The sequence below is a fragment of the Ictidomys tridecemlineatus genome, chromosome 7 (assembly GCF_052094955.1).
Source record: "Ictidomys tridecemlineatus isolate mIctTri1 chromosome 7, mIctTri1.hap1, whole genome shotgun sequence".
In the NCBI taxonomy this organism is placed as follows: domain Eukaryota; kingdom Metazoa; phylum Chordata; class Mammalia; order Rodentia; family Sciuridae; genus Ictidomys; species Ictidomys tridecemlineatus.
In genome coordinates, this window is record NC_135483.1 from 72,117,024 (window position 1) to 72,189,112 (window position 72,089).

The 72,089-nt window shown below is 36.5% G+C and overlaps 2 protein-coding genes across 15 annotated transcripts; one reads left to right on the forward strand and one right to left on the reverse strand.

The window, feature by feature from the left end:
• Positions 1-1,045: 1,045 nt before the first annotated feature.
• Chchd7 (coiled-coil-helix-coiled-coil-helix domain containing 7) lies at positions 1,046-7,599 on the reverse strand. Of its 4 annotated transcripts, none has more exons than XM_005322926.5 (5): positions 7,441-7,599; positions 6,983-7,146; positions 4,009-4,076; positions 2,464-2,562; positions 1,046-1,731 (listed from the first exon to the last, which is right to left on the reverse strand). In XM_005322926.5, exons 3-5 carry the CDS (start codon positions 4,060-4,062, stop codon positions 1,627-1,629), a joined length of 258 nt encoding a protein of 85 aa, XP_005322983.1. In that variant the 5' UTR covers positions 4,063-4,076; positions 6,983-7,146; positions 7,441-7,599; the 3' UTR covers positions 1,046-1,626. The 4 variants fall into 4 exon arrangements, with proteins under 4 accessions (XP_005322983.1, XP_005322985.1, XP_005322984.1 ...); XM_005322928.5 differs by having other exon boundaries at positions 6,983-7,068; positions 7,441-7,581; XM_005322927.5 differs by lacking the exon at positions 6,983-7,146 and having other exon boundaries at positions 7,441-7,594.
• A 333-nt stretch (positions 7,600-7,932) lies between these two features.
• On the forward strand, positions 7,933-53,284 carry Plag1 (PLAG1 zinc finger). Of its 11 annotated transcripts, none has more exons than XM_078017155.1 (6): positions 7,933-8,156; positions 17,075-17,134; positions 36,252-36,356; positions 43,604-43,702; positions 46,133-46,491; positions 47,018-53,284. In XM_078017155.1, the coding sequence occupies exons 5-6, from the start codon at positions 46,250-46,252 to the stop codon at positions 48,273-48,275; spliced, it is 1,500 nt and encodes a 499-aa protein (XP_077873281.1). In that variant the 5' UTR covers positions 7,933-8,156; positions 17,075-17,134; positions 36,252-36,356; positions 43,604-43,702; positions 46,133-46,249; the 3' UTR covers positions 48,276-53,284. The 11 variants fall into 11 exon arrangements, with proteins under 11 accessions (XP_077873281.1, XP_021580549.1, XP_005322980.1 ...); XM_021724874.3 differs by lacking the exon at positions 17,075-17,134 and adding an exon at positions 37,588-37,706; XM_005322923.4 differs by lacking the exon at positions 17,075-17,134.
• Positions 53,285-72,089: the final 18,805 nt, after the last annotated feature.

A 72,089-nucleotide genomic window follows, 5' to 3' on the forward strand; every position in this document is an offset into this window, starting at 1 on the left:
GGAAACAACAGTTTAGCCCTAGGAGGACTGTCATCAAAGTCAGATTAACAAGTGTTCATGAGGCTGTTGAGAAACTGGAACTCTCACACACTGCTGGTGGACTGTAAAAAACAGTGCAACCACTTTGGAAAACAGTTTATCAGGTCCTAGAAAAAATAAAAAGGTTTAATGGTTACCATGACCCAACAATTCAACTTATAGGTATACATTCAGGAAGAAATGAATGTTCACACAAGAAGACACTGGTGGTTAAGGTGGGCACTCATGTCTATATTTGAAATGCTTATTAATAAGGCAAAAGTGGTTAAAACAAATAAATGGAAATTTTAAAAGCTATATCAGGACAAACAGCTACATAATGAATATTGATAACTAGTATGTACATTTAAAGAGGTGACATTAAAATTCCAAACTCTGAAACAAGCCTGTACTGAAATGCTTCTCACACAAATAGGACATAATTCCCTTCAGGTCCTATTTTAACCAATTATTTCTACAACATTACAAAAATTGAGAGAATTTTTGAAACAATCCATTTTTTATTCAAATAGAATCACATTTAACAATCAAGGTCATATAATTTAAAAACTTCTGAACTGTTTTGGACTCAGATGGATAGTTGATTGTCGGCAGTAATTAAAACAATGCTCTTGATCCAGGATTAGATGAGGAGAAAGGACACGGTAATTTATTTTCACTGGTTGTCTACATTAAATTTTATTAAATAATGTCTCTTTACAAAACTATTCTGTAAATGAAACAAACTAGATTTTTAAAGGCAGCAAGTATATATGCTATACAAGGCACCAAACTGAAAACTCACTTTTTATATCACAAAATGAAGTTGAGCTCACTAGATAAGCCCCCACATCCTTCCTTGTCTACCTCACTCTGTAAACAGAAATCCTTCCAGGGGAACCCATTTCTTTTTGTCTTTCTGTAGTTCAAAAACTGATAATATAGTTTCATAAGGTTACCCAGAATTTATGGACTGTTGCCTAGGATCCTAAGCCTTTCCTTAAAGAAAGAAAAGAAAGAACACCAGTTCTTTTTCATGCCATTTATTTAGAACAGTTTTCCTACACCCATTTCCCCCCTAGTGAATGTACTAACCTTATTTAAACAAAGATGAGTGAATGAAGGAAGAAAAGAGATTTTAGGGGTAAGCCTGAGGTTTGAGAACCACCACACACCTACCCCAACCCACCTTTCCACTCATCCCCGTCACCTTTACACATTTCAAACTCTAAGTGAAACAGAAGCTTTCCTTCTATCATATTGTTCTTCCTATCATTTCTTTTCTTTGGAAATACTACCTAACTCCCAGCCCCATTAAGTCTTTGCTTGTTCACATCTAAACTTTCATGTGAAACCCAGCAGAGAAGCTCAACTCCAATAATCTTCCCTAACCCTCCTTATTTCCTGGAAGTGCAGCGCGGCAGTGACATATTATCATGGCACTGAGAACAAACACAGAGGACACAAAACTAACTGAATTCTGTCTCTCCTTGTAAATCTTCAGATCTGTCTGGGTAAGGCCAGTCAAGTTTTAAAAGATTATAGTAATTGTACATTTTTAAAAAATTATCTGCTTCTAGTTCACATAAATAATTTTAGGGTAAACATTCAATAAGGCATTTTCCCCATTGCTCCCAAGATTTCATCTCTTTCTGCTGCTGTGGGCATAGATGGTGTCACTCCATTCTGTCTTCTTTGGATCATGATGGAATTCTGTGAATAGGCAAAAAAGAAACCAAAATCAATCGTGTATGAAATGCTAATCATTTGCCAGTAATTTTCTATTGCTTTCTCAAAAACTCTGAAAGTTAAGCTAAATAAATCCAAACTGTAGTTGTAGGACTCCTAATGTTTCAAACAAAATAAATAAATAAAATTGCTTATTCTCATAGAAATATGCTAATAGTAACTGAAATGGGGACACACTGTGTGAGTACAAGAGCATAAGAGTGTATACAGTTCACCAAGAAGACTACTGTATAACTGCTAGACAAAACCAACAGTTCATTTAGCAAATAAAAGGAGGTAGATGGATCCAGTGCTCAGGGAAACAAATTACATATTAATGCATTGGGAAAATGGAACCTTAACTACCAAGAATGGTAGTGGCAAAGGAGGCAGAAATGGAAGCCTAATATGACATGAGAGTAAAGTAAGTTATATGTTCTGCTCATCTTCAGAAACACTAAATTTACAACAACGTTATTATTTTAGGGCTGCAGATTTACATACCTACAAAGATTCACATATTAAATCTGCGTTCAGATACCTCAGAATTGGATGAAATAATTAATAAGAGTTCTCTAGGATCCTTCAGGACTGAAATACACACAGAGGATAGAAGAAAAGTTGTTTCCCTATGGCCACCACCGGGAAAAGACTATGGGCCTCAGTTTCATGCTGAAATGATGGGTTTTAAAACAAAGTTCACCAAGCTAGGCTTACCCAAAATCTCCGGCAGTTTTTGTACTTCAAGAAGTAACTGGAACATCTTTCCTTATCATAGTTATTTTCATCCATACATCTCCTAGAAGCATCAGATTCCTTAAATATGTAAGAAACACATTATTTAAAAGGTAGAATGAGATATTAAAAAGGCCTGAAAACAAAAACTTTAAAGCTATTTTGTCCCAAGACAGATAAAGTAAAATGAATCATTTTATTCAATGGGTACACGAAAACAGAATAATCTTGCCAACTATCCAAGAATTTATTCTGCTGGAGCAGATATCTTCCTTTTCATAGTCTAGGCCAGTTTTCTGAATATCTGATCACAGGAGTCTGAGCCAAAGTACTAACTGGGATCATGTGATCCAGAAACTGTAGCAAGGAACAATATTCACCAAACCACTGCTGCACAGTTAGAATGAGAAACAAGTCTCTTGACTCAGTACAGCTCTCCTGGATTTTCCAAATTCTTACTCTGATTTGACATTTGACTTTAATGCTCATTTGAGATTTCAAATAAATTGCTAATAAGTGGTCTACATCAAGGCAACCTAAATTAACACCATTCATCTCAGTACATTTTTTGGCTATCATTTACTCTACTACTCAAGTAAAATATGTAAGAAATTTTAATAGTTATTATTAATATCACTTCAAAACCAAAGTGAACACAGGGATATGAATTTAAAAGAGGGTAGGTGCCTTTTGGGAATTAAATTTAAGCTGTCTTAACTGGAAGGAGGTTGGATGACAAACTTCAAAGTGAAAGAGATGATTATGAGAAGTTACCTAAAAGTACGATTTAATTAAACAGGTATTCTAATTGCTTCACAGACCTAAGAAATATGTTCTATTTAAATAGATTTACTTAATAAAGCTGTTGAAATCTAATATACAGAAGAAAGCTATACTTCTATGCCAAATATTTAATGCATATTTTTGAAAAACACATAGAGGGTCAGGCAATGTAATTCCTCATAGCATCAATATAATCACAGCATTGTACAAGGATGACAAAATTACAAGAGTATAAATCATACCAAATTAATGCAAATACAAGCTTATTATTACAATAAAACATCCTCTCTATAAGACAACTTTGTGAAAACCTTTAGGCTTAAATAGGTTATCTATTATCAGCCAATTACTCTCAGCCTGGTTGTCTCAAGAACATGATAAAACCAGTGCTATTAAAACCACAAATTTCAGTGGCAACTTAAAAATGTGATGCCTTCCAGTTTTCCATGTTTGGACTAAAGATTTTTTTAGTCTTACAAATGCCTCTCTAGTTTTATAGTGCCAACTAAAGGCTTGCATATTTTACAAAGAAGCAAAATTAAAGAAGAATCTTTATTAGCTAAATCATGAACAACTAAAAACACTCTGGAGAAATAAAAAACACTAGTCAGGAGTACATTTTGTACAAAAATATCTTTATTCAACAACTGCAGAAAAGAAAAGCCCACAATTAGAAGAAGCCTGTTTTGTTTTTGTTTTTTCTTCAACTTAACACTCAGGAAAATGAAAAGCAAACCACCCTACCAACAAACAAGGATTTATGTCAGGATCTCTCAGTCGGTGCGTCACCACGGGCATCCTAGGTCTTCTTACTGAAGGTTGATAGACAAAAAATTGTTAGGCAGTGGATGACAGAAAATAAGTCAATAAGTCTTACTGACCCCACAAATACTGAAAATTTAATTCTGGCATAATGATCATTTAGAATTTCATGGATCCTCTGCATTTGGGATATGTTTCTCCTTTGTACTGCCATGTGCCTTAATATAAAAGCCATATTGAAATACATATACTGAAATTTGATTCTAACGCCCAGTGAGAAAGATAGTTCAACTATATTTAATTGTGGTTTACTCTTATTCCTTAAGTGTAAGCAACTAAATATATTAATAAAATCTAATAATACTTCCTTATTATACACTAATTAGCATATAAATTAAGGAAAGGATAATCCAGTACAGCCCACCTTAGCAAAAACTTTAGTCAACTAATAACCAGAATGACTACTCTGTGACCAACACTAGGACAGCAATATAGCAAAAAGCCAAGTTATGGTTTAGTTGACATTTTGCAAAGCCATAGAGTTTTTTAAAAACATTTCTTTCAGTTAACTCCATTTGGGAGGGTTCAACTGAAATTGGTATGGCAACTACCTTCAAAGAAATGTCATAGAAAAAAATTTAAAAAACAGTTAAGTAAATTATTTCAAAGTGATTTTTTGGTTTCAATGTATTGCTATACTATTGACAAACCACCCTCAATATTTTAAAATACTGTGAACTAAGCCTAAGGAGCTGATTTGCCTTGTACTCCCAAATCTAGTTCTAGCTTAATCATCCTTCTTCCTAAGGGTCAAAGGGCAAGCCAGCAAATAATGTCTTGTGACCCACAAAACTCCACTGAGTAAAAAAATGAATTTGTCAGTAAAACCACAGAGGTCAGAATTTTTATATGAAATGGTCTCAGGCCAGGGTTGAGGCTCAGTGGTAGAGCACTTGCAGAGCATGCACAAGGCACTGGGTTCGGTCCTGCATCACATAAAAATAAACAAAATAAAGGTATTGTGTCCATCTACAACTAAAAATAAATAAAATTTAAAAAAAAGAAATGGTCTCAACTTTCTGTGCCAAAGATGGGATCACAAAAAAATATTGATAGTGTTAAAATAAATATATTCAGAAAAAAACAATCATATCAGACAAGCTCCTAAAATGTGCAGGTATTCTCCATAAAGTGTTACCCAGTACACTTGGGAGCAAATGCACCACCAGTAAATAAGGCCTACCCATCCCTGCCTCAGCCTGGACCCTGGGGCTCAGATACAGACCCTGAATCCCCAAGTCAAAGTTATTGAATGTTTTTGTTCTACTGTAGTTCTTCCCCCCCCCTTTTCTGATGGCTGATTTACAAAATAAAGGAAGCTTCTGAGAAGTCTCTGAACGTGGAAAGGAGAAGCAAAACCAATAGTTAGGGAGGTTGGAGGGGGGTCTTTGGCCAAAAACCTGGGTAGCTTGGTCTAGACAGTTTGGCATCTCCTGAATGAGAGTCTCAAGGTACCTCTTGTGTGGAAAGATCCCTGGACTCTACCCAGCCCCCACCTTCTCCTTCAGCCATGTTAAAAGCAGAGGCAGAGAAAGTAAGAACTTGTAGCCTATGTCTCACCGGAAAAGAAAACTTGTCATCTGGCTTGATGGAGAAGGTTCCACCTCACACTCCTAGTACAATATCTATACATTGTGGCAGGATATCACATTTAGAAGGACCAAAAAAAAAAAAAAAAAGTAAAATACTTGAATGGGTTTGTGTAATGTTAGTATTATTGAGAGTATCTGCTTTCCCAGCTGAAGCGATTCATTATTCTAGTCCTGCTGTAGTCCTTTGTAACTTAGGATAATTATGCTTTTCAATACCAAAAAAATGTATAAAAATATAAACTTTAGAAGGGAAAAATCAGATGTCCAGGTTGAAAGAGACCCAGTCATTGCAAACAAGGGCAGGAAAGGGTCTGGTTATTCTGATTACTTTTTAGTAATCACTAAATAATTTTATTTTGTGATTTTCATTGACTAGTACATGAAAATAGCCAGTGAACTAAAACATCTTGGCAAAAAGGAAATTCAAGATGCCATTCAATTATATCTGAAGACTTTTGCTCTCTGGGACACAATTCTTTTGCAGGCTGACTTCTCCTAAGAAAAATAATGGTGCTAAATAAATTCACAACTTTCCTTTTCACATCTATCCTGTTATGTGAGAACACAGAATTCTAAGCTGTTCATAAATAACCCTTGTATATAATAATCTCGGCAATGATCAGACACAGAATTAAAGTTGATTACTTTACATGAAAATATCTACTCTGTATTTCATCATCAGAAATTCTTTAAAAATAACAACTAGGTAATATCCACACCCGGATCACGTTTGCTGCATGAGTTTATTCGCATTTTTATTTGCGTTTCATTTTCTTTTCCTTCCGGATTATAAGCACAAGTCACTTTAAATTTCGAAATATCACCTCCTTTGCCTGATCTCCTATGTGTTAAACTGGAAATGAAGAGGAATGTCAATTTACAGCCAGAAGTAAAGCTGAAGGGCCAGATCGAGTGCTCAGCTAAAGAGGCCTTCCTTATCTACTTACTTTTTGAAGGTACAGCACTAAACAAATGTTACAAGACTCTAATACTAGCATGATAGCCAGAAAGAAATCCAAAGATTTGAAGGAGGGGTCACATCGGAGGCAGAACTCTAAAATCCACTCCAAGGAGCAAACTGTTTAACAAAGTAGTTCTTGATTTCTTACACAGTCCTTCACACCCCCCTCTTCAAGTAGCTTTTAAAGGGAAAGAGGAAGGGAAGGTTACTGAACACGTGCATGCCCACTGGCTGGTCAGAGTCTAGGCAGGATCTGTGACTGCTAAATCGAGATGCAGAAACACCATAACCTTAACTACTGCTGGGTGCAGAGGGCCAGGGGCAGTAAGTCAAAGGTGCATACCGGAATGGGGCAGGCAAGCCGAAGGAAAAATTGAAAGGATGTGAATCCGAGGCCGCGCTGCCTTCCAAGGTGCTGCCTGTCAGCGTCTAATCGTGGAAACGGATATAGGTGAGCACACCTTTCTTGGTGCTGCGACGAAGAGGGGGTCCGGGACTGCGAAAACGCTGAGAAGTGGGAAGTGGGTGAGTGAGGGGGGCGTTCTAGTTTCGAAAGCTGCAGAGGAGGATGAAGAAGACCTGGAGGTGCCGTGACAAGGTACGGGGTCACTTTCTTCGCCCCCGGTTATACAGACCCGGGTAGCGAGAAGACCAACAGGAAGCGGCCCGCGCTGCGTCAAGGCCTGGAGGGAGCAGCTGTGCGCTGCAAAAGTGGATTCGGACCCCGTGGCGGCCCAGATGCGCCCCTTTCTTTCCGCTTCCCAGTAGCGGCAGCAGAGGGAGGGGCGGGGGACCACTCACCTCGGGCTGCCGCTTCGCCAGCGCCCAGGCCGTCTCCAGCTCCAAACACGTCAATGGCTCACGCAGCAGGACCTTAAGTAGCGCGCACCCCAACGTGCTGCCCCCGCTCCCCGGCGGTCGCCAGCCCAATCGGCGCGCGGCCCCATCAGACTGACAGGCTGGCTAAGCTTTGCGCTGCGGGGGCGGGCGGGCCTCGCCCCGCCCTCGGCTGGCGGGAGGAGGGCCGAGGAGGGAGGAGTGGGCGGGGCGGGGCGCTCAGTCCCGCCTCCTCCCCCGCCCCGCCGCGCCCCCCGCGCCGAGGCTAGCTTCTTAACACTTCGGCTTGACGGACGGGTGCCACGGACCAATAGTCAGGCCAGCAGCCGGCGCCGGCGGCGCCGAGTGGTCGGCCTCAGGGCGGAGCGCGCGAGATGGGCGGGCGCAGCGGCGGGTGGGGGCCGGGGGCGGGGCGGCGGGAGGCGGGGGCGGTGGCCGAGCAGGCCGGGGGAGGCGGCGGTGGGCGCGACGTCGGCGGCGGCGGCGGCGGCGGCAGCGGCAGCTGCAAGTTGGGCTGCAGGGGCAGCGCATACACTACAATGGCTGCTGGAAAGAGGCGTAAGGAAACAATTTCCAGGCCCGCCGCGTCCAGCCCGAAATATGAGAAAAAAATTATTAGAAATTCCGCGGGCGGTGTAAAGGCGGCGGACGGGCCGGAGGGAGGATGTTAAAGCCCCGCGGTGAGTTCTCCCGGGGTCCGGGGCGGCGGAGAGGCGTTTAGCGGGAGAAATATCAGGGTTATTTAAATTATGGGACTAGCTGAGGGGGCAGAGGAGCAGCGGCGGCGGCAGGAGGAGGAAAAGTTTGTGCTTCTCTCAGCCCCTGCTCAGGACCCCAGAGGGAAAAATAATAATAAAAAATAAAATAAAATAATTAAGCGGGGCTGCGAGGACTTCCGAAGTCGCATCTGACAGGGCAGGGGGCGATGCGACTGGGGACCCGAAGGTGAGGTCGGTGGGAAAAAAAAAAAACCTTTATTCAGGGTCTGGAAAGTTTGAAAAGTTTTCCTCCTCCTCCTCCTCCTCCTCTCTGGTGCTGTGAATATTGTGACAGCGGCAGCGGCAGCAGCGAGAGCGGAAGACATTAGAGACCCGAAAAATAAGGGAAAAATTAATATAAATTCAGTTTTGAGAGTAAAGTCTCCGCATTTTCCACCAAAACATCCCGGGGGAAGGTCGCTTCCCAAAGGGCCTGGCGGAAACCCGCAGTCGGCAATATTTGGGGGGCACTTTGAGTGACTTGGGGTAACTTTGCCCCTTTTTCAAAAGAGGTTTTTCTTTTCTGGAGAAATGAATTTGTTTTTGCCCTTTCCTCAGGTGGGCGAGTCGGGGTCGGGGTGCGGGGTCTGCGGGGAGGTGTGAGCCCGGGGTGTGTGGCTGCGAAGGGGGGGGGAGGGGGAGAGGGTGTTAAATGAAAGCAGGAGATCGGCACAGAGCAGGGACAGCTTGTTGTCAGTATCATAAACAACCAAAATGGAGGGAGAACTCAGGCATATAACCAAATAAAAATTTTTAAAAAATCGCAAAAAATCCCTAAAAATCCGGGATGCTCCCCCTTTTCTCGCTAAAGGTAAAAGTATGAACCGCCTTTCTCCTGAAGTCCATTTTGACTTTGCAGGGACCAAGGAGTTAATATTTATTTATTTTTTAAAACTTTCGAAGGGCAAAAGCCTTTTATAACTCAACCGACAATGAGAAAACGTGAAAATCCGATGCAAGAGAAGCAGGGGGAAGGAGGGGGAGGTAGTAGTGCAGAAACTGCTAAACTTATTGGTAATGTGGACTGATCTGAGATAAGATAAACACTATATTTGGTATTTTATAACTCCTTTTTAATGATCTTTGTGAGGTTTGGTTTTTTTTTTTTTTTGGTGGAAAAAAAGTGATGCCATTTTCTTAATAGAGTTAATATGTGTGATTGGAAGAATAAACCTTTCCGGCTTTAGATTGCATTTTCGTCGCATTTATGCTTCAGGTTTTGTTAGTGGCTCCCTCCTTTATTTAAACTGGGCTTTCCAGAGGAGGGGTAGAGAGGTGATGTTGCACAGAGAGGCTGGAGTGTAGGACTGGAGTACCTTTTGGGGAGGGGTAAGGAATTGCTTAGTTTCTCCCTTCCTGACACGTTTGCTTCACCTGTTCATCCTCACTAAGGAATGTTAAGCAGAAGTTTTCTGACTTTATCTATATAAAAGGATGGTGCCTCTTGCATCACATTGATGTTAATGGCAAAGTGCTGCTGATGTTGGTTCCACGTGGGATGTGGGACAGAGCTGGGCATTTTAAAGGGACAGCTTCTCTTTTCTTATGGTTTTCATCACCTACCCAGACTCTCGGAGGACCAAAAGCAGAGGTGCTGGAAGGGTGTGGTGATGGAAGAGCCTTCTCTTTCCATTACTCAAATGCACCCACCTTTAGGAGGGATGGAGGGAGAGGAGGGATAAACAAGCTCAACAGTAGATGAATATGCATATAGCTTAGTTTGCATCCAAGCTGTTCTTTTGTATAACAAGCCCTCCCAGGAACTTTTCATGTTACATTGCTTTGCTTTGGAAGCTGATTTTGGAAGGAATTGTGGAAAAATGGAAATAGTTTAAGGTGTGTGGTATAATGGTATAGCATTATTGAACAGTTATGAATTCTGTGCAGTGAGATCAAAGAGCTGTGTATGCCCATAATGTGATTTACAGCCATTTTGTAAAAGCTGTAAAATACCTAATATTCAATTTGGCTTCAGGTACATGGAGGACTTCTGGTTAAAATTTACAGACAGAATGGTGAAGATTCTTTAACATCATAAGCAGTAGGCATTTCTTTGAGGAAGGAAAACATATATACCAAGATCATGGAAAAGTTTACTTATATAGTCAGTTTTAAAGCCCATCCTATACGTATGCTCTAACTTTGAAGCTTTGAAATGAAAATATTCTAAAATTCTGAGAACCATCAGTTTGCATCTTTTATATTGAATATATTTGTGGTACTTAACAGGAAATGTTTATCAATCATAAAATACTATCAGCCCGTATGTTTCAGATGTCCACAGTGTTTTCAAAATTTAAAATGTGTGAGTTGTTAGCTGTACTCTATTTGGGATTAAGATTAATCTTGAACAGAAGTTACTGGTGTTCGTTTTCCATAGGTATATGGAGTTTCTGAGATAAATTCCTATTTTCCTTTGTTTTTATGATTTATAGAAGTGGACTAAAGTTAAAGCTGAATTTTTAGACATTTTACACAGAATGTTTTTCCTTGCCATACTATATAAACAAATTATTGTTTCATAGTCTATTGTATGTTAACTTGTGTTCCTAGCTGAGCTCTGGGCATCTTTCTGTAAATACCTCCATAGCAACATTACATTGGTGTGGTAGTGTTTGAGTCCATCATCTTGAGACTTCTCATTTTGGAAATGATTAAAACTTTCTAAGAACTTGTCTTAAAAATTAATGCCATGAACCACTGCTAATAAAAATTGATTGGAAAGGGATTGATCTACTAATGGAGAAACCCCCTCCCAACAACCTTTTGTGTAGTGGTTTTAGAATGCCACCAATAATTATAAAACCTTTGAGGTTTATCTTGCATTTTCATTGTTTTGGCTCAAGACAGTTACATTTACTGTAAGTGGTCAGAATTTTTCTTCCTATTAAAAATAAATGATACTTTTAAATTTGAATAGTTGCCACTTTGACAAGCCAGATACTAATATCAATAAATTCAATCTCTATAAAAGTGAAGGGAAAGCATTTCTTCCAGTTATATTAAATCATTGAGCTGTTTAGCTTGTTCACACTTCAAGTTATGGTTAGGTTATTGTCAATCTAAATAAAAGTGCTGGTGTTGTGGGACTTTTTTTTTTTTTTTTTTTACTTTTTTTTTTTCCCCTTACTATGACATTCTTGTTTGGGTTTTACACAACTAGTTACTTGCCTGTATTAGAAAGTGCACTCAGAGTGCACAAATATGAAATCTATAATTCCTTAGAGAGTTATTTAGATAGGTCACAGCACAATACCTAATTTGAATTGGTTGTGTTAAGGTTTTTTGATGCCTTTAGAAATATTACCTGTTGAACATCCTTTGTCTGAAGCTACTATAAAATTATACCAGTTTAAAGAAATAATCTAAGGATATTATATACCCCAAATGCTCTTTTATTTGGAGAAACCTCACAGATTAATACTTTTATTTGAAATTTATATGCCTAATTTTGTTATTCTAAATTCTAAAGAATTTAGCTGCTCTGGAAGATGATTTTATAAGTATGGACTAATACTGACAAAATATTATACATTTATTATAACCAAAGTATTTTAGTAAACTGGCATTTTAAAGCTAAATAAATTAGTGAATTTTCTTTTATCAATATAGTTTTAAATTTTTGAGGATATTCTTTGTGTTTTAATATCAATCAAATATGAGGAATTTCCCTTCATTTTTAAAATAATCCTTGTTGTCACTGAATATATTTTGGTTTGGTATTCTGGAAATGTACCTTTCTTAGGTTTAAGTTATTGTTTTCTAAATTAAATGTAATGTTCTTATCTTAACTGAGATTTGAAAAGCCAGACAACTAAAACATATCTAGCAATCTTTGAAATTTGTTTTAGTAATCATTTGAATCTTGAGCTATATAATGAAAAATAGTCATACTTCTAGGAATGTTTTTAATATTTTTTGTTTAGAATCTTATTCTTTGAAAAATCAAGATATGTGAAAAACTACCTGTTACACACGCACACAAACACACATACATACACACAAATATCAAGATAAGTTTTACCTGAATAATTTTAGTTACATTGCTTGGAATACATGTTCTTTTTTATATGTTTGCAAATGTATAAGAAATAAGTGTAATTTTTTAAATTTTGATAACATCTTAGATTCTTTAGCTGGGTGAAAGAAGAGTTTCAGAAAAGGGAGAAAACTGAATCTGTACAACAAAATCTAAGATAATGAATATGTTCAAAGTGAAATGGCTATAAATTGTCCCTTGAACCAGATCTTAAATGTTTTAAGAAACTAATAAACACCTTTTCTGGAACATTGAATACTTTGAAAAAAAATCAGCCATTGCTAAAAAACAAAGGTGAACCTTTAATTTCTTTAATTTTAACAGGAATTAATGTAGGCAGCATATTTAATCAATTAGTAAGTGTTTAGGTAGCCTTGGAAAAGTATTTACAAATAAGTTAAATGTAAGGGCAGGGTACATCAGATTGATGAACTGTAAAGTTAACTATGATTTTATAATTAATTCATGAGAATTCTTTTATATTTTACCATAAGAACACTTCAGAGGTAACTAATTCTTGCTTTTTATATCTATTTCATTGCCTAAATTTTTTGAAATTTCCAAACCCAAATTCAGTATGTTAATGCTTTTCCTTTATGTTAGGGAAACTTTTATATCTCATTTGCAAATTTAATTATAAAATTTAATTTGAGAAATTAAATGAAAATTTTCAGATTAAAATGGTTTATAAGAATACTGGTGTAGGGTGTATACTTAATTAACATTTGAAGTTATGAGAAATATACTGGTACAAAAGCCTAGTAGAAATTATTACAGAGGTACAATTTGATTTTTACTTTTAATTGGCCTACTAGCTTATGGTTTACATTCTACTTAGTGTTGTACACCTGTCCCTGCCTCCTCTTTGCAGGGTGGTATTGACCAGGATATAGTGATGTGAGACTATCAAGGACACTGGAACATTTTTGTTTTTTTAAATTTTGTATATGTATTGGTATTTGTTGTTCTAAGAATTTTGCTTTTAAAAAAAAGAATTGAAAAAATATTATACAACAGAAATAATATCTCATTTTTAAAAAGTGAAGTAGTGTGATATTGCATTAAAATTGTTAGTATTTTAAAATCCCTGGATGTCTTGTAAACAGAGTTACTACAGGATCATGGTATTAAAACTAACCACAGTGTGTGTTGGGAATTTGAGATGACTACCTAAGAAATGTGTGTGTGTGTGTGTGTGTGTGTGTGTGTGTGTGTGTGTGTAATGAATGAACTTATGCAATTATGTTCTAGGTTAATAGGAAAAGCAGTTTGCTTAAAACATTTCCTTGCTTTATTTCTAAGTGGAATCTTTCCCTAATTTTAAAACATAGAAAACTTAGAAATGTGAAAGTGTTAGAAAGTAAAAATGTCTTTTTGATGCCTTTTTAAAATAAGAGTTTTAAACAATGAAAGTGTATAACAACAGCATAAGTGTAAACTAAAATGCTCAAAATTGATGGTAAAGAACTAGGTAAGTAAGAATTTCAGAATAAAATAACAATTGTGGTAAACTTAAAATTCAACATATGTGAGTAAAGAATAGCCAACTATAAAGCAAAAATAATAATTTTACTAAAAAATAAGCATGACAATTGGAGAACCTATCAGAGAATATTTTTAATCAAATTGCTAGATTTACAGTGTCCTTTAAAAAATAAATCCCAATCCTTTCCTTCTTCATAGATTTGAATTAAACTAAAGTGTAAGAATAATTTGTAGTAATTATTTGAAGTTATTTTTTTAAAAAATAAGAAAAATCATTTTCTGCTATTTAAAAAACATTTTGAAGATTATTTTAAAAGTGTACCTGAATGAAATGTTCTGAGAACCTTATAAACTATTGAAAATTGTTTTCTTCACTGTTTATCAGAAAGCTTAAAACTTTAAGTTAGTGAAATAAATTTTAAAACTTCAGTCTAAATATAGTTTGCTCTGTGAACTTCCTTGGGGCAATTTAAATTTCTGACAGACTTAATAACACTTCAAAAGCTTTTCATAAGATAAAGACAACATTTCACAAACAAAGTTCTTAATTTTTGAGTGTTTTTAGGTGTATGGTGGCTGAATAAAGGAACTTTTCTTTCTCATTTATTAACAATTGATTTTTCTGAAAGAGAAATGAAACCTGTTGGTGTTATATTCTGGAATAGAAATTGTCTTTAGTATTAGAAAATATTTGAGAGTGCAGGAGGCATCTTTTCCTTAAGGCATCAGAATCTTCTACCTTGTAGGTGGTAGAATGTGAATCTTGAACTCTACCTTTTTTGAGAATGAGAGTCTCGTTTTAGATTTCAGTTATTAAGTATCTGAATTATTGTCTCAAACCAATAGTGGAGTTGCACATATCTATTATTTATGACTTCATATCTTTTAGTTTCTGAATATAAGAATATTAATCCTCAGGAAAATCATACAGCTAAAGGGCTGCCATCTGATTTTTTTTTAATTATATCCCTTTAATCAATAATTTAGACGTTAGACCTTTTAAGTTACATCTTTGGAGAACATTAGACTAGAAATCAATTAGAGAATGAGGAATTTAGCCCTTTGGCTAAAAAGCAAAATTAGAAAATGCTGTCAGTTTTGTTTCCTTGAAGATACATTAGTATCAAAAACATTGAATTGTTTTTGATCAGGAAAATTTAAAAAAATCAAATTTGGAAACAAGGTAGTTCAAGAGTGCAGGTTCAGCATAGCACCAGTTGAACTTTAGTCTGCTTGATTTTTCTCAATAACTTGATTTTATTTTCTTGTATTAATGCTAGAATTACATAGAACCAACATTGCTTTTTAGCATGCCCTAAATGATTTATAATAAGTAGATTTTATTTTTTATCATCTTTAGGCAATGAAGTGAAAATACCATTTTATATAGGAGTGTGTTTCCTTTCTTAGGTTGCTTTTTGCATTTCCTAAATATAATTTCTTTTAAAGTCTTTCATTTCAAAGAAATTAGCTTCATTACTTTAAAACTAAATTTGTTATAAATTTGCATATTATAGGAAAATTGTCAATTTCTATATTTGGACAAGACCTATTATAACCTTTAAAATAAATATTAAATATTACTAGCCTATCTGAATATATGCTGCATCCCAGTCATGAATTTGCTTTCCTTGTACCTTTACAACTGTTTTCTAAATAAATCTAAGAAAATCTTTTTCATATGTTTAGGAAATTGGTTATTGTTTGAAGTAGCAATTGAGTAAAATTTCAATCTAGATAGTTTGTTTCTCTTCTAATATTGGTAGTATTTTATTTGAAAAAAAATCACTATTCAAATGCATAGGATTTCAGTATTAAAACAGAATTAGACATAAAATAAAACTGGTTAATTATACCAACAGTATAGAAGCAGCCCTACTAGTTCTTATTTGGAAGAGTTTGAAATGTTTCAAAGAAGGAAAGGGCACACCAAACACGGGGTTAGAGACATTTTGTGCTTTTCTTTTTCTTGCTTCATAAAAATTGTGCATCCTCAGAGCTACTGTCATGCAAATAATTGATTTAACTCTGCCTCTGTAAAGTACATATACTAGGTTTAGCTTTTAATGTGATTTGCTTCAGTTTACTTCTAAGAAAAAGATTTAAGAAAAGGCAGATATTCATCAGGAATAATTTGGCATACATCACATTTAAAAATATATTACCATAATTGTTAACCTAAGCCGAAATGAAAATAAAACTATCAAGTAGTACATATAATTACACATAAAATAAAGTTTAAAATATTTAACCAAGTATCTTGATTTACTACTAAAGTATATGAATTTTAATCAAAAGAGTTATTTTTGTATCTGAATCTATTTTTAAGCCTAGAAGTTTGTAAACAAAGTGAATACATATAAAAGTCTGACAGTCTACAGAAGTTCCTCAACATCTTCTTTGACAATTAATAAAAATATTTTTTTTCAAATAGCCAAAATTACTTACAAGATTTTGGTGTAATCAACTATTCTAGGTATTTTTCAAAGAAAAATGATGATGAATGGGGTAGTAATTAGGTAAATGTATATTGTATTTGAATTTTTCAATCATTAAGTATTTAATGCTTACATTGATATTTTAGGTTTTTTTTTAAAGTACCATTGTAGTTGTTTTTCTTTAGAGCCCTTCTTTTGGACATTATAATATAATACAGACATTTATTTTAAAACTCTTTAACTTTCTAACTACTTTTTATTTTTTAAAAGTACTCCTGTTCCTAAGATCAGGCTATTCTTAAATTCCTGTCTTAGAAGCACTTTTAATCATAGTTTGGGTTATATTTTTAAATATATACTAGAGATGCAATTGCTCAACTTAAACATTGGGTCTGATGTGATGCTTAAATTTAATCATACTCAGTTCATCTTTTATTGGTGAGTGCAGGAAGAGGAAGAAAAAGCAGTTTGTTATGAGAGAAGTGCAATTGATCCCATTCAGAGGCTGACTCATAATAGCTTTTCTACAATGCATGATACCTCTGCCAGAATTAAAAGGAATTTCTTAATTAAAACCAAAACACCCGTGTGTCTAAGAACTTTTTTTCTAATCAGATTTCAGGCACACACACTTGTGTGCTTCCATTGGCCATCCCAAGTGTTGTTGCTGTTTGGCTCTGTTTTGTTCTCAGTGCTGCCACCCTGTGTTTGGCAGCGCCTCTACTACATGCACTTCTTTTCTGTGCTTTATTATCAAGCGATAACATCCCAAAACCACTCCTGGAAAGTGAGCATGTGTATTGAGATTAACATAAAAGGCTTTGTGGTGTATTCTGTTTCTGTGTTTAATGCTATGTTAAACCTAGATTTTTTTTAAGTTACACAGTTCAGAAGTATGGTATTCAACTGCCAGAAGTGAAATTTGGACATGTTTAAAGGTAAATACCTTTCTGTTTCATCTGTCATTTCACTAAAATAAAGTAGAATTGGACAAGCTTTTTTTTTTTAATCTATCTTGAAATTGGTCAAATAAGGAAGCAGAGGTTCTGGTCCTTAATTAAAGACGAGAGGTATAGTACAACATTTTTTTAATATAGCCAAGTTTTAGTTAAAAGTTCTCTGTAGTGAAAACAAAACCAAAAATGAGCACAAAAAAAGAGACTGTTTCTGCTTAAAAGAAAAAGAAACTTAGCTTGATTGGTTAAATTATTCCCGAATCACTAGCCAACATGACTTTTAAATTATATCACCCAAAATATTTTGAGTATTAATACTGTGTTCCAGCCATGAAATACTTTGCCTGGATCACAGTCTTTGTTTTTACCTATATTGTCTCATTTCTTTTTCACAGCAAACAGTAAGATAGGAAGTGCGGTCATAATGCATATGCAAGAAACATGAATGATTTCAGAAATTGGAATTTTTACTTTTTACAATCGTTAGAGTGGATGGTCCATAGAAGCTAATTATTATAAATTGATTTGTTAGTATAAAGCTAAATTATGTGCATATTTAGGTTATTATATTTTTAAAGCTACAGAAATAAAATTTTCAAGCATAAATTTTACATTGAATAAGTAGCTCAAGTTAGGAAGTACTGTGTGTCTACTTATTTTTAAGCTACACATAAGGAGTTGGGGGGAAATTTACAAACTTTCTAAGTTAAAGGAGGTTTTTAGAGATATAAATCCAAACTTTTTTTTTATAGTAAGGATCTCAGTTTTATTGATTTAACTCTGCCTGTGTAAAGTACATATACTAGGTTTAGCTTTTAATGTGATTTGCACAGTTTTATTAATTTTTGCTTTAAAACAAACTATTAGAAAAGTCATTTTTGACTCTGATTTTAGAATGAGTCCACATTTCTAAATTTGTGAATGGTTTTAGTTCAATAAACAATGTAATTCTATATGGTGACAATTGAAAGTATTGCTTAGTTTGGTTTAATTTTAGGTGTTAGGCTTCTAAGATAAAAATGCCACTGTTGATCTTCCTGCCCAGCAGAGTTGAAAAGAATTCAATACAGAACACAGTATTGTCCCTATGACTATAAAACTCCAAGTTCAAGATCTCTTTTTGTTATTCATATAATTCTCTCCATAGGTTTGGGGGATTAGGGATTTCTCTCTTTCTTCCCCACAACACACAGAAATACCACTTTCAAAAAAAAAAATCAACATGGGAAATGTGATTAAATATTGATTCAGGATAGGAGTATTATTGCCTGGAGAAATTTAAAAAACTTTAAAAATTGCCTGCTTCATTTTATTTTATTTTTTGTTCTTTTTAGTAACCTTAAGGTAAGACTAGATGTGAGATAGATGTGTGTGTTTCCTTCCCCAGAGACACAGAGATTTATTTAGGAAAGCAAGTACACATTCAAGGGATAATATGGTCCATCTCCAGAGAGAGAGAGCCTGCTAAACTTATTTTGGTAAATAAAACAATATAAAAGATTTGTCTAAAATCACAAGATTTTACACTGTGATTTAAAATATAAATACAGGGCTGGGGTTGTGGCTCAGTGGTATAGTGCTTGCCTAGTATGTGTGAGCCCTGGGTTCAATCCTCAGCACCACATAAAAATAAATAAAATAAAAGTATTGTGTCCATCTACAACTAAAAAAAAATAAATATTTTTAAAAAATAAAATATAAATACAAGATGCTTAGTTTCTTGCCTTTGCCCAACTCTTAGACTCATGTTGCTACTTTGAGTGATTAGTCATCAGTTATCAACCATTAATACCTTCTACAATGAGAGAATGTGATTTATGTTTGTTTTCCTCCCATTGATTAAAACTTCATTCTTGTGCTGAGTAGGAACCAGAAGTGGTAAGAGTGCCCTGTGCCATTCTTAAGATACTTACATTTGCCTTCTCCTTTTTCCTTTTTAAAATGCCTAATTAATTTACAAAAGATCACAAAGCAGTGTATTTAAAAATGCCTAATGAATGATACAGAGTGAAAACAATAGGTATTGGAGGGAGGGAGAAGTAGAACTTGAGATGGGCTTTAAAGAAGGCTTAAGTGAGAAATAGGAAGAAAGAAGAGAGGATGACATTCAGGTGAAAGAAATGGCTTCAGCAGAGATTTAAGAGGACACAATGTGCCTTTTTCCCGTGCCCACCAAGACCAGTCAGACTGGAGAGGATGGCTTGTGAGGCAGCGGTGCAAGGGAAGTTGATAGAAAGGTGTGCTGAGGCCTGACCACTACCTGGAGGAGTTTGCACTATGTACTGTAGAAGGCATTGAGCAGGGAGAATGGATTAGGAAAATTAAGTTGACTTAAAATTCAGAATAAATTGAGGCCTAGGATGGCCTGGTTTAAATGAAACACCCGTCAGATACCCATCAGTAGCCCCCAGGCATCAAATCTGGTGTCGTGTTTTACTTTTTACCTCCACGTGGCTGTTCTGTAATATTCCACAGCTCTACAAACTCCTGCTGTTCTGTGGTACTTTCTTTGCAGTTTTCTTCTTCCACCTCTTCTGAATCACCAATTTGTTGGCATTTCTCAAGATTTGTAAAATCTTTTCCACTTCCTGAGCCTTGATTCCCTGTCCTATGACTTGCAGCTTCCTGCTAATAAAGCCTCCATCTCTTTTCTCAATTCTCCATTATTCTTTTCCTCTTTACATCACAATTCTCTACATGCAGGAAACCTTTCCTCCCTTCTCTTAGGCTTTAAGCAGAATCTTCAAAGTGCTTGCCACAAGTCAGGCACTAAGTAAGCCTTATGCTCTCACTGAGGAAAGGAGGCAGTCAGCAGGGTCCTCTCTGATTGTGGCAGATGGTAGAAAGACAGTAAGTAGGAATACAGGGGTAAAGAGTGTTGGGGGCCTGGGGAAAAGGGACCTTTGAGACAGTGTACAGGAAGATCTCCTGATAAAGGAACTTTTGTGTAAAAACTTGAGTGATGAGAAGGAGCATAATCTCAGGAAAAATCTGGGGGAATGCTTCTAGACAGTGGCCCTGGCATGGTATAGGTGGACTCGGCATCCTGGAGACAGGGAGCAGGTGAGGGTGGGGACCAGCCAGAGAACTTCCCCGCAGGATGTCCTGTGTTCTCTGTGATGACTGTCAGCACATAGTTCATTGGTGCTCCAAAGCAGAGCATGGGTTGCCTTCTGCAGACAGGCTGTCTCCTCTATCCTTATCCTCATCCTGTTATCTTCTGCCTGGGTCTACAGGATCCTAGCACCTGGAAGGCATCATAGCACCTTTGAAAGCAGCTCCCTGAGACTAATGATCTCTCACACAACCTTCCCTCACCCTCTTCCCCTTTTCACCTTCAGGAGGCCTGGCCTGCTCCCTCAGTCCAGGAGAGGAAGACTCAGAGAGGACAGGATGCACACTGAGCTCATACCCATAGAGGGGAAAGAGACGCACAAATGACTCTGGATCTTTCTCCTACCCATAGGGTCTCCAAAGGAGAAAACACACCTGGTCAAAGGGGAGAGTGTGACACAGGTTTAGAAGGTAGAAGATGGGCAAGAGAGGCATGTTCCAGTTTGGGCAGGTCAGAGAATTACTCTCACACCAAGATATGAGGGGAGACACACTCCTGCTGGTGAGGGGAAGAGAAACACTGACTGTGCTGACTAAACACTGACTGGGGAGAGACTCATCCCAGAAGGGCCTGTACACATGAAAAATCCAGATGTGGAAAAGAGACACCCCCAGAGTGGGAGGAAAGAAACGGACATGCCCTCAGTAGGAGAGAGACTCACAGAGAGGAAGAGGGACCCAAACACATCAGTGTGATGGGGCCTAGGAGTTGGACATACACAGACCCAGAGGGGAAGAGGGAGGTGTGCACACACATGCAAGGAAGCTGGGGGTACTGCACATACCCCAAGGTGGGAAGCAAGTCAACAGATAAGAGTATTCAGAAGGGAGTTGGCATGTGCGCACACACACACAGAGACACACACACACACACACACACACACACAGAGATGCATTTAGATGAGGGGATGGAAATTCATAGAGGAAAATGCACATGCATGTACATATGCCAGGAGGGGAAAGAGAGGCAAACACAAAAGGCAGGTCCCCTCCCCCCACAGAGGAGGAGAGAAGTGGACCAAGCAAAGAATAGTAAACAACAGGCATTAAGAGGAGATGCCCAGAGAGGCACACGCAGCTCATCTGTGACTTTGGTACTTTCATCACTGCCCCAATGACTGGGCTGGGAGAAGCTGACAGTGTACTGTTCAGTTCCTGGAAATGATGTGTTCTCACACCTTACTGGATTTTCCCAGAGAGGGACAGCCATAAATGGAAGTCAGCATTAGGGTGCTGAAGACACCCTGAGCTCTAGCCTGTCCTTATCCAGTCACAGATCTCCAGACAGAAGTTCATACTACATTCCTGTTACCCTAGTGTAGTAGTAGTGTAGGTGTCATACACTCATCTGGAAGATTCTTTTCCTAAGTGCTTTGTGAACCACATCCATGTTGTAAGTAGACAGTAAAAATAGATTTAAGAAACCTTTGGTTTAGCCAGCACAGTAGGTATTACTGGAAACAGTAACCCACCATGCTTTTGACCCCCCAGAGCCTTTTTTTTTCCCCCACATCTCTCCAGGCAGCATCTTTTCAGGCCAATTCATGGTGCTTCTATGCTCCCAGAGCCCTCCTGGGGTACCTTTGTGATGGCAGTGAGCCTGCCCTACCTTACAACAAAGGTGTATTGGGAGTTGGTCTTATTTATCTTTATGTCACCCTCACCTGCACACCATCAGCATTCAGAAAGTTTTACAAGACGAAAGCAGAGACTGCTGAAAGAAGAGACTCACATTGATGATTTGGGGTCTTATCACCCAGAGCCTTTGGGATTGAACTGGCTCCCTCTGGCTTTCTCTTACCTCCCATTTTCCAAGGAAACTAGACCTTGCAGGCTTCCTACCTACTCGGAGCTGAACTAAATTTGTTCAGCAGGGCAACCTGCTCAGCACTGGCTGCAGGTGCTGAGTGCACACTTCTCGAGTGTCTCTGCCCACCTACATCCTCCATCAGGCCCTGATACTGGCTCCATCATCTGGCCCCAGCCTCCTTGGCCACCTCCCCTGCTTATTCTCCCTGACTGGACAAGGAGTCTGGTTGACTTCTGTGAAGACAGGAGGTTACTGATCTGATGAGCTAGGCAGTAACCTCCCTTCTCTAGAACAGTAGTGTTACCTGACTGATGAAGTGCTTGTTCCATGCTTACTGTTCAGGGCACCTCCACATAGTGATGCCATTAAATCCTTCTATCAGCTCCCTAAAATCCTAAGACATGTACTATGGTTGAACTTCATTTGTACTCTAGCCACTCTCCGTCTTGGCTTTAGAGAAGCTCTTCTTGCCTTTCCAAGGATCATCATCTCTCTCCCTATCCCATTGAATATGGGATTGTATTTGGCCCCATGGGCCTCCTCTCTTCAGCCAGTGACAGTGTTCAGCATTCTCAGACCATGATGGTTCACAGCCTTTGCTTAGCCATCTCTATCTGGCATTTCTCCTATAGGCCATCACATCCTGGCCTCCTTTGCCAAACCACACAAATTCAGGTTTCCACATCACCACTCCACTGCAGCAGTTTTGGCCAGGGTCCCATTTGGTAGAGGCCTCTTGATAACACATGCACACACACGTGTCGATGCACACATGCATGTACCCAGTACCACTGCCAAGTTCAGCAGATGCTTTCTCTGGTTTTTAATCTTCCTGCTACAAGATTCAGGTCCCTCCTCTACAGTGTACCCATTGCCTACTCAAGTCATCCTGCAGTCTAGGACAGCTCCTTTATATATTGAAAGGCCATGACTACTAATTACTTGTTATTGTGATTCTTGGACATCAGTCTGGAACTCAAAGAAATCAATGTTTCATTTCAGTAGAGTGGAATATTGCTTACTTGCCTGTGACCTTTATGTCAAGGTTAAAGTTTCAAAAATAATCGTGTATATTCCTTAGTTTCCAGAAGTTGTGCCATATCCTATATGTAAATCATTTCTGTCTATGTCACTGTCAGCCAGCTTTTATCAAGATCCTTCTGAGTTTGTAACACATTTCTACTTACTAGGTTTATCATTCAATGGCATGCTGCCATTAGAGATAATTTTAACTTTTTTATATAATATTTTAAAGATATACAAAAGTAGGGACAGCAGGAGAGTGAGTCCTCATACCAGACCCAATTTTGATATTCATCACCTTAGCAACTTGTTTTGACCATGCCCTACCCATGTGTATGCCCTCTCCTATGAACTTTTAAATTTATTACTATATTTATTTATTTATTTATTTTATTTATTTTTTTGTGGTACTGGAATATCATCCCAGGAACACTCTACCACTAAGCTAGCTCTCCAGACCTTTTTATTTTTTAATTTGAAACAGACGCTTGCTAAGTTGCCAAGGCTGGCCTTGACTTTGTGATCCTCCTGCCTCAATCTTCAGAGTTGATGGGATTATAGGAATTGGCCACTGTGCTTGGCCTGTGGACTATTTTGATGTAAAGTTGTTCTATCATTTGTATATAGGTTTTAGTGTTTCCAAAATGTGAAAACACTTTTTAAAGGTAAAATCACAACACAGGTTTTACATTCCAAAAAAATAGTCCTTAATATCATCAGGTATCAACTTAGTGTTCACATCTCCATGGTGTCTTTCAAAAAGTTTTTTTTGTTTGTTTGTTTTTTTTACCAATTTTCATGTATTTTAGTCTGCTTTTTTGCTGCTGTCACTAAATCATCTGACCAGAACAATTTTAAAGGAGGAAAATTTTATTTGAGGGCTCATTGTTTCAGAGGTCTTAGTCCATAGAAGGCAGGCTCTATTCCTCAGGGTTTGAGGTGAGGCAGGACATCATGGTGGAGGAGTGTGGCAGAGGGAAGCAGCTCACATTATGATCAGGAGGCAGAGAGAGAATCCATTCTCCAGATACAAAAATATATACCCCATAGCCATGCCCTCAAAGAACCACTTCCTCCAGTCACACCCCATCCTGTCTCCATTTACTACTCTGTAAATCCCATCAGGGATCAATTCACTGGTTAGGTTAAGGCTATGACCCAATCATTTCTCCTCTAAACCTTCTTGTATTGTCTCGCACGTGAGCTTTTGGGGGACAGCACATAGGAACCATAACAGTATGATTCAGATCCCTTAAGGACCATAGATAGATTTAGTTGATTTTTAGCCCACAGATTTTGCTTTTCTTTGTTGAAGGGCTGGCCATTTGGATGAGTGGTAGAGTACTTACTTAGCATTTGTGAGGCCCCTGGGTTCTATCCCTAACACTGTTGAGAAAAAAAGAAAAAGTCAAAGAAATGCTTGTTTTGTTTTGTTCTTATTTTTATCCTATAGCAGTTGCTATAAGTTTGGATTTTGCTTATCATATCTCTGTTGTACTTTTGACGTGTTCCAATAACCCCTGTTTGTTCTATAAGTTTGCTCTACTTTTTTGCTTCCAAATATATTCTTCCAGAATGCAGAGTTAAAAAAATTGAATGTCAAAGAAGTAAATACCGAAGTAAGTGTCATAAGCAATCAGGATAGCATAGCATATACATAGCAAAAATACCTAAATGGAATCTTATTCCTGAAGTGGTATTTGGGTTCCCCTCAGAAAACACACATTGATTACTAACAGATATTTCCTTTTTTTTTTTTTTCTTTAAAACTGAATGGGAGGGGCTGGGGTGTTGGCTCAGTAGTAGAGGGCTTGCCTACCATGTATGAGGCACTGGGTTTGATTGTCGGCACAGCATATAAAAAATAAAGGTCCATTAACAACTAAAAAATATTTTTTTAAAAACTGGGGTTTTCTTTCTTTTGTATTCTATTTGTTAAAACCTAGCATCATATAAAGGTTATTTTCCCATGTACTTATGTGTTATTTGTGTGGATTTCTCACAAGCTAGATTGTTTTGTGAATAAGCATCAGATTATGTAGTTTTCTCCCAGTCATTGGCCATGTCATTAGTTTCCAATCTTTAAACAATGCAGTGATAAGCACCTTGTGTATAAATCTTTATGTGCATCTCAGATTATTTTCTTATGTTGAATTCTTAGGTATAAAATGAGTGGACATAAAGATAAATGCCCAGTTCTTCTTTGGCATGCCAATTGTATGGCTAATATGACTCTAGAAAAGACTTGTGGTCACTGGTAGTACGTAGGAGTGTGCCCATTTCTTAACCTTCCCCAATGTGGGTCACAGTCGCTTAAATATTGCCAGTGTCTATACTTTTTTATTTCTCTTACATATTTTTATCTTTTTAGTTTTGCCTTCTTTGTAGTCATCTCTTGCTTCCATCATTACAATTGCCTTTGTTCTGGAGTTGATAGTCTTCCCTGTAGAAAAAATTTCAATAATAGAACTTAACTATTTTGCTGGAAGGACTGGTGCTAATAGCTCATGGTTTGTGCCTCAGTAATAAACGCACGATATATGTGGATTTGTAAGATCTACTTTGGCTGTTCAGAGTCTATATTTCTTCTATTTGTTAGCCCCACTATGTTTTAGATCACTGATATTGCTATTGTGTATTAGTACTACAAGTTTATGTTGGGGGTGGGGACACCTGCCAACTGAATTACGCAGAATATGCAAAGTGGATAAATTAAGGGAGGAATTATTCACATTGCCCAACAATTTACTTTAAAAAAATGATAATCTGAGTTGGGGTTGTAGCTCAGTGGTAGAGCACTTGCCAAACATGTGGGAGGCACTGGGTTCGATCCTCAGCACCACGTAAAAATAAAGATATTTTTTTAAAAAAATAAGGATTCAATTAGCACCTAAACTATTGGAAGGATGTTAGTTGAAACATCCAAAGTATTAGGACCATTCAGAAGTCAATCAAGATGCTCTGAAATAAAGTACATACTAAAAATTCCTTGCATTCACATAATACTTCGCAGTGTACCATCATTGCTTAGCCCTGCTTCACGAACCCTCTGAATTTGAATCCTCAAATGGTCCTTGCTAACCACAGCTTCATATTTTTTACCTTTGCTCCTGCTGATTCCTGCATCTCTCTCACCAGAATTTATTCCTCCTTTTCTCTTGCTCTGTGGGTTCCCTCTGGTCTCACTTGCTCCCTGCCACCAAGCTGGCTCCGGCTGGTGCTCTAGGACAGTCTGCTCCATCAACCACTCTGTATTCCTGCCTTTCTATTCCCCATCCCAGAAGAATTCTTTCCCCTGACCTTTTCTTTGCTGGGACCACCAGATGACTGGAAACCATTGTTCAAGCATTACTGGGTGAAGTACCATGTATCAGCATTAGTTCTGGCACACTCCTAGAAAGTATCGTGCATCCAGGGCCTGTCAAGGTTTGACCCTTTATGCTCTACAATTCTGTCTCTCAAGCTTGCCTTCCCTTCCCCCGACAGTACCACATTCCTGAGGTCCTCCAGCTCCTTAGTCGGCTATACATGCCTGCCCTTGCCTCTATTGGAATATGCTACCTGTTTGTCCACTGTATCACCACCTGTTTATCCTTGAACTGTACTTAGGTGTCTTTTCCTCTTTGAAGTGAATTGATTACTGAGTCTTCCTTCTGTGCTAGGCCCAGTTTTTGCTTCAGCATCTTCACACAACTCCTCTCTCCTTGTGTTCTGATTGGCTTCTGAATGGTCCTAATACTTTGGATGTCTCAGTGGCATCCCTCAGAGAGTTGAGGTGCTAATTTGAATCCTTTTTTTAAAAAAAAGTAAATTGTTAGGTAATGTGAATCCTTTTCTTTGACTTTCTATCTCCACCTGATCCTTCCTGTTAACATTTAAACATGTCAAAGTTCCGCCATCTTTTAAAGAACAAAAAATAGCGACAGCTCTGTTCTTTCCACATCTTTCTCTCCCAATAGTGAGGAATGCTTAGTGCATCAGATTTCACTGGTGGTATGCCTTCAACGTCAGGGCTCCAATCTGGTTCCCCTGAAACAGTTCTTTCCAAGATTATCGAAAGCTTATGTGTAACTAAAACAAAAGGAAGCAGGGTCTGTCTATCTTGACTGCTGCTCCCTTGAAACATTCTCTTCTTTTTGCTTCTGTGGGAGGACACCTTCTCTGGTTTTCCTCCTGCTCAGTGGACTTTCCACCTTTCTGCTAGGCTCCATCTTCCATCCATTCTGAGTGGTAGAGTTTCTCCTTTCCTCCTCTCCTGGCTCTTTCCCCATTCTCCTGTGGTGTTCTGCATCTCTACCACAGACTCCCTTCACCTCCAGTGTTTAACTGATCTTTAAAACCTTCACTGGAGAGTTAAGTAAGATTCTATTCAAGATCTATATCATAAGGCTGTTACTTATCATTAGTAAAATTCTTACTGAATGCAGCTCACTGTGATACATGCTTTATACATGATTTAATTAATTGCATACAACAGCTCAATAGGGTTTGATTACCCCACTTTTCAACTAAGAAAACTGAAGTGTTAAAAAAGAGTAAGTTATTTTCCCAAGACCACAGAGCTAGTCCATGTGACCCTATAATCCCAAGACCAGATTGATTTCATAAACACAGCAGAGCTTAACCTATCCCTTCTACTGTTGAAGCCAGTGGCCCTATCATAGCTCTTGCTCCCAGCTAGGCTTTTCTTACAGCCTCATGCCCACTCCTTTCATAAGATACCATGGCTCCAATCAAGGGAGGCCTAACCATTTCTACCCTAGTCTACATATTCCCCAGGCCCTGCCCTGCTCTGCTTCTCCCCCTCTCTGGGATGCACTGCCTGCCTCTCAACCTCACAAGCACAGGTCCACATCCTACCTCCTACTCAGTTCATTTGGTTCTTCCTTTTCAAACTCCCTCCTCCAAAGCTTGGAAGAATCTTTTGTTTCTGTATATTTTCATTGTACATAATCTATATTTATTCTCTGGCATTTTCTACCTTTCTATTTTATGTTATCAATAATTATCAATTATAAACATCTTTTGGGATACTTCCCCTAAGAGACTCTAAGCTCCTTTTTGTAGAACTGCTGACTAATTAATCTTTGTGTTCTGCATTATATCTTGATAGTTAAATTAAATGATTGAGTTTTTTTTTTTTTTTTAAACCGGTAAGTCTGCTCTTATAGCTCATTCCTGACACCTCTCTGTACAGGTAGAGGGACTGTGGTCTGTTGAGGAAGACGAACTTTCTAGATCCGACCACAAGATGGCACAGTGATTGCAGCCTGCTGGTATCTGTTGAGAATGGGCCAAACCAAGAAAGAAAACAATGTGATCTTGATAGCTGGGTACTCAAGGAAAATCCAAGAGAATTTTCAAACTTAAAGCATTCTGTCAGTCGAGGAACTTTTTTCTTCCATGGATCCAATTGACCAGCAGTATGGAAATCCCCATTCTTCTTTTTTTTCCTTCTATTTATGCAAAAAATATTTGAGTATCTATGAGCTTCCATGCTCTAGGTATTAGGCATACAGAAATGGGCAATAAAAGGCAAGATCCTGCTCTGGTGGACTAATATTCTGCAGCCTTCACCAGCAACCAACTGATGATATTACAGATAGAACCAAGAGTTTCTGTGCTATTTCTTGTTACTTCTGAAGTCATCTTTTCCTTCTTCCCCAGCAGAGATCAATTTATAGTTTTATATTATCCAAATGAGTTTCAGTTCAGTAAGCAAAAAAAACTCAACTAGTCAGCATATATCAGTGACTAATTTTGTTTTAGTCATGTTTATCTGGTCTTCTATCCTGTTTCCCATTTATCCAGTTAATCAAGTGAGGTTCAGAATGTCAAAAATTATGTCCAATATTGCACAGGTAAATACATGGGAAAGTACATCTATCATTCATTCCTTTATAATTAATGCCAGTAAAATTGATTAAAGCAGATAAAGCAAGTCCAACATTGTGACAGGTACCTCTGGATAAATTTGACATTCACTGTGTTGGTACTAAATATTTGACAAGGTGAATCTAATGTAAATTTACTCAGTTAAAATTACATCTGCCTTCAAAACATTTCTTCTGCAAGGAATAAACAAGAGTATAAAAATAAAAGAAGCATAACAATATAGAAACATCAAGTATCATACCTTGTATTAAAACTATGAGAACTTACTGCCTAGCAGAACAGCCTTCTTTGTGATAGGAGTCTTAGCTAAATATTCATTTTAATATTTTTTCGAGTTTTGAACCTGGTCTCTTCCCTGTGCCTTCCATCCATGCCTAATCCCTCCACCATCTTGTCTGTACATGATGGGATTCTCTTCCATATCCTCTTGCCAACCCTTGCTTCAGTTTCAGAAGGCTGAAGCTGGGAATTAATTTGAGAGGTTATGCAAAAGAGAAATTCTCATGTTGCAGAATTCAAAGTGTGGAATTTTGGTTCCTAGATATATATATATAGATAGATAGATAGTTTTTTCTTGATTTTTTTGTAATTATATTTTCACAGTTATAAGTCTGTTATAATCTTTTACCAACCACAGTTAAGCTCAAAAATAAAGGGTTTGTCCATCATTTAATGGACTTATCACATATTACCTCAATTACCATTCAGTTTAACTCAAAAAATGACTGCCAGCTGCGCGTATGAATTGGTTTTATTTAAGCTGTGATTTGGGTCTATGAAGATGACTATCATAGAACTTGAGATATTCCATGCCTATGTTACAGAGAAGATCAAAAGTATGCACTTCACCACATAATCACTTTTAATGTGGGGTGTTCTGGTTTGTCTTTCCCTTGACTAAGATTCCATGTAAGAGCCCATGCCAGGGGTGGGGGGAACTGCTGCTTATTTTTTCAAGTCCACATTAGGGCATTTTGGAGCAGCACTTATTTCTGAGTAACAGTGAACATAAAAGTTTTGCATTTTTAGAGCCTTCAAAACCATACTAGAGATTTTATAATACATCACTTTGTTTACCTACCTCACTTGGTTCTCATGGTACTACAAGGTAAGTATTCCCATCCTTCAGAGGAAAATGCTGAAGAGAGGTTTAGTAAATTGTCCAGAGTTAAACTGATTGTGAGGGTCAGACAGGAGTCAGATCCAGTTCTGAGTCTCAAAGGCCAGCCTGCCTCTCCACTACTGTTCCTCTTCACTCACTGCTTTTGCTCTGCTTCTGGGCAAAGATGTTTTGAGACCTTCTTCCAGTAAGTTTTAAAGGAGTCGTTTAAAGATGACTTCTAAAACTGTACTGCCTGAGATTATGAAAAGATCTCTCTGTAACATGTCCCTGGTCACAGTAGGAAAGGGCCCAGAGTTGGAGGCAAACCAAGAAATTATCAGGCAGTGGAGAAGGGTGGGATGATGCTTCAAGAGAGAGGAACCCAACAATTCATACTGATGGTTTGAACCCCTTTTTGTTAATTATCTATCAGCAAATTCTGCATAGGTCTAAGTGAGTGTATAATTTAGAAGCTCACAATTTCTTTTTAAAAAATAATAACCTAAATAGAATTTGAAAGATCACCACTAATTCTGTTTCAGAAAACAGCAGAGGCACACAAAGATTGGATATGTTCTAAATAATCTGAAAAAAGGGACAGTAGTCTGGGCGTAGGAAGAGCAAGTTGTACATGCACCTACCTTGAGGACAATTTATAAATTATCAGAATAATTTTAGAAGTTTCAGTCCCTAGTAACATGATTCCTTCACCCATCTTCAGTCTGTGTCTCTTAAAATTTGCTCCCAAAATAGTGAATCTCCTAAAGCTACCCAGGCCCATCATATAGTTAGACTCCCCTACCTGGAATACCTGCTCATGCTTAACCAGCACTTATTCTTTTATCTAGGTTCTAGAGTTAACTTTCTTATTTTATTAATCAGATGTAAGCCTCCTAATTATCATGGTGCTTCTTGTTTTCTAAGCTACTGCTAATGAATATGGAGATGCTTCTCAACTTACATTGGAGTTACATTCCAATAAACCCATCATAAGTTAAAGATACTATAAGTTGAAAATCTAATACACCTAACCTTTGGAACACCTTAGCTTAACCTGTCCTACTTTAAATGCGCTCAGAGTACTTGTATTAGCCTACAGTTAGAAATCTCTTAACACAAAATCAATTTTATATTAAAACACTGAATATTTCATATAATTTATTGAATACTGCACAGAAAGTAAAATTAGAAGAGCCGTGTGGGTTGTTTTCACAATGTTGCAAAGTTAAGAAATCATAAATTGAACCATTGTTAAATAAAAGACCTTCTATATTTAAAGGTGCTCTATGAAGGTTGAATGCAGACATTTCAGTTGGTAGTTCCTTTGGTATTTGATAAATGAAACTTATCCCAGAACTATTTATCTGTAGATCTCAGTTCCAGTTAGAGTGTATTCCTGGAGCCTTTAAATCATGTAGTGTGATATGCCAGTTCGTAAGCAACAGGTGAACTGCACTGGCTTCCTCCAAGTTCAACAGCTGAGAATGTGGCCCTAAAAACTGCCTAGATATATATCCTTCCTAGTAAGGACTGAAGGTTACTCATATTTAAGCCTCTATTCCTCACATCCTAACCCCCAACCACCTTTGAATGGGGAGGAGAGATTTTGGTCTTTTCCAGTCATTGTCCTTATAAAGGATTTTAGTTTAATAGTTTACAGAAAGTTTTCTTTTCATATTTTAGTAAATTCCTGTGAAAGTTTTTCTTATCCTTGTTAATTTTGTTTTTCCAATATGAAAGCCTTGCCATTTTTTGTTTTCCATGGCTTTACTGAGATATAATTGATATTTTATAAATTGTACTTGTGTGATATGGACACTGAATCTACTTGGACCATACATATACATCCCTAAAACCATCACCACAGTCAACATAGTGAGCATATCCATCATTCCCAAGAGTTTACTCATGCCTGTTTTTAAATGGTCCTTCCCTGTCCTAGCTCTTATCTTACCTCCTGTCTCCAGATAGCCACAGATTTACTTCCTGTCACTATCATATGTTTTGCACTTCCTACACATTCATATAAATGGAATTACACATTATATATTCTTTTCTCACCTGGATTATTTCACTAAGCATAATTATTTTGAGGTTTATCCATGTTAGTGCATGTATCAATTGTTCCTTCCTTTTTATTGCCCATTTAGTAGCCCATTACTTGAATTTACTACAACTTGTTTATCCATTCACAAATTTATGAACATTTGGGTCATATCTAGTTTTGACTTTTATAAACAAAACTGTGACTATGCATATACAAGTCTTTGTGAAGATGTGTGTTTTTATGTCTCTTGAGTAAATACACAGATATGAAATGACTGTTATATGATAGGCCCATGTTTAACTTTTGTAAAAATCACCAAACTGTTTTCCAATGGAATTATACTGTTGTTACCCTATCATCAGTGATGGATAAGAATTCCACTTGCTTCACATCTTCAACAGGAGTTGATATGGTCAGATGTTCAGTCTTTTTAATTTTGGTCATTTGAGTGAGTGGATAGCATTGTCTCATTGTGATTTTTATAAGTTTTTGTTTGTTTAAATCTGATGTATAATGTGCCAGCCAGCAGTGTAACAAGATTTGAGGTAGGCACATGATGGCATAAAAACTAAATCATGCTGAACCACAAAAAGATTTTATTGTGATATTAATTTGCATTTCCCTAATGACCAATGATGATACACATCTTTTCATATGTTTTTTGCCATTCATATGTATTCATGGGTAAAATGTCTATTCAAATCATTGACTCCTTTTTAAGGGGAGTTGTTTTCTTACTGTTAAGTTTTGAATGTTCTTTATATATTCTAGATGCAGGTTCTTCATCAGATATACACTTTGTAAAAGTTTTGTTGTAGTCTTAGTGGTTTGTCTTTTTATTCTCTTAACAGGGTCTTTTGAAGAGTAGTTTTAAATTTTGGTGAAATCCAGTTTATTAATTTTTAACTTATGGGTTGTGCTTTTGGTGTTGTAACCAAAGAATTTTTGACTGACTGTCCCAGAGATTTTTCCAGTGTTTTCTTCTAGAAAGTTTATAGTTTGGCTTTTTTACTTAAGTCTGTGCTGATGTAGACTTAAGCTTTGTATGTGGTGTGAGATGTGGCTCCAGGTCCATTTCTTGGTATGTATACATCAAACTTTTCCAGCAACATTTGTTAAAAACATTTTTTGGTAAAATAATTTTTAGTTATAAAAGTAAGGCATTTATATAATACAGAAAAGTATAAAGCCTATATCTTACCTATGTTATATTTATAACTTGCCTGTGTACATTTAAAGGTAATTACAATGAGAAAAGGGCTAGCATATGTCACAAAATTAGGATTGCAGTGTATGTGCTTAATGCTGTGTCCTACTTTTTTTTTTGAAATTTTAACATTATATGTTTTCCCATATTAAATACTATTCAATATTCTTTAACTGCTCTTTTCTATGTAATTAAATAATCTTAAACTGCATGATATTTAATAGCTACATAGTTCTTCTATCATATAGATATATTTTACCCCTTTTATTAGTTATTACCAATTTTATTCTTAAAATTTGAACATCTTTGTTTTAAATTTATTCTCATTTTTTGCTTTAATTTTTAGAAATGAATTATCAAGGTAATGTTTTATAACTGCCTACTTCTTACCCTGAGTACACAACTGCAAGATGCCCAAACCATTGGGGCTTCAGGGCACTTCACTCATTTGAATCCTTATAAAAATCTATAAACTACACTGAACTGCACTGCAGCCAGACAGTCATCTTAGAGTCTACCATAATCTGCAGTTCTAACCCTTGAGTTCTTCTGGCTATTAGCCACCCCCCGCCCCAGACACACACACAATTTTTCTTTCCCTGTTTTTTCTTCTTTTGGGGGTAGGAGCTGTGCTGGGGATTTCACCTAGGGGTGATTTACCACTGAACTGTATGCTTAGTCCTTTTTTTATTTTTTATTTTGAGACAGGGTCTCACTAACTTGCTTAGGGCATCTCAAAATTGCTGAGGCTGGCCTGGAACTTTTGATCCTCCTGCCTCAGCTTCCTGAGTCTCTGGGATTACAGGCATGCACCACTGCTCCCAACTGGGGAAGTGTTTCCTTTTTTATTATTATTTTTTATTTCTTACATATATGACAGTAGTGGAATGCATTACATTCATAATTATCCATTCACAGCACAATTTTTCGTAACTCTGTATATAAAGTATGTTCACGCCAAATTATGCCATTATACATGAGCTCCCTTACTTTTTTGCATTACAATTCTTAATACAGCTTTATAGCACAATTTATCATATCTCTGTTTATATATAAGGTATGTTGATACCAAATTCACATCTTCATACATGTATTTTGTATAATGATGACTGCGTCCTTCCACCATCCTTGCTATTCCCCTTCTTCCTCCCTTTCCCTCCCATCCCTACTCCCTATCTAGAGGTAATCTTCTTCCTATGCTCTCCCTCCCTACCCCACTTTGAGTCACCCCCCTTATATCAGAGAAAACATTCGGCATTTGTTTTTTGGGGATTGGCTAACTTCACTTAGCATAATCTTCTCTAATGCCATCCATTTCCCTGCAAATGCCATAATCTTATTCATTTTTAGTGCTGAGTAATATTCCATTGTGTATAAATGCCACATTTTTTTTATCCATTCATCCACTGAAGGACATCTAGGTTGGTCCAAAGTTTAGCTATTGTGAATTGAGCTGCTATAAACACTGATGTGGCTGTGTCCCTCTAGTATGTTGTTTTTAGGTCCTTTGGGTATAGTCTAAGAAGAGGAATAGCTGGGTCAAATGGTGGTTCCATTCCCAGTTTCCCAAGGAATCTCCATACTGCTTTCCAAATTGGCGGAAGCATCTTCTTAATTGTACGTTCTTCAATGCAAAAATCATCCAAAACTCATAAAATTCTTTTCTTTTCTAACTTTCTATGGTACTTGATCAGGCCATATAATATTGTTTTTAACTGTTGATATACCACACTAGTCATCACCAGTACCATTTGTTTTAATAGATGTATTTCTTAACTTGACCAAAAATGCATACTTTTGCAGCTACAGCTAGATTTCCCACTCCGAGAGAATTGGAATTGTGTCTGTCAGTAGCCATAGTGATAAGATCTGTAATGTAAGTGCTAGGTGTTGGTAATACTTATTACATCAGTGTCCCATATTAATCTTTTTTAAACAATTTTTTATTTGTTGATAGACCTTTATTTTTATTTATATGGGGTGCTGAGATTCAAACCCAGTGCCTCACACATGCCAGGCAAGTGTGCTACCACTGAGTCACAGCCCCAGCACCCCCTTATTAATTTTAATAGTGGTACTTTGTATAATTGAGCATCAGCTCTAGCTTCGGGACATGACGTAGTTCTGCAGAGAACATCTGGCATCCTTATCTGCCTTGGTTTTCTGCCTTTTCTGCTCCTAAAGGTTGGTCTTCATAATATGCACCAATAGAAGGACATAGAATGTAACCCAAAACACAGGTTACTTGAGAAAACATTTTTTTCTTTGTATTATTGTAGATGGACTTGCCCCTGGGAATTTACTTGGAAATGTAATATTCACATCATAAAGACAAACTCAGGATCTTAGAAATTTTCCCCAGTTCTTTATTCTGCTTCTACTTTTGGATACTCAGTTGTTTGTATCTTTCTGCGTGAACAGAGAAATCAAGGAAAGCACTGGTGGAGCAGGATTTTTCCGTGGCCCTTGCTCAGATAGACACCACAGATTTTTCTAAAAATTGTTCTGAAAACTCTCCCAGAGAAGATACTGGATATATTTAGAATAAAAAGAAAATAAGCAACTGACTTGAGAAATGATAGTTAACTTGGAATAATATTGCACTGAATAAAAATATGAGTAATGTAAAATAATTGTGATTCCGAGATATAGATATAAATATATAATAGAGAGATAGTAATTGTCTGCTTTTCATTTTTCAATGTACTATAAATGTTTTGCTTGTTTCACATTTATTTCTAACAGAATTTAAGAAAGGTTTTTGTTTTGTTTTGTGGGGGTTTTTTTCTTATAAAGGACAAAGAATAAGTGATAATGTATACAAACAAGTTTGTTCATATGCCATTAACCAGATTGGGCCTGACTTTTGGAATTTCAAACTAACTCTTCTTTTCTTTTTAGGTTGCCTCTTGGTGCTGCCTTGGCGGTATTTGGCACCCAGAATGCTTCATTCTGTGACGGTCTATTAGTAAGATTGCCTTGCTAGAATTTGGAGCAGGGCCTCAGGTAGGTGGCTTTTATCATTATATGGCATGACTTTCAAAGTGATCAGTTATTTCAGTTTCTAAATAATGTAAGATATAATATTAAAAACTTTGAAAAGCATGCCACATAATAAGCATGCCACTTACAATTTTAGGATCCACCAGTGTATATTGTGATCAGCACAACTTCAGTAGTAGTTGCAGTCTAATGGAAGGCAATGAGCAGTCTTCTTCACTCTGCACAAAATATGTAGCTGCTGTAAAAGCTTGTTTGTTCATCTTCCCCAGAAAGTCCCCAGATGAACTCTTAATTGAGTCTTCCTTCTCTGAATCTTGCTTAGAGTGGCAGAGTATCCCGTGCTGTCACTAGATGTCTGTCTGCTGGGGAGGATATGATTAACTGTTGTCTAGTGGAGAAGGGGATTAGATCTGCTTCCTGCAATGGGGCAGATGCTTGAGTAAGGCTAGGGTTGTTGGGAAGAGGACACACATGAGCATCTAGATTTTCCAGCCTGTAAAGATGTGGCTCAATAGCATAGAATGAAAGTGTAGAAATATTTGGGAATCCAGGTAAACGTGGATTTGGCACCAGGTAAGTCTGTCAGCAGTACCTCAAACACAGGGTGGGGGTTTAGAGGCCAGGACCCCGAGGATGGAGAGACTAGGGAAAAACAAAAGTGGTGTGCCAACTACCAGGGAATGAGCGCAAACTCTTAAACTCTCTACTGATGGCAAACGGGGACCCCACCATGGGGAGGAAAGGAAGACTTGGGCTGAGAGCCAGGCAGGCCCTCACAGTACATATAAACAGAGATACACAATCAAATTAAATGTGCATAAATTAATTTGGCTAAAATTTTTTAATAAACACAACATTCTATGGAGATTAAGCATTAAAATCAAGTTAGCATAAATTTTTAGCCATCAATTTACTGTAAATATTTTAAATAAAAAAGTTGATGGTTTTTTAGTGTTATGAATTACAGATTTTCTTTACTTTTGTACTTCATTATAGCTATTAAATTTTTTCATGAAGCTATTTTTTAGTAGCTAGAAAAAGGAGAAAAAAGTTACTTTTACAGAGATTAAACTCCATTTATGCGGGTTTTCTGTTTAGATTCTTCTATATCTAATCAGTCAAACTTTATCTCTGATATTTTTAATATCACCCTTTCGTACATTTTAATTCCACAAGAAGAACATCCTCTCTAAAAATTTACAATTTTACTTTTGTTCCTTTTTCCCTCCCATAGAACTTCATTATCTATTTCCAAACAGTAAATCATGGTCAATCATGCTTAAGGAATTATTGGAACAGAATATTTGAAGGCAGAAATGTTCTGAAAATGCAAGTCCACTAAGTGCTGGCCAGGTTTGTCTCCTTGCCCATTTAGCCTCTGAGTAGCATGTGCCTGAGTCCTCCTAGCTTTCAAGGCCTGCTGAAGCAGAGAATGCTTGTCACCAACACAGAAGCAGTACAGACTGCCAGGTGGTTCTCTTGTGCCACTAAGTTCTTACCCCTTTTCCAGAGCACACTAACCATTTAATTCTATTGGGTTTGTCTTCTGAGCTTGCTTTATAACTTATTTGAGATTTCAGGAGCCCTGAAACACATTTTATCTGCTTGCTTTGATTCCTGAAATCCCTGAAATGGATTATAATTCTGTTCAACAAATATTTATCAAATGTCTTTTACATGCCAGGGCATTGGATAGGTGCTGGGGTTATAGAGATGAATAGTAGCCTTTTGGTAGATGAGTTTATGGTCATCAGAGGAGAGATGGGTCATTTCAAAAGAGCCTTCCAATCCATACTGGGATTAAAAAATTCTGAAAGGGAAGATTTTCAAGTTCATTCTCATACAAGTGGAATTGATCAAGGAATATAAATATCAAATCTCTCTTTAATTTGCATGCCAGGGGAAGCCCCAGGGTCCTCTGGAGTCTGAGGGAAGTAGTGGCCATCCATCCTTAACTTGACAGTTTTGCCTATTTACCTTCAGCTATGTGGAGGTAAATAAAAGTGGTTGTTTCCAAAAGTGATTTTACCCTGGACAGCCACATGGTGCAATTTAGGAGAGGTTGATGGCAAGTGCAGAGTCTTACCTGGGTATGGATTCTGTTTTCATTACATTTTTAGTGCTACTTGAACATGAGCATATAACATCAGACAACATATGTGTCTCCTTAAGTAGCCCATATTTAAAATGTGCATTGTTTTGAGATGGCTTAAAACTAATTTCTCTGCATGAGCTTTTGTAACTAAGTAATATTTTCTTTCCTTAGCACTTTTCTTATATTGCATCTGATTTCTACCTTTTCATTTGAATTTGTAGACAGATTCAGTGTCTGTGCTTGAGAGTTGAAACATTAAATCTGCATTATCCTGTATGTATGATTTTAACAGCATTAGGCAATTAACCATATAAGAATGGTTTTTTAGGGTACTTCAATGTGAACATTTTTATAATTGGTGTCAAATATTTTTGTTGTACCTTCAGAAACTTTAGGGAAGTTAGTGGTAATAAGTGTATCACAACTTACAGTACACAACCTTTGGGCTGCCTATATCATAGAAATAGCTGAATTATGAATATTCTGGAAATGTTTTATATAAATTTTATTACAAGCTCAGAAAATTCTTTAAAGTATTGATTAAACAATTTTTATTATAATTTCACTTCTTTGCTCTTAGGCATCATTGCTTCCCTTTTGCACAATTCCTTCCATTTGCAAATACTAACTAATTTCCCTATGAGAAGAAAATGAAAATACCCCAATTTGCCCTCTGTTTTTAATTTTTTTTTATTTTGATAAGAACATAGAATCATAGGGACCACACACACAATAGTTAAAATGAAATACTAGTTTCTGACTTACAGATCAAAAAGAGCTTTTAAGAAAGAAGAAAACCTTTTTAATTCAACATGGCATTTTTATTCCATAAAATTTTTTAAAAAGGAAGAAATATATTTCTGAAATGGAACATAATATTTGTTTCATTATTAAACCTTCATCAAGTTGTCTATTCATTCTGTGGGTATCCAGAGAACATATGGCCTTAACAGAAACTCCTGTTTGGTAAATAAGAGAAGTTACCTTGGGATTTCTTGGAACTTGGGAATGTCAGCTTTGAAATTCATTGATAATTTTCTATTAGTTCTTAAAAACAAATTGATTGGCAATTTTCCTCCACTTTTTAATTGTTATTACTTTTATATTAAATGTAAGATATTTCTAAATATTAGTAATGTTAATTTCTTTTGTAAATTCCAAAGATTGTCTAGAATTACATTTTAACGAGTTATTCACAATAAGTTGAAAAATATCAAAAATACTAATTTGTAAAAGATATCCTTATTTTTTATTTATTTTAGCTAACTATGATATCTAATATAGAAAAATAAATACTTTAGTTTTCCATATTCTGGTTATAAAATGAGGTCTTTGAGGACCTACTGTAACTCAGGTGAGTTAGATGCACATCTTTGCTGTGTTTCCTGCTTCACAAGTACTCTGGCTCTTTTCTATTCTCTGTAGGGATCAGCAGCCCCATCCAAGTGTCACATCATCTTCCCTGCTCTATTCCAGGCACCAATACAGCCACCAAGTTTTTATTAGGAAATTTGTACTAGGAATGGGGGCTCAATTAATGTTATCTACTCATCTAGTTGATTCCTTAGTAATAAAATCATCCAGAGCATGCTTGTTTTCTGAAGCAAAATAAGTATTTCAAACAGCTTTCTGTTATTATAATTGCTATTATTTTAATCTAAGACTTTTAAAATAATTGCTAAGTTTTGACAAAATAACTTTCTGTTGGTTTATTTGGTTGGTTAGACCAAAGAATATCCATGCTACCCAACTTTGACTTGAACGCACATGTTCTACCTTATGTCTTCTGTGGCAGTTGAGCAAATCTAAAGGTCATTGTTTTTGCTGGTTTTAATTTTTCTCATTCATTCAACAGTTATTTTACTGCATTTTTGTGGAAAACAACAGTGAATAAAACTGACATAGCCCTGCCCCATGCTGCCTGTGGTCAATTGTGCATTCTCTCCTGGGCTTTTCTAATAGTATAATTTTTTTATTCTTCAGTAATAAGTGATTTTACAAACCTATGGAAATTGAATGCTACAAATTATTGTACAGGATCATTGAGGTTGTTTTTTTAAAAAAAAAAAAAAAACGTTCTAAGTATGCTTTTGTCCTTACTTCAAAATTGACTGTCTTCAATTGTCCTTCTAACAGTTTCTTTCATATTGTTTCAAAACTGTATTAGTGTTTCACACATGTAAATTAAAATATTATCAACTGGTAAGTTTCCTTTTGTAATCTACCTGATTTATTCTATGAAAAACATGCTTCAAACAAATGTTGACATATTTTGCATTGTTTACTAATGATATTTGATTGTTAGCATAAAGTAGAATAAAACTTAAGACAGTTGATAGCATTTGTCCCTACTTGACATTTAAATGTGAAAGAATTATTGATGCTGGTAAGTATTATAAAAATTCACAACTATTAATAAAGTAACTATCAGAACTATGAACTTTTTTAAAATACAGAAACAGTTTAAAAATAGTCCTGTTCTTTGTCACAGAATTGGTTTTAATAGGCCATCTGATGTGTGATTTATTTATTTTTTGCTTATTTTTTTGAGTCACTACTTTAGAATAATGTAAAAGCCTGGAAGATAAACCTCTGTATATGTGCACAGTCATACAGTATTCCCTCTAACTACTATTTCTGTGCATTCAGTCATTCTGAGGGGAAAAAATGCTCATTGTGGTATCAACAAAAACTAGAAATGCTGTTGAGTCTTAGAGCAATTTAAAATAGGTCTGTGTACTTTCTACTTCTTTCACAAATCTTCACACCAAGGTAAAGAAGAATGTTCATGACTTGAAAAGCATCATTGATGCATAACGAATCTTTGATGTGTTTTCAAAAAAAGTAGAAAAGAAAAACACAGTAAATATATTTCAAACTTTTTAAAACAGTAATCCCAATACTTTTAAAAGTTTTTCGTGTTACTATAAAAGAGAACACATTGATAATTTTAGTTAACATTTTAGTTAGGATTACATAAATATACAAGGTGAATAATAATTAATTCTAATCAGTTCTTGATTTTCTTTGGAGAAATAATTAGCAGTTGTTTGAAATGATTTGGCAGTTCAAGAATTTTAAATAGATTGAACATGGGGAAATTAACTATAACTGGAATAACTAAATTAAAATGATAGCTTTATTATTTTGTTTCAAAATAAGATACATGAGTTTTTCTTGAAATGCTTAGACATTAAGATTTTTAATAAAATACAGTTGAAGAGTATACATAAATAAGAAATTTACATGGATTCGAGATTCAATAAAATTTATATTTTTCGGGAAAAGAAGAAAAAACGTATGAATTTACTGTTTACTAATAAACTTTAGTTTTAGATTTTTTTTCTCTCTAGATCATTTTCCACTCAGTTATACCAGCTATTTTAATAGTTAAATTTACTTTCTAAAATCTTTTACACTTTTTAAATGTTATGTTTGTTTCCTTTTGGAGATATTTAGCAGCTCTGAGAAAATTGGTATTACCCTCTCTCTTGATCTTTTTAAATATGGGGACAAGATTTATCTACTTGTAAATTGTTTTGCTAACCTACCCTCGTTATAGAATGCAGTAAAATATATATGAAATAGAAGTTTGAGGATATAAGCACCTTCTTAACCACTCATTATGCCATCAAATTGTTCAACTCCTATGGGTCTTTCTTAAAATGGCAGTGGTGATGAATAAATGCATCCACCTCTTGGACTCACTGAATTCCAGGGAGGTAATAGAGGTGAAAATACACTATACTTCTAAGGTATTTATATTATTAAAATAACATAATATACAAAACGGTCTTTCATTTCTTACTTACCCCACCCAAAACTCACTATGTTCCCTGGGCAAGTAAGTATTTACAAAGTTAATTTTATCATTTTGCAGTTTTGATGTGCATAATTCAGTTCTTCCATTTATGCATGTCCTGTGCTTTACAAAAGAATGGAGCTTTTGCTTTAACTTTTACAGTATCTTTATTGGTCTAAATTTTTATTTTTCTTGTTTTTTAAACTGTGAAAATAATGCTGCTTTCATATATGCCCTTAGTATTTTTGTAATGATGCTTGAATGTCCTCTATTAATATTTTTAATATATCATCAAATTCTAAAAGTATGTAAAAATTACATTTCAAGAAAAATTATTAGGTTGTTGTTTAGAACTTTAAAGTTATTTTTACTTAATCTTTGGCTATTGTATTTTAACTACTTGATTTGTATTTCAAGTTCTTGTAAATAATGATTTCTAAATGTTTATCTTTAAAATATGCAGAGTTTACTAATCTCTGTATGCCTTGTACTCTCTATAATAGATAATACTAGGTATTTCTGCCTTTTGACCATTATTATTTTCATATATACTTGTACAATCAAGAATTAACACTTTTTTTCCTAAGCATGCTCTCAGTCTACTGAAGATCATGCTACTGATGGGAATTTGTATGCTATTTTAAGATTTTTCAACAATAATCTTGTAAAGCAAATGATGCTTCTTCCTATTCCTCCTCCTCCTGTATCAAATCTGTATTTAATTTTCCTTGCATGTTTTTGAAATCTAACAGTGCAGAATTGTTGCTACATGTTAGCAATCCTTATACTATTCTTAAAAATAAATTGACAGGTATTAAAAGTAACAAGTGTGGCTCTGAGAAGCCCCATTTGCACAAGTGTACACAGTGTGAACAGGAGTGCTTTGGAGTGCTTTCACCAGAAGGCGGTGGTTCTTTGGTGTGGTTCCAGATGTGCTTTCTAAGAAGGACCTGAGTGTGTCTCTTCCATAATATTAAACTTAATGAAATTTTGATTAGTTTAGTTTACAAACAGTAACTCTAATCCCCATTTCTCTATGTAGACAAGTTAGTTTTATTTTTTTAACTTTTAAATTGAATCTAGGAAACAAGTAGGGAGTCATTCAGCATCACAAATTACATTTATCTAGATAATACTATTTTAATTTTTATTTCTGCATTTATTTGTTCATGTAAATGTGCTTAGAACTAATAAAAATATGCAATTGGTGACAATGCATGACTCATCAGCAGAGTATGGAATGTAAGCATGTGCCATGAAATTGCAATTCTTTCATCCTTTATTTTCTGTCGTTTACATACTAGTTCCATTTAGAGTGTAGTCCATTCTTTTTTTTTTTTTCTCTCCCCATAGATTAGCCAAAATGGGAAGAATTGGATTCCACTCTCTTCCACGAAGAGTTAATGGGACTGGCTAAGATCAAAATCTGAGGCTTTTTCCATCTGTAATCAGGTATGCATTGAACAAAAATCACTATAATACTGTGCATGCACCTTTAAAATAATTGGCTAATATGCATTATTGTGAATATGGTCTTTTATTAGATGTTGAGCTCACAACATTATATTTATTCTGTAGTTTTAATGCACCTATGATAACTAATTTGAGTTCTGTAATATATTAAGATTAAAAGCTATTATCAGCCATGAAAAACTTTCAGCTGGTCTTAGAAAAGTGTAATATTTGATATTAGTGCCTGTCTTCATTGCTCAGTATGTACATCAAAGATTACCATTCATTTGTTGTTCCATATTGAGTATCACCAATTTAATATAATCAAATTGTTTATATACTGTTTCATAGTACACTTTTCATACTTCTTTCCCAATAACATAGAAGATATTTTTTCCAACTGAAATTCTCTTCATTAGAGTTGGATTCTATAACACAGTGACAGTTATGACCAATTTCTGATGTATTTTCAGATACCAGTTAGAAACTCCATTTTATTTTTATTCTGCAATTGGAAAATGATAAAATTGTTCTAATAAGATTCATGAAAGCATTGTGTTAGGGAATCAAAGAATGAAAATTAGTTTTTACTTCTTGCCATAACAAAACGTTTTTTTTAGAGTTTATAGTACCATTATTGATTACAGCAAAATAGCTGTGTAGGTCTAATTTCTGAGAGAGGCAGAGAAGGTGTCTTCTGAATGACAATATAACAGGAAATGAACAACCCCTTGAAGATTCAGAAAATCCCAAAACAGAGGGAACATATTATGTTAGCATTGGTAGTGTCAGTTGCATTATGTTAGTGTCACTTTTAAACTGCAAGGAGAACTTTCAGACAATTTGAACAGCATGAAGTCTACCTAATCAAACAGAAAGGACACTTGATTAGCTTACCATACATATGCTTTATCACTTTAATCAAATTAGTGGATCATTACTGTGTTTTGTCTGCTTAGGGATAGCCTCTGTTAAATACAAAAAGACCTATTGGAAAATACACTTAGGTTTACCATAATGTACTTATTTTAGAGCTTCTGCAAAAGTATAACTGGAATCTGAAAGTGAGGATAATAGACCTAGTTTATGAAGGCAAGAGTCAGTCTAATACCAAAATGCAAGTAATACAAGGAAGTTGGTTTTCATTTTTTTAATATATAATAGGATGAAAATCCAATTAGTTCGTAGTTGGTAATTATCATTTAGCTACCTTTGAGTTTTCAATTTAAAGATCAAGTCTTTTTAAAAGAGGTTGCAGGTATTATCATTTATGTGGCCTCTTAAAAATACCTCATTAAACTACTTTGAAGAAACATTAAGGAATTATTTAATTTATACATTAGTTGGATCTTTGGAGATTTAGTTTTTTTAATCTGAGTAATAGTTGATAATGTTTGCTTGTCTATGTAGGTTTCAATTCAGTTTTAATTTTTTTGTTTAAATTTTAAAAGTCATACTCTGCTATACAATATATACTTTTGATTCTTTCTCACAGCATCAATAATGAATTGAAACTCTGACATACATTTTTGCCAACCTAAGTCTGTAATGATGTACTCATGCACAGGTATTGTGTGCTACTGGAAGTCCCAGCAGGTGTGGTGCACTTAGGTTAGAGGTGTGTCAAAGGCTGACCCCCTTAGCTTTGGGGGATGCCTAATGTAACTACAGCTGATCTACTAAGCTCACTGTGTCCAGTGAACTTAATCATTGTCTAATGTAAAAAATATTGAAGGGCATTAAGCATCTCCCTCCCACTATAATGACAAGGAACTATGTTCTTCACCTAATAACACATTGAAAGGTTTTATCATTTCAATACTGTGTATTTGTTAAGAAAATAAATCATTTCTGTTATTGACTTGGGATCCCTTAGAGTACAATGACACTGGTTTAAAGAGTACATTTTCACTTTGGGTGGTGCATTCTACTGTTTCAAGCCTTTAATGTCTGGGCTTTAAGTATTTCCACAGACTCAATGGCTTTCAGTTGCCTATTTGTACCTAAATACAGGTGTGACTAGAGCTGACAGGCATAAATTAAAATGACTTTTCCACATTAAAACATTTTGCTGAAACATTTTTATATTTTTAGTCAGATTTATGTTTTCTAACCCCTTGTGAAAATTGAAGCTAAATAATGCCACTTTTAGAATCATGTTTTGTTGCTTCCTGAGAGTTCCTGAAATCACAACTGCTATGCCTAAGTACATCATTTGTCAGGTGAAATGTCAGGGTATGTATGAACTGTTCATTCTGAGCAATGCATTTATATGTATTTTGACAATATAAAGAAACCTACAGATATTACATTGGACCAGCTGAATCCATTTTATGGTTTCTTTTTTAATTCAAAAGCATCACATAGCAAATAAATTTTTTTTAAATTGAGTTTAGTTACAAACTAGTTGTTTCTTATTTTTTTTTCCAGTCCCTTTTTGCTTTCTTTTACGACCACATGAAACTTGAGAAGCCACCTAAAGCTATATCATTTAGTGGAGTTGGGCAGTTCCCAAGTGTCCAACAAGAAGGCCTGGTTTAGGCTGCGATGGCCACTGTCATTCCTGGTGATTTGTCAGAAGTAAGAGATACCCAGAAAGTCCCTTCAGGGAAACGTAAGCGTGGTGAAACCAAACCAAGAAAAAACTTTCCTTGCCAACTGTGTGACAAGGCCTTTAACAGTGTTGAGAAATTAAAGGTTCACTCCTACTCTCACACAGGAGAGAGGCCCTACAAGTGCATACAACAAGACTGCACCAAGGCCTTTGTCTCTAAGTACAAATTACAAAGGTATTAAACTCTATTTGTCTTTCAGATTATATTTTCTCTTATGTTGGCCATTTGAAGCCATTGTAAACGTATGTATTTGTATACACATTTTTCAGCTGATTTGCAGAAAGGAAATGTTAAGTAGATTAGACAATGGCTAGTTTTTACTATTCTAAATCACATACTTTTGTGTTAGTGTCTTTGGATTTTTTTAAGTAAAATGCTTAATGAGAGTAGAATTTCTGTTTGTAGAAAAAAATTACGACAAGAAAAGGGTATGGACATTTACGTGAGTATATTCAGTCTTGCTCATTTGCTTCTGTAATGATAGCTAAAAACCAGCAAACACTAAAGTGGCAACATAAATGGCTCAAGTTTTGCAGTGTTTAGGTATATTAACTATCCTTTTGGTACTTAGTAAGTTGAGCAGATTCCATTATTAAGGGAAGTTCTGTGTTAGCATAGTAGTTTTAGCTGCCCATTTGAAAAGTGAATACATGCCATTTTCATTGTGACAATTACTTACAAAATATATCTGTGTTTAAAGGCACATGGCTACTCACTCTCCTGAGAAAACCCACAAGTGTAATTATTGTGAGAAAATGTTTCACCGGAAAGATCATCTGAAGAATCACCTCCATACACATGACCCCAACAAAGAGACGTTTAAGTGTGAAGAGTGTGGCAAGAATTACAATACCAAGCTTGGGTTTAAACGACACTTGGCCTTGCATGCAGCAACCAGCGGCGACCTCACCTGCAAGGTATGTTTGCAGACTTTTGAAAGCACAGGAGTGCTTCTGGAGCACCTTAAGTCTCATGCAGGCAAGTCATCTGGGGGGGTGAAAGAGAAAAAGCACCAGTGCGAGCATTGTGATCGCCGGTTCTACACCCGAAAGGATGTCCGGAGACACATGGTGGTGCACACTGGAAGAAAGGACTTCCTCTGTCAGTACTGTGCACAGAGATTTGGACGAAAGGATCACCTGACTCGACATATGAAGAAGAGCCACAATCAAGAGCTTCTAAAGGTCAAAACTGAACCAGTGGACTTCCTGGATCCATTTACCTGCAATGTGTCTGTGCCTATAAAAGATGAGCTCCTTCCGGTGATGTCCTTACCTTCCAGTGAACTGTTATCAAAGCCATTCACAAACACTTTGCAGTTAAACCTCTATAACACTCCATTTCAGTCCATGCAGAGCTCGGGATCTGCCCATCAAATGATCACAACTTTACCTTTAGGAATGACATGCCCAATAGATATGGATGCTGTTCATCCCTCTCACCACCTGTCTTTCAAATATCCATTCAGTTCTACCTCATATGCAATTTCTATTCCTGAAAAAGAACAGCCATTAAAGGGGGAAATTGAGAGTTATCTGATGGAGTTACAAGGTGGCATGCCCTCTTCATCCCAGGATTCTCAAGCATCATCATCTAAGCTAGGGTTGGATCCTCAGAATGGGTCCCTAGATGATGGTGCAGGGGACCTCTCCTTATCAAAAAGTTCAATCTCTATCAGTGACCCCCTCAACACACCAGCATTGGATTTTTCTCAGTTGTTTAATTTCATACCTTTAAATGGTCCTCCCTATAATCCTATCTCAGTGGGGAGCCTCGGAATGAGCTATTCCCAAGACGAAGCACATTCTTCAGTTTCCCAGCTACCCCCACAGACACAGGATCTTCAGGATCCTGCAAACACTATAGGTCTTGGGTCTCTGCACTCACTGTCAGCAGCTTTCACAAGTAGCTTAAGCACAAGCACCACCCTGCCACGTTTCCATCAGGCTTTTCAGTAAGATTCTGGGACATGAATTCATTACAGAAATGTATGTGTAGCCCTGCCTTAGGTGATCTTTTTTATTTTAGTGCCTACTTTAAGACAGTATAGAAATTTCTGCTTTTGTATAATACCAGTTTTCATTAAGCCAGTATAAAATAGAAACTAGCTTTTTAATGAGCTTTGGAACCATTTGTGTTCAGTTATGTTTACCTGGGTATTTTGTCCTGATTCACTGCCAATTGTCATAGTCTTAAAGAGTTTTATTTCATATAGGAAAGCCATTATTATTAATAAAGTTTTACAAGTCCCATGTTCAGATTACTTTTAGATCTTAAATTGTTGTTTTTATCCAGTAACAATGGCTCTTTTTGACATTTGGCTCATTATTAAAAAAAATTGAAATAGAATGTAAATTTTATAAAATGTATGTGAATAACTTGAGAGTTTTAAAATTTTTACTAGCCATGAAATGGATTCGTAATCAAGTGTTTTACATGACTTAAGAATCCAGTTTGGGGAGATAACAGATGTTTCCTAGACATACTACAATTTCAGATCAGTATATTTTGAAAACTTGTTATTGTCTGGCTAAAATATTTGCTAATAATTTATGAGCATATAAAGAAGATAAAACCAAAACACAAAGCACCAGTATTTAAAGCAAAAAGACTCCTAGTAAGGTAACACAGCATTCTGTGTTACATAGAGCCAGCCCTTAATTAGTGGCCATGGTTCAGCCTTTGTAACTATCTTTCCATTTAATAATATTAATAGTGTATGGCATTGGAGCCTTCAAGGGTCAGCAGTATAGATAATTCTCTTTAATCTATACCACCCTTCACAACCAGAGGGTGGCTCAGGTGCACCAGCAGTTTTATTTGGATTGTTGGTCCACAGTTAGTCTAGAATCTAGAGCCATTGGGAACTATAGACAGTAGGTGTGTTAATCCCAGAGTAGACTCAGCCTGTAAGGTGTGGTAGACTCATAAGCAGGAAGGAAGGTATAAAGTACACAGTTGAACTTGGGAACTTACCTAGGGATTCTGTCTGCTGTTGCCAGGGTTGAAAACTGGACTCTTTAAAAAAAGTAAAGTAAAAATATTACCACTTACATCCCTTCTTGCTGAATTTGATACATCTTTCTTTCTCTAAGAGCCAAAGCAGAAAACAAAAATAACAGTTTTGCCCCATGGTGTCTTTACTATTCACTAGAAATCCATCTTTCCCTGCTATTTCGGGATGGAGAATTTAAAGTTAAATGTACTAGAAAACTATTTAAGGAATTACCATAAAATTTTGAGTAACTAAAAATATATACAGTAAAGCCCCACTTTAACATATCTCTGGGAAATGGGAGAAGCATTGCAAATAAGTTGAATTTGTAGGGAAATGAAGTAAAGTAAAACAAGCACTGTCTTAGTGAATGTGAAAACAAGAATATTGTTTTCACTGAATAAAATAGTTATGGGTTTTTTTCACATTAGATAATTACCATAATCTTTTCAATGGTATAATCATTATATTTTTTCAAAGGGTCATTTGGGACATCAACCTAAGAAACATATCTATTAAGCACTTCTTAACACCTTATTGTGGGACCCCGTCTGTGGGGGCAGGGGAAAGGGGGAAGGTTTATAGAAGAGTATATATCTCTTTAAAAAAAGAAAAGAAAGATATTTTTGAGCACTCATTAGCCCTGTATGGGAGCTTGTTTCCCTTTTGTAGGGCCAATTATCACTGCAAATTGCAATGTTTACCAAGAATTTTTTAAAATGAGTGCAGATTACTGAATATAATACATTATTTAAAATATTTGGGAGTAGTATAATTTGTGGAGAGCTGTAAATTGTAATAATGTAAATGGGGGTTTCACATATTTTATATATATATATATACACACGTATATCGCACTTCATAGAATCAAAGTTGCTCTCTGAAGGAGCTTTGGCTCTTCATATTTTATCATTGCTCCTATTTTATTTTTAATCCTAGGAGCAGTAGTTTTTATACTTATGTATTTAAATTTTATTATGAAAAATTACATTTTATTAAAAAAGTGTGTTCCAAAGGCATTAAAATTATATATGTTAATAAGGAAATACGTTTTTAAAATTTTCAAACTGCTCCTAAGCTTTTGGTTAGGAGAATATTTGCTCTGAAAGTAGGCTTTCGCTCTGCTTCATTACTGCTTCCTTTAGTTTCTATGAAACAGATTGCTTACCTAAATCTTTAGTTGAATGATTAGTGTTCAATATTGCTTTTAATCACCATAAAAAAGGAAAAAAGAAATTTGGTGACAGAGCACAAATAAGTAGAAAACCAATTTTTAAATAGAGATCACAAATAGCAAGTGTGGAAGCACTACTTTATTCTGAAATTTGCTTAAAAATAAATCAAATTAATGAACTGAGACAATGGCCTTCATGGGCTGTATTTCACTACTAATTAAAAAAAAGGGAGTACCAGGATTTATGAAATAAAGCATTTTAGAAATGGAGAATGGCGCCATATATGTATATATATATTTTTAAACCTATACTTGCCCTGCATGGATTCAAAGACATGGAGGCACATCTTCCAGGGCACTAGTGTTAAAATTATGGAGTCTTAATTTTCATATATGCACCTCTTTGCCTGTTATTGCCCCAGACTTGAAATAACACTTCAAAGTAAGAGGGAATTCAGCTAATTCGTTTTTTAAGTTGACTGCAGTGGTCACTAAACTGTTTTTGATAGAATTTCTATGAAAGATGAGGCAGACTTGGTTATATTAATTGCACAATGTTCTAATAAGGATGTAACACAGAATTGGCTCTTTTCTAGATAAAAAAAAATTGTCATTTGTTTTTATTTAAAGTAGATTAAGGATGATTATTGCCAATGCTGTTTTCATTCTCCAGTGGCCAGAATCATCATCCTTGAAACTTCTTGTAGTGCCTTAGCTTGGTTTAAAAGGGGGGTAGGATTAACGTTAAATAAAAATATTTTAGTGTAGAATTTGGAGCTCAGACAAGATATTGAACCTCATTCAGTTTGACTTCCACATGTGTGTACAAACTAGGTCACAAACACAGAAGTGTAAATGTGGAAGGATCTTGGCACTGTAAGCAATATTACCCATTGATGTATCCAAATATAATCTTTATATTGCTATTGGTCACTGTTAAAACTTTCATTTTAAGATCCTATTATCAAGTTCAGTTTTTAAAAACTTTGTCCTGGCTGGTCATACATCACTCTTTGTGCATCCTTTTAATTTTATCTAGTGTTTCTTTTAAGCTGTGTATTTTTGCCTCTTTGTTGCTTGTGCTTTATTTTTCTTAGTCATTTGTGGAATATAGTGATATATTGTGTTAATTTGGACAGTAGCGGTTTTTAAAAACCATATACTGACTGAAACATGAGCCAGAGCTGATTGCTTTATTAAGCTAATAATGAATGTTATAGAGTACATACTTTCAGGATCGTTCATCTAGTGAGCAATACACATATTATAGGCCAATATTTTTTTAAAAAAAAAATAGAGCTTGGTCAACCTCTATACTACACATATTACAAGATATAGCACTTTCAAAATGAATCTAAACCTTTACAGAAACTTTCTTATAGGTTATGCCTTTTATTTTAAGACTTATTATAATTTGTTTCAAGTGCCATTAGATGATATATATGTAGGCCTTTGATATATAATGCTTTGTGTACAAAACATGGTAGATGGTATTTTAAACAGGTACATTTTTACAGTGTTTTCTTATCAATTTGCTATATTGCACAGAATCAGTGTGTGTCTTTTCATAAGGTTTTACAATGGTTTATTTTTTTACAAGGTTTACGTGTCTCAAAGCACACTGTCTTCCCAGTACGTAAGTTAAATACCAGTTCACCCAAGTTGCTTCTAGCCTACTGAGATCCATGTGACGTTGGAGGAGATCTTTTAAATGTTGAGTATTCGTCATTAGCAATGGCAGACTTGTCTCTGACAAATGAGTGCTTGAGTTGAGTTTGTCTTGTTTTTCTTACTGTGTCAGCAGCCATGTCTACAACACGGATAGGCTATTCTGATTACATAGATTTATATAAGTTGTGTTGTGTAGATTCGTGCTTAAAACACCACAGAGAAATCCTTGGAGATCATATAAAACAAGATAATTCTACCAGTCTTGGTAACGGCACACTTAAATCACCATTCAGGTACTTCAACAGCATGATCAGTCCTCTGAGGATGGAAGGCAGTGTCTTTTGATAAGTTTTCTAGCTCTAGAAATGACACAGAACTATTGCTAATGTATAAACACTTCATTGTATAAGCTTCAGTGGTACAGGTGAACCAGAATGAATGTCTCCTCAGAAACACTCCTTCAATATTATGTTGGATCATGCTGCTAATGTAACTTGGGATACAACTCTTCATGGTGCTACAAACTTCTCTGTCTCGTTCAGTTGTATTTTTTTATCCATAGGAAAAGAACTACATTTAGGTGTAAAGGTGTACAATATATTTTTATACTGTGACTTAATTTGTCATTAACAAACTTTTACACCACCACAATGTATTCATGTGCACTTGCAAAAGGAGATCTTGGACATGCAAATGTTATCAGAACAAACCCAGCTTTTGTCCACAAGGTGACTGTGACTCAAAATGAAAAGTGGGCTTCATATTAGAGTGTGGAGTGAAGAACATGCTGTAAGTTACTAACAGCCCTTTGAATTTAACAAAAACTGGGAATCCATTAGGAAATGGATTGCATCATGCCTGAACATAAGCTGGACTGCTGAAAATGTATTTTTAGCTAATGAAAAAGTGTTTGGACTAGTACTCTAAAAATGTTTTAATGGCAAAGTATTGAGTCAAAATAGAAAAGAAAAAAATCTGCATTCCAGACTGAATTTTGTATATTTTTATTGCATTTAAAATGGCTATTCTATGACATTGGGAAATCAAGTGGCTTATCATGTATATCATGTACTTAAAATGTATTCACAAACTACTGTTGTATTTGTATAAAATATAGACAAAGATCATATTTGTGTGTGTGTGTGTATATATATAAGCTCTGTAAAATAGCGATCACATTATGGAGCTGCAGTGATACTACATTTTAAACATTCACATCCAGAGAAGCAGGCTATTTATTGTCCAGATACCCAGATTTAAAATATTAATTTGCTGCTAATTAAACAATAATAGTACTGCAGCTTCTTGTGGCCTGCAGTGTTATGTTTGCTGTAAGAAAAAAATGTAAATTCCATAAAATATATGAATAAAATTAGAGTGCCTTTAGATAATGTAGATATTCCTGAAATTTTCATAGGCGATACACTGATAGAACATTTTTTCCTTAACTTCTAATTATAAGTAGTTTCTCATTTGAAAAGTCTAAGTTTCTAAGTAAATGTAAGATTCTTGGCAGGGGAGGAGTTTTAAAATTTTCACATCTTTAGAGAAAGCTCAGAAATTACAAATAAAAAATAGTCAAAACACCAAAACTTTAATCTAGGGGAGTTTAGAATTCAGAAAAAAAAAAGTAACTTCTTATTTGTGCTACAATTGGCATTTAGCATTTCTTTAGCACTTAGTGTCAGTACTATAAACCTTTTAGAAATTCCCTTGGGATTGTTTACCTAAAATTTTACTAAAGAAAGCTCTCTTGACAATTCATGTGGACCAAAATGGTTATCACACACCTATCATTTCAGCTCAGACTTCTCAGTTAAATAGCCAGTAATGCAGCTCCCTAGAAATATTAGTTTTGAAAATTCAATTAATACCTGTCCAGGAACCAACTATGGAAATAATTTGTCATATATCTCACAGCACCTCTTTGGGTATGATAGAACAAATTCTTCCTTTTCCTGTGGCTCTCTTGTTTTCAAAGAGTAAAGATGATAGACAGTGATTCCAGTGTGAAAAGCTCCTCATTTTGCCTAATTTCAGCGAATCTGAAAGGGATACCAGGTCACTTCTTAAAATTAACACTAAATAAGTTTTTATTTTAATCTACTCATGTGAAAATACTGCAAGGACACTTTATAGAGGAAAATGCTTTTGCTCTCTATAGTACCAAAGAATAGACTACTCTTAAAAAGTATGTTTGGGATTGATTCATTTAAGATATAAACCTCTTTATGGAAAATTGGATGCAATTTACTTAACGCAACATAGACGCAATAGGGCTGAGAGACTCCCACTAGTTTTGAATGAAAAGTTTATTATAATAGTTTACCATTAAAAAGAGGAAAAAGTTCAGTCTGGCCATAGACAGCTGAGTCTTTGCTCTCACTTTTCCTTAATTGAACATTTATTCAACAAGCATTTCTTAAGCAAAAGGGCATCACTTTGTGCTAAGACTTAGGGATATTTCAAAGAGGTCAACTCTATAGAAAGGAGCAGTTTGTTTTCTGACCAAGCATCTGAATGAAGATGGCAGCAAATATGGGGAAAAGTCTAAACATATGGAGCCATGCTAAGTTCTCCTTTTTCATAGATCAAAAATGGTCAAATATAGGCAATTTTAGTAAAAAAAAAAAAATTTCTCAAGTTCAAGTGCATTCTATTCCACCAAGAATTAATATTCAATAATAAATCTACTCTGAAAATGTTGATTCTTGGTTGGTACAATAGTTTATCTGTCATCTTGACTAGGTCTTAGTACCCAGTATTTGGTCAAACTTCAGTCTAGATGTCACTATGAAGACATTTTTTAGATGTGATTAACCTGAAAGTCAGTAGACTTGAGTAAAGCAGATTACCTTCCATATGATGGGTGGACCTCATCCAATCACTTGAAGGCCTTAAAGAGAACAGACTGAGGTCCCACTAGAGGGAATTTTGCCTCCCCAGACGGTTCTCAGACGTCACCTCTTCCTTGTGTCACCAGCCTGCTGGCCTGTACTGCAGATACATGCTTGCCAGCCCCAACAACCATGTAAACCACCTCCTTAAACATTTCTCTGTGTACTTACTAGTTCCGTTTCTCTGGAGAACCCTGATTAATACAACCTTGTTTCAACTGTCATCCTTTATAGGAGCTGGTTTTACTTGGAAGGAAGTAGAAACACTTTTTTTTTTCCTATCCTCTTATGGGAGAACACAGAGCATATAAGCTTCAGAAAAGGAATAGAAAAGAACATAGGGATTGTATCTATGAAACCGTTCTCAGAAAATATCCTTTTTTAATGTCTTTGCCATTATTTCAGATAAGAATCTTTCACCTAATGAACAAGACTTGAAACAGCTAACCTTGCTTTGCTCAATAGCTGCTTACTTGGAATGTAAGCTAATGTGTATATAAATGCACAAGTGGGAATTTCTATAAACTGAATGTTTCAAAAACAGACAGATGATCCATTTGTGATAATACCACAGTCAAGGCCCTGGGGTTTTGAGGGTAAAGGTTCTCAGATAAAAATAGACATTTTCTGTTTTATGGTACTAGAATTTTTGGGAAGGTTTTTATTCCTTTTCTCATTAGAGATCATCTTTCTTGAGGCTCTTTTCAAAGTGTTGCAAGTGCAGCTGGACATCTCATTGTAAGCAAACTTCTCTGTTTCTAAAAATATGTAATTGATCTATTAGTACTAATCACACCTGATGACATTTTTAAGCAGATTCCTGTAACCAGACTTTCATGCCCTTGGAATGCTCATTGTGTAAGTAGGTTAATAACCTCAGCAATGGTGCCCTATTTAAAGATTTTAAGATGTGTCAGCTTTCCCTACCCCAGAATGAATGGCAATCAGTGACTATAAAATAAAACAAACAAACCCTATATGCCTCTTAAGGATCATTTTGTTTGAAGTTTCCAAGAAAGTGAGTTCAGTGCAGTCCCTGTTCTCTAAGTTATCTTTCAAAGGGGTAAAGCATTATTTACTAGTTATGTATTTTGTGTCATAAATTTTCATGTAATGTCTATATTCCTAAGTACTAGTTTTATTGAGAGAGCTTCAAATTAGTTGTTTGAAAGACCCTAAAAATTTCCTTCCCTTCTTAACAGCATCTGCTCTCTCCCCCCAACTCCTCTTTTTTTCTCTCCTGTTTTTTCATATGGAGTTACTCTCTGGTCCTTATAACAGAACTTGTTCTCATTCATCCTTTCATCTTCAGGGTCTTGTTCTTCACCCATGCAATACTTTCTTTTCTCCTCCTGCCCATGAATTTCACATGCAGAAATCTTATCCATTCTCCAATCCGTCCTAAATAGTCTCTCTCGAATAAAGCTACTTCTGGCCTCACCCATTGAATAGCAACTTTTTTTCCCTCTGAACATTTATTACCGTTTATTAGATCTCAGGGCATTGCATAGCCTAAGCACTTGAGGGCAAAACCCTATCCACGTAGTTTCAAACATGGCAGATAATCAGCACATACCCATTGGATGAAGGGCAAATAGAGCTCTTACCTAAAAAACTCTTAGCCATTTCAAGATTTAGAGCACATTTTAATTTTTTTTAAATCTACTCTTTGAAAATTTGATCCTAGAAAATAATAAAAAATAATAATTTTGACAACTCAATTATATAAAAGCTTATTTCATACAGTCAAGATTCTATGATCACACTTAAAACTCCATTTTGTTCTTGCTTTCTGCATAACAAGTGAGCAAAGTTATAGGCAATCACTCAAGTCTCTTCACTACTAGAAACAAAGCTAGAGAAACCTTAAGGATTCTAAATTTTGTGATTTTGTCCTTCAAAGTCTTTCATTGTGGAATCTCCACCTCTGATTCATGAGAATAAAGGGGGGAAATCTATACGTCCCCTATTTCTACAACTTAAAAGGATACAAGACTTGACTTCAACTGCCTGAAACAGAATGATAGAAGTCAGTGAAGCCATATTAAACCTGATTGTGAAATAGAAGTTCAAACAAAAGGGGAGTTCTAACACATCAGGGTTCTGAAAGTAAATTATGCTCCTTTTACTTAAAAAGAAAAGAATTCAATGGAATACATCTCCAGAAAACAGAAGATAAAGTGGTAAACAATGATACAAATAATTCATGGCTAAATCTAAATTATTGATGGTTTTTTACAAAGTATTTTCAAAAGGGTAAACCCCAGTGTAATTCTAATGTTCTCAAAACACGGGAAAGGAATGAAAGACCTTTGTTAACCCTTTGGCAATACACACACATGAAACCACATAACAAGAAGCAGTGGAGTTTGAGCTAGAATACCCAACATAGGTGGGGAGCAAGTCTAGAGGAACAGCAATATTGGAAAGCTTAATGAGTTTTTTTGTTTTTTGTTTGTTTGATACCAAGGATTGAACCAGATGCACTTAAACACTGAGCCACATCCCCAGCCCTTCTCTTTTTTGTTTTTGTATTTAGAGACAGGATCTTCAAAATTGCTTAGGGCCTCACTAAGTTGCTGAGGCTGGCTTTGAACTAGCAATCCTCCTGCCTCAGCCTCCCAAACAGCTGGGATTACAGGCCTGTGCCGCCATGCCCAGCTAAACTTAATGTTTTTAAGCAATCTGGAGATATCCCCAAATTCTTGCTGTGGGGAAGAAGGACAAGGAGTCACTTCAGGCATCTGGACAAAACTGCAGACACGGAACCAAAAAACAATAGACATTTGGGGAGCTAGATTAGGTGGCAAGTATGACCTAGCCCCCCGCCCACCAGCCCAAGGTGTAAGTCCCTGATGAACAGGATCCATTCATTTATTCACATTTACTAAAAATTCATTTATTCACATTTACTAGGCACCTACTGTGTGCCAGACATTATTGCAAGCAATGGGAATACAGTATTGAACAAGACAAAGTTTCTATTTTCATGTAGCTTACTTTCTATTAGTGTGAGTGCCCAAGGAGTGAATATTAAGAGTTTTCCTGCTCTTGGTCAGAAAGCTCTCCAATTTATGATAAGCCCATTGTAAGTTGAAAATATCCTAAGTTGAAAATGTACTGAATACAGACATCTTCCTACCAAACATAATAGTTCAGCAACACAGTACACTGTGGTGTAGATTGTTTCCCTCAGGATCAAATGGCTGATGGAGCTGCAGCTTCCGGCCTCTACTTGGCACCAGAGGGACAGGGCTACATATCCCTAGCAAAAGATCAAAATTCAAAAACAAAGTACAGGGCTGGGGTTGCAGCTCAGTGGTAGAGTGCTTGCCTTGCATGCACGAGGCACTGGGTTTGATTCTCAGCACCACATAAAAATAAACAAATAAAACTAAAGTTATTGTGTTCATCTACAACTAAAAAAATATATTTTAAAAAAAACAAAGTACAGTTCCTGCTACTAAATGCCTGTAGCTTTTGCACTATTGTAAAGTCAAAAATCATAAGTCAAACTATTTTTAAGTTAGGGACTGTATGTATACTCAAGAGCCTACTTTAAAAAAAATTAGGCAGGTACAGTGGTGCATGCCTGTAATCCCAGCAGCTCAGGAAGCTGAGACAGGAGGATCTTTTTTTAAAAAATATTTAATTGATTTTATTTTTTAAATACATGACAGTGGAATGCATTACAATTCTTATTACACATATAGAGCACAATTTTTCATATCTCTGTATATTAAGTTTGTTCACACCAATTCGTGTCTTCATACATGTACTTTGGATAATGATTCTATCACATTCCACCACCCTTGCTAACCCCCTGCCCCCTCCCATTCCCTCCCACTCCTCTGCCCTATCTAGAGTTCATCTATTCCTCCCATGCTCCCTCTCCCTACCCCATTATGGGTCAGTCACCTTATATCAGAGAAATATTCAGCATCTTTGGGGGGAATTGGCTAACTTCACTTAGCATTATCTTCTCCAACGCCATCCATTTACCTGAAAATGTCATGATTTTATTCTCTTTTGTTGCTGAGTAATATTCCATTGTGGATATATACCACATTATTTTATCCACTCATCTACTGAAGGGCATCTAAGTTGGCTGCACAGTTTAGCTATTGTGAATTGTACTGCTGCAAACATTGATGTGGCTGTGTCCCTGTAGCATGCTGTTTTTAAGTCCTTTGGGTATAGACTGAGGAGAGGGACAGCTGGGTCAAATAGTGATTCCATTCCCAGTTTTCCAAGGAATCTCCACACTGCTTTCCATATTGGCTGCACCAATTTGCAGTCCCACCAGTAATGTATGAGTATGTCTTTTCCCCATATCCTTGCCAATACTTATTGTTGTCTGTCTTCATAATAGTTGCCATTCTGACTGGAGTGAGATGATATCTTAGAGTAGTTTTGATTTTCATTTCTCTAATTGTGAGAGATGATGAACATTTTTTTCATATTTTTTATTGATTGTATATCCTCTTCTGAGAAGTGTCTGTTCATGTCCTTGGCCCATTTATTGATTGGGTTATTTGGTTTTTTAGTGTTTACCTTTTTGAGTACTTTATATACCCTAGAGATTAGTGCTCTATCTGAAGTGTGAGGAATAAAAATTGCTCCCAAGATAGAAATCAAAGAAGACCTTAGAAGATGGAAATATCTACCTTGTTCTTGGATAGGCAGAATTAATATTATCAAAATGACCATACTACCAAAAGCACTATACAGATTTAATGCAATTCCAATAAAACTCCCAATGATATTCTTCATAGAAATAGAAAAAGCAATCATGAAATTCATCTTGAAAAATAAGAAACCCAGAATATCTAAAGCTATAGTTTAAGGTCTGGTATAGTGATGCCACCTGCTTAGAAAGAGTAAAGCAGGTGGCATCACTATACCAGACCTTAAACTATACTATAGAGCAATAGTAACAAAAACAGTATGGTATTGGTACTAAAACAGACTGATAGATCAATGGTACAGAATAGAGGGCACAGAGACTAACCCACAAAATTACAATTATCTTATATTAGACAAAGGTGCCAAAAACATGCACTGGAGAAAAGATAGCCTCTTCAACAAATGGTACTAGGGAAACTGGAAATCCATATGCAATAAGATGAAATTAAACCCCTATCTCTCACCATGCACAAAACTCAAAGTGGATCAAGGACCTAGGAATTAAACCAGAGACTCTGCATCTAATAAAATAAAAAGTAGGCCCTACTCAAGTGGTAGTGCGCTCGCCTGGCATGCGTGCGGCCCAGGTTCGATCCTCAGCACCACATACAAACAAAGATGTTGTGTCTGCTGAAAACTAAAAAAATAAATAAATATTTTTTAAAAAGTAGGCCCTAATCTCCATCATGTGGGATTAGGCCCCAACTTCCTTAATAAGATTCCTATAGCACCAGAATTTAAACCAAGAATCAATAAATGGATGGCCTCAAATTAAAAAGTTTCTTCTCAGCAAAAGAAACAATCTGTGAGGTAAATAGAGAGGAGGATCTTGAGTTCAAAGCCTGCCTTAGCAATAGCAAGGCACTAAGCAACTCAGTGAAATCCTATCTCTAAATCATAAGTGCAAAATAGGTAAGGGGATGTGGCTCAGTGGTTGAATGTCCCTGGGTTCAATACTTGGTACCCACCGCCCAAAAATAATTAAAACTGCACCTCCTTCTTTGCCTCCAGTATGGGGATTTGGTCTCAAAAGTGGACTGTTGTGCCTACTGAACCACACACCAATCTCTGTTGATCCCTCACCCTAGCATCACCTGAGCATGCAGGTGTGTTTGTGAAATATGTAGTCATGATGAAATATGAAGGCCTCTGGGGTTGAGGCTCAGCGGTAAAGCACTCACCTAGAACGTGTGAGGCGCTGGGTTCAATTCTCAGCACCATATAAAAATAAATAAATAAAATAAAGGTATTGTGTCCAACTAAAACTAAAAAAATAATTTAAACAAACAAAAAAAGAAAGAAATATGATGAAAACTTGGAAACAAGCAGGAGAGGGAGTTACACCACTTCTTCATACTGCACAGCCCTTACTCCCCAGCCCCCCAAGCCCTGAGCAGAAAGGTCTTTGTAGGGTACCAAGTTCCCAATTCCAGAACTGTTTGATGCAAATGTAACATTGAGAAAGACCCAGTAATGGGGTCAGGCATGGCCAAGCCCAGAGGCACACAGCAGCAGCGAGATCCCAGGAAAAGGAAGCAACTATGAGTCATGTGGGGTGCATGGAAATGAGGGATTCATCAATATCGACTATTTTTGAAACTTTCGTAAGACATCAAAATTGATCATGCACTGGATTGCCAGTCTGGCTGGGCACAATCAGGAGCCACTTGTCAAAAGAAACTAACTTTATTTTTAGAACCACACACGCCAAACAAAACAGCTCCTCAGGAAAAACCCTCAGAGCCCAACTGACACCACCAGCTTCCCACAAGCCTCTCCCCAAAACCACAAGCCTCTCCACCTCCCACAATCCTCCTGCTCTTGAGGCCGATTGGCTGGGTCACGTGGGCGGAGCCAAAAAAGTCCCCCAATGAGCAGCTTCGTGGTCTGAAAGGGCAGGGAAACAGCCCAATGAGCATCACCGCAGAGGAGCCAATCAGCTAGATGTTGCTAGGGCTGCTGTGAGCCAATCATCAGCTGGCAGTCTGAAAGTTTTCTGGGGCCCCTTAGGCTGTGGCTCTCAACACTGGATCGATCTCTCTCTCTCTCTCTCTCTCTCTCTCTCTCTCTCTCTCTCTCTCTCTCTCTCTCTCTTTTCTCTCTCTCACACACACACACACATACACACACACACACAGCCCATGGCTGGCTTGCCACATCTCCACATTCTCTTCGCTCAAGGCTAAGGGACACTGGGTTCCTAGGTGGCAGCTCCGGACAATCACTGATTACAAAAGTATTTAAATGAATTTGCTTAAGATTTGATAATAATGGACTATCTTTTTCTTTCCAAGTGATAACATCAGTAACTGTCCTTGATCATAGGTCTTTATTCATTGATCTGTGGAATAGATTCTTAGAAGTGAAATTCATGAATTGAAGGGTGTTTTAAAATTTTAATTTTTAAGAAATTTTGCCAGATTGCTTTCCAAAAACATTGTAGTTAAGTTGCTGTAACACTTCCCTTCTAAAACACTTCACATTCCTATAGAAATGTGTAAAAACACTGTCCTCCACCTCCTCTCCAGCAAGTAACAGATATTATATTTCTTTTAAATTTGCCTGATAGGAGTAAAGAGAGATTTCAAATGTTACTTTAATTTGCATTTCCCTGATTTACTATTAAATTTGAATATCTCTTTGTATATTTGGTGACCATTTAGATTTGTGAGAATTGCCCTTTTTTTAAAACATTTAGTTTTTTAGTTATAGATGGACACAATATCTTTATTTTATTTTTATGAGTTGCTAAGGATCGAACCCTGTGCCTCACGTATGCTAGGCAAGCACTCTACCTCTGAGCCACAACTCCAGCCAACGACTTTCCTTTTTGTATAATCTTTGTTCATTTCATATCTGTTTTCGTCTATTTGTAAGATTTTTTTGTATACTAGAGAAATTAATCATATGTCATCTACATTATAACTTTTTTCTAGCAATGTTTTTTTTTCCATGTCTTTGGTATGAAAAGAGAGCAGAGTCCCAGAAATAAAATTACTGGGTTGAGAAATATCTTTATCACCCTCACTTCCCAGATTATATATTCATTGTTTTAATTTTCAATTTAAACTTCAATCTATTTGTTTTATTAAGAGCTGCAAGATGCTGATAAAATTTTAGTTTCTTCAGAAAGTAGATGATCATACTGGCATCACACAACTGAATAGTCTCTCAGTATCCTTTTCCCCTCCACCCCAACACTCCCACATCCCACATCCGATCTACTTCCACAATGGTTATATATGGACTTCTCAGGTATATCAGGACCTAATTCTTGTTTCTCTATTCTGTTTCATTGATCTGTTTGTCCATTAGCATACCAATGCAAGATGCATATGCTTAAGCTCACTTAGGGCAAGTTCCCATAGCTAGTATGGCAAGTCTCTCTTCTGTCCTTTTTACAATTTTCTTAGCTATCCTCATAAGCATTTGTTCAACCGAAGAACTTTAAGACTATTTTACTTAATACCAACACACACACACACACACACACACACACACACACACACACACACCAACTTGTTTTCCCCTAAATATATTCTAATTGGAAATTGCAATATATTTAGATGTTACTTTTGAAAGAATTGACATAATATGCATACATCTTTACATCCAAGAACATGGGAGACCTTTCCATTCTTTTAAGATTTTGTTTAGGGTCTGAATATTACAGATTCTTAATATTGGCTCTCAGTCTTTCTTGTTAAATTTTTTTTCTATGTATTGTAAAGCTTGTTCTTTCCATTTCACAACCAGGTTTTGTTTTGTTTTATTGTTAGAACATTAAAAATCGGTTGATTTATTTGAACGAATCTATCCTGTTAGCGAAATTTGCACAATTATTCAAATCGGGTTTTACCCCCTCTATTCTCTTCAGCGTACTAAAATGTGTATTCATGTCATAAGCAAGTTGATATTTTACAAATTTTTAATATGCATGCCAGTCATTTCATATTCTTGGTTTTGTGAATTTACTAAAATCTCTGAAAAAAATAATAAGTAACAATGATGTTAGGCATTGGCGTCTCATTCCTGATGTTAACGGAAATGGCTTTAGTGTTTTGATAATGAACATATTTGCTGTCACATTTTGGGGAAATTCAGACGTTTCTCCTACAAAGGGACTTTTTACTTAACAATGTTCTTTCAATATCGCTCACGGAATTTTCGGCCAGGGGTGCTGGGACCAATAGAGACAGCCAGCCTGCGCGACAGCTCATAGGCGACAGCGCTGAAGCCCTCCTAGCTGGGGGCGTTGTGACAGGGCACGATGTGCGCAGGGACCTCGAGACCTCCCGGGCCAAGGGCGAGGTCTGGAGCGGAGTAGGGCGGTCCTGGCAGTTCTCCCGGGTCCAGCCCCGCCCTCGGAGATGCTCAGCTGGCCCTCTGCAGCAGCGCTGGCCTGCCCCACTGAGATTGGGACCTGGTCCCTAGACAGTCTGCCCTGGCGCGCAGGTCTGGGCTGCACCTGACTGCTGTCTCCAAATCCTGCAGCTCTGGAGCGCTCTGGGTCCAGGTCTTCTGGTGTGGTCTACCCAGGTGTCAGTCAACCTGCTGACAGTGGACATCATGAAGATAGACTCAGCCCCCTGAAACCTGACCCCTTGCCTCATTTGAATAGCTTCTCCTCAATAAAAGGGGTCAGCAGGCGCTCTTGTTCTCTCTCTTCCTGCAAACCCTTTAGAGGAGCCGTCACAGCGACCCCAAAGAAAAAGGTACTTGTGTCTCTTGTGTGGTTATTTTGTACAGCCCAATTAGCCCAGTTTAACTGGAGTGACCCCTGAGCCTTTCAGTCGGGAGAACAGAAACCTGGCAATTTACTGCCATAGGTCTTGCATGTTGTGGCTTTCTTACACTTTTTATCTCAACTGAAACTATCTTACATCTGTGGCCCTCCTAGTTTGCCCTCATCATGCTGATATATCCAAACATAGCAATAGCCAAGATCAATGTGCACCCCTGTAATCTCAGAGAAGCGGTGGACTAAGGCAGGAGGATTGAAGAATTCCAGGTTAATCTCGCAATTTAGCAGATCCTGTCTCGAAAGTAAAAATTTAAAAGGGCTGAAGATGTGACTCAATGGTAAAGTGCCCCTGAGTTCAATTCCCAGTACTGAGGGAAAAACCAAATGCATCAATATACATATATGATATAGTCACTCTGACTTTACTGGCTTTATTATTTTTTTCATGGGATACCTCACTGTTGGCTTTTAATATTTCATCTAATTTTTTCCAAAGTTAATCATTTCATTCATATTTAGAATATTATATATGATTATACTCTTCTATCTTACTCTATATTTATTACGTACTTTAAGAGGTTTTTCCCCCCACCTTATTTTTGTGAATTAGAGTTGCCAATCATTCCACTTCCTTCCCTTGTTAATTTCCATGTACCTAAAGTCTTCACCCCATTGATCCCTATAGCTCCGTTTCCTCCAGTTTTTATCATTAGTCACATATGACTCCCCTTTTATCTGAACACAAAAATAACCAATTATTTTCCTCCATTGAATCAGTCCCCACATCAATTCTTATCTTCTCACCTCCTGGAGCCTTTTCCTCACAAACTGTCCTTTTCCAGCCCCTCTTATGATTCCTTCACATACTACCCATACTTTGCAAGCATAGTTTAATGTTTGTTATTTTTGCATAACTCTGAACAAAGTGTTTCATTCCAAGGGTTGAACTTAGGGGCACTATACCACTGAGTCACACCCCCAGTCCTATTTTTGTATTTTATTTAGAAACAGGTTCTCACTGAGTTGCTTAGCAACTCTGTCATAATTGAGTTCTGAGGGATCTAACTTGGTGGGTTTTTTTTTTTTTTTTTTTTTTTTTTTTTTGCCTCACGGTTGAATTGGCTTTGAATTTGCAGTTCTCCTATCTCAGCCTCCCAAGCCCCTGGGATTACAGGCGTGCACCACCACATCACCAATAGTGTATTTTTAATCTTTCTCTTTTTTTTCAACATTTCTTTTTCTCTCCTGGAATTTCCTATTTGTTCAATCAGTGAGCACTTGCTTATTAATAAAAGTTTTCTCAGACTTTGATTTCAAGTGTGTTGAACATGTAAATCAATTTGGGAAGAACTGATATTGCAAATATTGAGTCTTCCAATTCAGGAGCACAATATCCTTCTCCAGCCATTGAGACCTTTAATTTTCTTTCATTGATGTTTTGTAATTTTCTATGTACAATTATTTCCCTAAGTACTTTTTTAGTGCTATTATAAGTGATATTTACTTTAAATTCCAATTGTTTATTGGTGGTGTATAAGAATATTAATGTTATATTCTGTGATATTGCTAAACTCAGTTTAGCAATAAACTGACTTCTTTGTGAATGTGTAGATTTGTGGGGATTTTCTACATAGTCATATCATTTGTGAAGAAAAGCAGTTTTATATCTTTCTTTCTTGGCTTTATGCCTTTTATTTGTTCTCTTTGCCTTATTACACTAGCGAGGACTTTTGATTTTGATGCTAAAGAGAAGATTTTTTCATAAATATCCCTTATTAGCTAAGGAAATTATCTTCTATTCCTACTTTGTGTTAGTTTTTTTTTTAATTTAGTCATGTTGAATTCTACTGAATGCTTTTTTGTGCATTTACTGATTGGGGTTTTTTCTCATTCAGACAACTCCTAAAGTGAGTTGTATTGATTGATTTTTGAATGTTGAACTAGCCCTGCAATCCTGGGATGAATCTCATTGTTTGTGAGATATTCTTTTCAATATATTGCTGGATTTGATTTACTAATACAATATTAGGAATTTTTCAAGAAAGAGGTTGACCTGAAGTTTTCTTTCTTTGTGAATATATGAGAAAAAGCGTGTGTGTGTGTGTGTGTGTGTGTGTATGTGTGTGTGCGCGCGCGCGCGCGCGTGCATGCCCAACTCCAGTTATCCAAGGACTTAAAAACTCTGCATCTTCACTTGATACCTGTGTGGCTTGTACAGAGGACAGATGGATCTTGGAGAATAATGGTAGATCATCATATACTTAATCAAATAAAATCTGTGATTGCAGCTGTTCTACAAGATGTGGTTTCAATGAGGAACATAACACAGCCCCTGGTACCTGGTATACAATTATTGTTCTAACAAAAATTTCCCCTCAGATACTTGTTAGTAAAAACTAAAATAAGTGGCTTGCTTTTAGCTGGCAAAGCCAGCAATACACCTCCACTGTCCTGCCTTACGGGGACATTACTCTCCCTCCTTCTGTCATAATTGAGTTCTGAGGGATCTAATTTGCCTTTTTCCTTAAAAAAAAAAATCATACTAGTGAATTTGGGTGATAAACATGAAAGACGCAATCCAAAATGCCATAATCCTGAATGTTGAAGTCCCAAGGGATAGAAATCCCCAAGACATAATTCTAGAAAAAAAAATGTTTAATTTTTAAAATTTATATTTTAAATGGGATTGATTGAGAAACATATAAAAACACACACAACATTTCATAAGTCACTTTATACAATAAGATAGGCAATGATAACAGATTTTTGCAAGCATAAACATTTGGGTATTCTAATAATAGTACTATAGATATGTCAGTTATGAGCAAAGGAACTGAATTCATAAAGAAATATGTCAGTGTCTTATGGGGCCATACTCTTGATAAAAATAAGTTAGACTCATAAAAATATCACTTTTTCTCTTCTAGGTGGAAGCTTAAGGGAAAATAAAGGATGCCATGAAAGTAGAAGGGACACAGCAGGCGAAAAGAAAGGAATCTGGGGAAGGCATCAGGGGAGATATGGGGATGATATTGGGGTGTGAAATTTATCTAATTACATTTTTACATATATACTAATATGCAACAATGAAACCCACCATTCTATAAACACACACACACACACACACACACAAACACACATCAATTTACCAAAAAAAAAAAAAAAAGTTGTGGACACATTTTTTTTTTTTTTTGTACTGGGGATTGAACTCAGGGGGACTCAACCACTGAGCCACATCCCCAGCCCATTTTTGTACTTTATTTAGAGACAGGGTCTCGCTGAGTTGCTTAGCACCTCACTAAATTGCCGAGACTGGTTTTGAACTTGTGATCCTCCTGCCTTAGCTTCCCCACTTGCTGGGATCCCAGGTGTGCACCACCATGCCCAGCAAAAAAAGAGTTTGCCGAAAACATTTTAAAACTAAGCATCGTATTTTGCTTGTTAAAGAACTTACCTGAAATGAACATAAAATTATTTTTAATTAAACACCGGACCTAACTATATAAATATTTTCCTCTCAGTTATCCCTGAAACTAAGCAGTCTATTTATAAATCAAAACCACCTGAGGACTAGGGCTGGGGATGTATTTCAGTGGAAGAGCACTTGCCAAGCATGGGAGAGGCACTGGGTTCAATTTTCAGCACCACATAAAATAAATAAAATAAAGGTCCGTCGACAACTAAAAAATATTTTTTAAAAAACACTTGAGGACTCAAAAAAGAGAAACATATCAAAAAGAAAAATGTGAATTATATATATATATATATATATATATATATATATATATATAATCATCTGAAATACTGTGACAGACAACTTTTAAAGTGATCAATCAAAAATCATGGTGGGTCACCACTGTGTATGCAGTTACCCAAAGAGCCAGGATCTTGAGAAATAAATACAAGATCATGAGAAATAAAAGTTAATGCTGGAAATTTAAAGAGTGAAGAAAAAAATATTAAGAAAAATAATATAAAAAACTAAAAACTCCAAGAAGAAAAAGGGGAGATATTATAGGCCATGGCACAGAGGTTTGCCGTAAGAGCTGGCAATAATGACTTTCACAATCCTTAACTATATTTTGAAGTCTTAAATCGCAATAAATTGCTGGATTTTTTTTTCTTTTCTTTTAGGGCATGGCTGTCTTTGGAGAATAGATCCCCATTTACATTCTATGTGGCACTACTTTTAAAATTATTCTGTGGCTCAGTATAAACTGGCATGAACGCTCCCTATTAAATTTCCCCACTTTCTGTGCTTCTGTTGTTTGGGACACGTGGAACTCCACTTCACATGCATATATTTGAAGAAAACAATACAAGTGATTGAACATCAATACCATTGAGGAAGAGTCTTCTCCTGCCATGTTCATAATTATTTTGGAACCAGTCTGTAACTTCACTGCCTTCTTCAGACAAATACAACTTTAATTTATTAAAAGCTCCTGGAATTTCATTCACTGGAGGGAATGCCAAGGCAGACAAATGATGCATTTTAAAACTGAAGTTTTCATCATTGCTATATTTCAAAGCTAAACCCTTCCCTAGAATTTAGCTTTTCACCCCTTTCATATACCTTTTTCATAGTAAAAAAAAAAAAGTTATGGCTTGGGGATTTTGGTTTTCGGAATTTCAATATTTGGAATTTTAATATTTCAGAATGGTGATTTGAATAATTTTAGAATTCGGGGACTTTAATCATTCAGAATTTCAGCATTATGGATTATGGTATTGAGGATCATGTCTTTGGGGATTATGATCAGGACCAGATACTGCTTCATTTTACTGACAACATTATGCTGACTGGATCTAGGGAGCAAGAAGAAGCAACTGTTCATGACTTACTCATGAGATGTTTGCATAGCAAAAGATGGGAAATAACTGTCAAAATATCAGGGGCTCCCTACCTAAGTGAAATTTCTAGGGATCCAATAGTATGAGGCATGTCTTCTAAGGTGAAGGATGTTACTATTGCATTGGTACCCTCGTACAACAGAGAAAGAAGCACAGTGCCTAGTGGGTCTCTTCGGATTTATCACTTGGGTGTGTTATGCAAGCCCATTTACTGAATGACCTAAAAAGCTGTATGTTTTGAGTGGAGTCAGAACAACAGAAGGCTCAGTAACAGGTCCAGGCTGCTGGGCAGGCTGCTCTGCCACTTGGGCCATATGACCCAGCAGATCCTTATCAGTAGCAAATAGGAATGCCATTGAGAACATTTCATAGGCCCCTGTGGGTGAATCACAGGGAAGGCCTGTGATTTTGGAGAAAAGTCCTAACAGTCTCTGCATATAACTACTGTCCTTTAGAGAAACAACTCAGTCTGAGAATGGACCTTAATAGAGAGTGAAAGTTTACCACGGGCCATCAAGTTACCATCAGTCGAACTGCCCATAATGATCTGGGTGTTATATGGTCCATCGAGTCATGAAATTGGGCTTGCACAGCAGTATGCTATCATCAAATAAAACTGGTATATAGGTAACTGGGTCTGAGCAGGTCTGAAGGCTTTAAGTAAGTTACATTAAGAAGAGGCTCAAATGTCCACTGTCCCCTTTCTTCCTACTCTACCTTCTCTCTCCCAGCCTGTACCTACAGTCTTGTAGGGAATTCCTAATGGTTCAATGACAGAGAAAGAGAAGACTAAGTCCAGTTTACTGATAATTCTGTATAATATCCCTGAAGTACCTCTGGAAAGTACACAGTTACAGTACTACAGCCCTTTCTGGGCCATTCCTGAAGAACAGTGAATGGAATTGCTCTCAGTGGACAGAACTTGGAGCAGTACACTTGGCTGTGCACTTTGCTTATGAGAAATGGCCAAACGTGCAGTTGTATACCAAGTCATGGGCTATGGACAGTGGTGTGGCTAGATCATCAAGGACTTGGAAGAAATGTGACTAGAAAATTGGGTAGCCAGGGATTTGAAAGGAACATGATTAGAAAACTGTTGACAGAGAAATTGGAAGACAAGGTATGTGGACAGATCTCTCTGAATGCACAAAACGAGTGTGAAGAGATTTGTGTTCATGTGAACCAAAGTGTGGCCTCAGTCAATCAGTTCAATCAAATGAATAGGATGACCCGTCTGTGGATACCAGTCAGCCTCTTTCCCAATCACCTCTGTCCTTTTTCAAAATGGCCATGGTGGCAGAGATGGAGGTTGTGCATGGATTCTGCAATATGAACTTCCTTCCACTCACCAAAGCCAACCTGCCTGCAGTTGCTGCCGAGTGACACTAATCTGCAGCCAAGACCAACATTGAGTCCCTGGTATGGCACCTGGGGGGGGGGGGGGAGGGAATAATGGCAGCTACCTGATGGCAAGTTAATTACATTGGTCTGCTTCCATCATGAAGGGGGCAGAGTTTTTGTTCTTACTGAAATAGACACATACTATGGAAATGTATTTTCTTCCTGGTAGACAATGCTTCTGCCAAAGTTACTATCTGTAGACCACAAAATGCCTATTCCCTGTCAGTATTCCACATAGTATTGCTACTGATCAAGGGACTCACTTCACAGCAATAGGTTCCTGTTCACAGAATTCACTATTATCACTGTGCTCCCACCATCTTGAACTAGCTGACTTGATAGAATGGTCTTTTGAATACTCAGATATAGCACCAGTAAGGTAATGAGACTTTGCAGAACTGAGACAAGGTTGTCCATTAGACTGCATATGCTCTTGCATATGTTCAGACAAAGGGACTGTGGGATGACACTCTCTTCCTCACTCTCTTTTGCTCCCTGGCCATGAGGTGAGTGAGTGGCTTTGTTTCGCTGTCTTCCTACCATGATCTGCTGCCTCACCAGAGGCCTAAAGCAACAGGGCCACCTGATCTTAGACTAGAACCTAGAGAACCATGAGCTAAATAGTTTTTCTCTTTATAAGTTAATTTCCTCAGTTATTTCCTTCTAGTAATGGAAAGCTATCTAATGTAGCTCTGAATTAGTGTTTAACATATGGTGCTGTTTCTTCCATAGACAGGATACATGGATCCTAGAATCAAGGGATGGAAATGGGAATAGTATCACTCATTATTATCCCTAGTGACCTGATAGCAAAAATTTTGCTGTGACCTTATGCTCTTCTGGCCTAGAGGTCTTACATCCAAAGGGAAGAGAACTTTTACTGGGAGACACATCAATGATTCCATGGAATTGGAAGTTAAAACTGTTGCCAGACACTTTGGGATTTCCATGCCTCCAAATCAACTGGCAGAAAAGGGAGCTAGTATGATACTGGGTGACTGATTCTGATTACAAAAGGGAAATTGGACCACCACTCCATAATGGAGGTACAGGAAAAAATATCTGAAATACAGGAGATCTCTTAGGGCTTCATTTAGTATCACCGTACCCTGTGATTAAGATCAATTGAAAATTGAAACTCATTACAGGAAGGGCTACTCAGGGTCCAGATTCTCAGGTTCTTTACCACCATGTTAAGAACAAAAACAGCTGAGGTACTTGCTGAAGACAGGAATGGGTAATGGAAGTAAGTATTGATAAATGCCAGCTATGACCATGTGACTAGTAACAGAAATAAGGATTTTTATTTTCATGAGCATTCCTTTTTATTTCATTTTGAATCATGTTTGT

Excerpts from the sequence above, each read along its gene's own strand:
- Chchd7 (XM_005322926.5), bottom strand. The coding sequence starts at position 4,062 with ATGCCCGTGGTGACGCACCGACTGAGAGATCCTGACATAAATCCTTGT. Across the intron at positions 2,563-4,008 it reads ACATAAATCCTTGTTTGTTG|GAATCTGATGCTTCTAGGAG; the intron begins GTAGGGTGGTTT and ends TACATATTTAAG. Across the intron at positions 1,732-2,463 it reads AAAACTGCCGGAGATTTTGG|AATTCCATCATGATCCAAAG; the intron begins GTAAGCCTAGCT and ends GCCTATTCACAG.
- Plag1 (XM_078017155.1), top strand. The coding sequence starts at position 46,250 with ATGGCCACTGTCATTCCTGGTGATTTGTCAGAAGTAAGAGATACCCAG. Across the intron at positions 46,492-47,017 it reads TCTAAGTACAAATTACAAAG|GCACATGGCTACTCACTCTC; the intron begins GTATTAAACTCT and ends CTGTGTTTAAAG.